This window comes from Astatotilapia calliptera, chromosome 4 (genome assembly GCF_900246225.1).
Source record: "Astatotilapia calliptera chromosome 4, fAstCal1.2, whole genome shotgun sequence".
NCBI lineage: Eukaryota > Metazoa > Chordata > Actinopteri > Cichliformes > Cichlidae > Astatotilapia > Astatotilapia calliptera.
Genome location: NC_039305.1, coordinates 29,338,918 through 29,408,243, shown reverse-complemented (window position 1 = coordinate 29,408,243; position 69,326 = coordinate 29,338,918). Strand labels below are relative to the sequence as shown.

General features: G+C 40.1%; 4 protein-coding genes and 2 long non-coding RNA genes across 7 annotated transcripts; 4 read left to right on the top strand and 2 right to left on the bottom strand.

Annotated features, from left to right (window-relative positions):
- The first annotated feature begins 787 nt into the window (after window positions 1-787).
- On the top strand, window positions 788-3,252 carry LOC113021399 (uncharacterized). The gene is made up of 4 exons (XR_003272291.1): window positions 788-932; window positions 1,049-1,543; window positions 1,641-1,751; window positions 2,238-3,252. It is a non-coding gene; the product is annotated as an uncharacterized LOC113021399 (long non-coding RNA).
- Window positions 3,253-12,736: 9,484 nt separating this feature from the next.
- On the bottom strand, window positions 12,737-14,542 carry LOC113019940 (piggyBac transposable element-derived protein 4-like). The gene is made up of 2 exons (XM_026163608.1): window positions 13,267-14,542; window positions 12,737-13,165 (listed from the first exon to the last, which is right to left on the bottom strand). The coding sequence occupies exons 1-2, from the start codon at window positions 14,524-14,526 to the stop codon at window positions 12,737-12,739; spliced, it is 1,689 nt and encodes a 562-aa protein (XP_026019393.1). The 5' UTR covers window positions 14,527-14,542.
- A 696-nt stretch (window positions 14,543-15,238) lies between these two features.
- On the bottom strand, window positions 15,239-16,615 carry LOC113021396 (uncharacterized). Its single transcript, XR_003272287.1, has 4 exons — window positions 16,162-16,615; window positions 15,953-16,064; window positions 15,548-15,636; window positions 15,239-15,433 (listed from the first exon to the last, which is right to left on the bottom strand). It is a non-coding gene; the product is annotated as an uncharacterized LOC113021396 (long non-coding RNA).
- Window positions 16,616-20,841: 4,226 nt separating this feature from the next.
- Window positions 20,842-25,343, top strand: LOC113021389 (uncharacterized). 2 transcript variants are annotated; one of them, XM_026166037.1, is made up of 6 exons: window positions 20,842-21,086; window positions 21,355-21,669; window positions 23,422-23,659; window positions 24,193-24,306; window positions 24,470-24,519; window positions 24,607-25,343. In XM_026166037.1, the coding sequence occupies exons 2-6, from the start codon at window positions 21,640-21,642 to the stop codon at window positions 24,745-24,747; spliced, it is 573 nt and encodes a 190-aa protein (XP_026021822.1). In that variant the 5' UTR covers window positions 20,842-21,086; window positions 21,355-21,639; the 3' UTR covers window positions 24,748-25,343. The 2 variants fall into 2 exon arrangements, with proteins under 2 accessions (XP_026021822.1, XP_026021821.1); XM_026166036.1 differs by having other exon boundaries at window positions 24,470-25,343.
- A 1,166-nt stretch (window positions 25,344-26,509) lies between these two features.
- LOC113021349 (uncharacterized) lies at window positions 26,510-42,821 on the top strand. The gene is made up of 9 exons (XM_026165973.1): window positions 26,510-26,805; window positions 27,959-28,003; window positions 28,155-28,190; window positions 28,277-28,588; window positions 33,808-34,098; window positions 34,233-34,526; window positions 35,275-35,592; window positions 40,574-40,705; window positions 40,789-42,821. Exons 2-9 carry the CDS (start codon window positions 27,961-27,963, stop codon window positions 41,259-41,261), a joined length of 1,899 nt encoding a protein of 632 aa, XP_026021758.1. The 5' UTR covers window positions 26,510-26,805; window positions 27,959-27,960; the 3' UTR covers window positions 41,262-42,821.
- A 13,027-nt stretch (window positions 42,822-55,848) lies between these two features.
- On the top strand, window positions 55,849-56,736 carry LOC113019939 (submandibular gland secretory Glx-rich protein CA-like; the record flags this gene model as incomplete). The annotated part of the gene is made up of 1 exon (XM_026163607.1): window positions 55,849-56,736. A coding segment is annotated over one exon (783 nt), but the record flags the coding sequence as incomplete, so codon positions are not given.
- Window positions 56,737-69,326: the final 12,590 nt, after the last annotated feature.

The window sequence follows — 69,326 nt, the reverse complement described above, 5'->3', positions numbered from 1 at the left end:
AGTGGTCATCTTTCCGTGGAAAGCAATTAATGCCCTCAAAGTGAACGACTTTCCTTGGAGAACCAGGTTGGAGGGAAATTCATTCAGTGGAAATTCTGTTTGGTTTGCAAGGTCAGTATCAATCCACACGATATCTCCAATGTTGTAGCTGTGAGTAACTGTCCCTGCACAGAGCTCATTTCCTGTGGTGCTGTCTTCTGTTTTGAAATTCTGATGGACACAGAGATGGATTGGAGAGTGGCCTGAGGCAGGTAGACTCAGGTAGGCCAAGTCCTGCTTCCACAGCCGTGCCAAGATGAGCCATACCAGACTCTTTGAGGACAGAGATGGCAGGAGAAACAAATGGCACTTCCCTTGTCATCCCTTTGCTGAGGTAGCAGTGCTGTGAGGAGTAGTGTTTGGTAAAATAAACACTTGAGATGTTCCTCATTGTCTTAGCGATTACAGCGGAGATATTGCACTGAGCATCGATTTGGATCGCAGCAGACCTCAACGAGACAGCTTCAAACATTACACTAAGCAGCTCTGCTCTCCTCCTGTAGGTTTGTTGGGTCACACCATCTGTGGCAATGGCTTTCACCAGCTGCAGGACTGGGTTTTCACTGTCTTTCAGAACAGCATTTTGAAATGTGGAGCTGTCACAGAAGGCACAACATAAGCACTGAAAAAAATGCATCAAATGCACAGGTATTGAGCACAGAGATTGTCGATTCCCCTAATCGAATAGGCTGATGGAGGTTTCCATTTTTTAATAATCCCACTTTCACTCTTTTGGCCCTAAAGGTTTCATCTGCATGGAGCCATTCGGTACATGGAGAGAGGTAGGAAGTCCTCTTCCTTTTTTTGGGTGGAACAGCTAGGCCCCTCCAGTTCTCAACTGCATCCCCATCAGCCGGAAGAATGTTTGTGGTAGCATCAGATCCCACAAATGGGTGAGCATCCATTTTTATTTTGTCTTCTGCATTGTGAGTCGTCATGGATCCAGAATTGGCATCTGTGACTTTCAGTGATCCCACTGTTGGCTCATCTTTGACCTTTTCTTTTGCAGAACAAATCCGCATATTTCCCTCGATGAATGAAAGATGACGAGCAATGAAGCGATCGACTCGAAGAGGCAAGTTGTCATGTTTGAAAAGGCCATGTTTTATGTTTTTGAACTCAGCTTCAACAGTGGCTGAACTTGCTGTGATGCTGGTGCTTTGGAAGAGAGGGACCATTATTCCTGTCCAGAGTGGCAAGTAACTTGCCAGTCTTATTATATGAGGAATAATCTCAGGGAGAAAGTGAATATTATCTCTATCCCCGTTTGCTGCAGCAAGTGACCTGCTCTCCTCACATATTTCTGTTACCCACTGTCGTAGGTCAGTCTGGATCTCATCCACTGAATCCACTCTCTCACTTTCCTCCGTCTGTTCATCTGGAATGATGATGGAGTCTTGAGCAATTTGGGCTTTCAAGTATTTCTTGCACCTTTCTGAAGGAAGAGGGGCTCCAGAACTGTCATCACCTTCTGCCTCACTGAGGGCCACAACAGTGATAGCATGTAGGAGCTGTTTTGCATGGTCCAAACATTGAGACTGAAGAAGTTTTGCTAATGACCTGACAAAGAAATTTTTAACACGATGTGTTTTCTTCTTCAGGCAGTCCCACTGGCATATCATCTTGATGCAGTGCGCAACATCAACCCTGATATAACAAGGGGGGAGTTTGGCAGACTGGGTTCCAAGAAGGACATGAAAGCATTCATTAAGGTAGGACTTCAGATCAGGATGAGGAGTGAAAGCCTTGACCAGAGCTCCCAGAATTGCCAGAGAAAAGTCACTCACAGCTTCCTTTGGCACAGGTGCACCTGCACGAATCCATTCTGTCAACCAGTTTGCGATGGCATTAACATCATGTTTCTCTGACAGCATTTGCACCACTGGGATACTGGGGCAATTGTTTTCTTTCAGAATACCTTGATAAAGGAAGATATGGCCAGATTTGCCATTTGGTCTCAGCAGTTTTTTCACAACTGAACCGGTTGCATCAAAACACACAGTTGGGGGAGATTTTTTTGACAATGTCTTATAAACATGCATCTGTGTTTGACTCCAGTAGTGACAGAAAAACTTGTCCAGTCCAATATCTCGGATGCTACCACTGTGAGGAACACTATATTTTAACAATTGCAGAGATGCAATGGGGTCCTTATCTCCTAATTCCAAGTCTTTTCTCTCTTGTTTGGCTTTTCGCAGAGTGGCCAAATTTGGAAGGTGGCTTGGCTCAGGATCTCCAACATCCATCAGATCTGCTGCCCTCGCTGACCTCCATACAGCTGGTTCCATTCTGCCCTCACACAGCTCTTTAGCGATCTGTTCACACAGGTTTCCAGACATGAACCGCTTGGAGTGGCCAGTGTGCAGGGAGAAATCTGTATTTCTCATGAAACACTGGAGCACCATTGGACTATTAATTGCTGGCTGTCTGTCACATGACATTTCTAACTGGCCATGACACTCCTTACAGTCGCCTCTGATGTCCAGATATTTATTGTTGACAGTTGGATGGACCTTTGCTCTACGGAACACAAGTGTACATGTATTTTTGATCTTCTTCCATATAAGATCGTTGATGATATGAGTCCAAGTGCCAGGTTTCAAAATTGTGTATTCCCTTTTTTGGGTAGGAGAAAACTTGTCATTGTATTCAACCTTTTCAGGAATAAATTTAACCCAGTCCTCAAAAGGGACTTCTAGTTCAAAAGCTTGACAGTTTTCTTGTCCAGGAGAAATGCAATGTGAATCTAACTCTCCTTCACTATTACTTTCCTGATCACTGATTTCCAAAGCTGACCAGATGTTGTGTCTATTTAGCTTCACAAAAGTGTACAGGGCCTTTGCTGACATCTTGTCTTCTAGCTGCTGACTCAGCTCTTTCCAGACTGATGCAGCTGGAGTGGCTATTTTGCCATTTTGGACTATGGCCTCTTTTGAATTGCAAAGAACTGCAAAAATGGATACCTTGTCTAGAGATGGCTTTCCAGGCATCTAAAAAAAAAAACAACACACTGATTATGATGGAGCAAAATGTGATTTCTGAACTATATATACAGCCAGGAGCAACCCCTCCCCCAAGTTCTCCACCAATCTACACTTTCATATTTTCTGGAATTATTGTTTTTAAGATGGAGCTATTGAATTTGTGAGTTTATTAAATTGAGTCTGAGTATTTAACCCATGTACTGTACAGCACTTTAGTCCAGTGTGCTACATGTTTTAAAGTGCTTTAGAAACTTTTTTCTTGGACATTTTTGAAAATGTTTAACATTGAAAAAAAAATCCTTTTGATCCAGACAGTTAGCTATATCATGTATTAACTCAGTAACTAAAACCTCAGTATTTTAAATGTAAGCTTACCTTGTTCAGAAATCAGATGAACGCTGTTCTAAGAATCCTTCAGACACAGTAATGCCAAAAAATAGTTTTTTCTGCCAGAAAATGTGTAAAGACTGCTAGCTTGTTTGTTTCTCAAAAAGTGTTCATGGGAGTGTAAAATTTTCAAATGTAGTTTTCAATAAAGTTTTTTTAATCCACTCTAAAAAAAATAAATACTCAAGCATTTGCATCGTGGTTTTATGAACAAAAAGTGATTGAAGTAAAGAAATTGAAGTTTAAAACAAAATACACTCATTACAAATTTAGCTGATTAAATACAACAAGAGGGTTTTTTTAACAGAACTTTATTGAACAAGTGAACACACAAAGTGAAAGGTCATTTGAAAAAGACATTTTTCAGCAGTAAACCATAACAGGATATCTCAAATCATAGCAGCACAAACGCTAATTTTACCTGCACAAATCTGCACAAACGTAGCACTAAAAAAGTAGACCATTTTGGTTTGTTTTGGAGCAGTCTGGGGGGGATGGTGACCTTTGAATGACCTATAAAATAATGTTTAATATCTCAAAAACCGTAGCAGCACAAACGCTAATTTTACCTGCACAAATCAGCACAAACGTAGCACTAAAAAAGTAGACCATTTTGGTTTGTTTTGGAGCAGTCTGGGGGGATGGTGACCTTTGAATGACCTATAAAATAATGTTTAATATCTCAAAAACCGTAGCAGCACAAACGCTAATTTTACCTGCACAAATCTGCACAAACGTAGCACTAACCGCTCCGCCTATTTGCCTTTACGTTTCAAGTGGGTGGGGGGTCAGCTTCACTCTGCTCAGTTAGACTGACATCTACACTGGATGGCCAGGAAGCGTTCACGATGCCAGGGATCTCAAGAATTCTGAGATATACACAATGGCAGAGAGAGGGGAGCTATTTCCACCAGTCAGTATCTTTGAACACAGTGAATTGTAATTAAAATTGTTTTACCATTCTTCCTTGTTGATGTATGTCACCTTGTATTCACATAATCTTAGGTTACAGAAGAAATCATGGGTGTTGAAGTTCCAGTCATGCTGCTCGGTGACCCTGCATATCCCCTGCGAAGCTGGCTGCTGAAGGGATATGCAGATACAGAAACCCTAACTGAAGAACAACAATACTTCAACCAGAGACACAGCAGAGCCAGGATGACAGTGGAGTTTGTATTTGGTCGACTTAAGGGTCGGTGGAGGTGCCTTGGGAAACGTCTTGATGTGGACATCCACACTGTTCCCACAATAATAGCTGCATGCTGCACACTCCACAATGTGTGTGAAAAACATGGTGAAGCCTACAATGAAACTGATAAAGCTGATCTGCGTGATTCTAGAGGTACTGAAGGGGAGGCATCTTACCAGATGTTCAGCCAATAAAAATCAGAGAGGTGCTGACCCAATTTTTTGATAGTCAACGTTAAGGCACAAAAGCCATGGTTTCATCTCATTGTCAATAAATTTGAGCTTGATGTTTAAGTGATGCATTCACAAAATAAAAAGTAAAGCATTCAAAGTTATTTTTTTTTATGGAAAATATTTATTTTGACGTGTAACATGTACACTTCTTCCTCTGTGTACTGAAATTGCAATGTTGTTTGTCTCAAAACATAAGTTTGCATATGAAAAGCACAAATTAAATCTGAAAGACCCATTGTCCTTCAGCAGTACTGAAAATCTCTAACAACAAATATAAAGCATTTTTTGGATGCAACGATAAATAACCAACATTTTGCATTGAAATTAAAGCCCCTCCAAAAAAATATTAACATAACATTAACTGAAATATTTTTGGAGTATCCATTTAAAATACATTAAGTGAACCATGTGCAAAACTTGCTTTTCATAACATTTAAACTAATGCCTTAAAGTAGTTTAATCCTGTTCATCTGGAGGAGGGTAGGATGACATAAAGGCCTGGTTAAAGGATGCATGCTGAGCCTGGTCTCGAGGGTTTGGTCGTTCTGGTCTAAAGGGCTGACCTGGATTGTGAGATGGTGGAAGGGCATTACCAAAAGGAAGAGGTTGAGCTAAATCTTGTTGGAAAGACAGAGACTGATTGGACATCTCAAATGGTGGAGACTGAGATGAAGCCATGGGGTATGGAGGGGAATGGCTGAGTGAAGACTGTGTTGGGCAGTAAAGATGTGGAGCCTGTACTGCCTGCTGGCAGAAAGGTGGTTGTTGGCGTGTGATGAGCTGGGTCAACATGTAGAGCACTTTAAGATCGTGCTCATGCTGAGCTGCTTGCATCTTCAACAGAAGCTCCGACTCATTATTCTTCAAGGCGCTTGTAATCTTGTCTGCAAATATTTCCAAAGTTGACTCCATCTTTGACTTTCTCTTCCTGCTCTTGGCAGATGTATCTGTAAAGAGAATAGTTGTTTGTGTTACTTCAACCAAAGGATTTTTTTGTTTTGTTTGAAGGACAGAGGGAATTTCCATATGCAGTTCTGGTACACACCTTGGAGAAATTAGAACATCACCATAACAGTACAGGTCAGAAATTAAGACTGTGGGGTATTTGATCATTTGAGTCAACTCATGGTTTTTATTTAAAAAAACATTGTAAAATCTACAGTATGTCTTACATTACAATCTCACCCTTCCCTCTCATTGACAAAATGAGTAGTATTAATTAAAAGATATCTGTGCTTTATCCATGCTTGGGCATCTAGAGTAAAATTTAACTCATCATTTTGCCTTGTGAGGTCTCAACATGACACTTTACTTAGAAAAAACGTTTTTATTCTAATGTGATGATGAAAAGTTTGCAACAACAATGTTCTATTTAATATATGGGTTACTTACTTCTGGTTTGTGCATTCTTCTTTATGGAATTATCTGCACTCACTGCAGATGAAGAACTTTCCTCTGATGCAGAATCAAATGTCAGTGACACAGGAGTATCCTCACCCAGTGTACAGGCGCCTTTTGAAAATACAATCACACAACCTATTAAAAAGTTATGTAATTTTTGTTCAGTAATTTATTCAGTTCTGTTATGTGTTTAGACATGTGTTATACAGTACGTTTAATGTAATGTTACTTATACTCAGTTTTATTCTCCACACATGACTACAACAAGCCTACCTTTTACACTGTTGAGGCTGGGAGCTGGACTGGCGCTAGCCCCTGGACTTTCAGGCTACTCTTCAGCTGTTTCAATTAGTGATGGGTCGTTCGCGAACGAAATGGCTCTTAGAGCCGGCTCTTTGAAGTGAATGACGGGAGCCGGCTCCTTATTGGGAGCCGTGGGGGTTTGTTTTCTTTCTCTTGCCCTCTCTCTAACTTTTTTCGCTTCACGCCACACGTGAGCCTCGTGTTTGCGCTGAGCAGAGGGGGGAGGGGAGCAAACACAGCTATGCGTTTGAGCCCCTCCCGCCTCTGCTCAGCGCTGGGCAGAGGGGCAGTAGTTACACTCGCAGCAGCAGTAGCACACGAACAGAGAAGGAGGGAGAGATAGAAAGAGAGCAACAACAAGAGACAACGTCGTCAATTTAGAAAGGTACAGTAAAGAAAATGAGTGAAGCAACCAAGAAAACAAGCAAAATCTGTAACCACTTCAATTTTATTGACAGTACAAAGGCAGAGTGTAGAGTCTACAAGCGAAGAATTTCATATAGAGCTGGCTCCACAAACAATATGGATAGGCACCTGAGAACTGTCCACCCATCAGTGCAATGGGGAAAAAAACCCACAGTCAGTTGAGGGTGACATAAATGAAGGTGCTAGTGTGTCTACTGCAGGGGTCACCAACCTTTTTGAAAGTGAGAGCTGCTTCTTGGGTACCGATTAATGTGAAGGGCTACCAGTTTGACACACACTTCTCAAATAACAAATTTCCTCAGTTTAACTTAATTATGTGTTATCATTAATAATTAATGATATTCATCTATGTACGGACACTAATTATGTTAATTATTTTTGACCATAATTATAAAGAATGCAATTAGGAAACAAGGTAGGAAACATAAATATCAATATGCAACGCTTTATTTCTATATATCTCTGCAAGTATTTACATTTTGAAGTGATCACTTCTACAACATTTTCACTTACCACTAACAAATTTTAACAAATCATGCACTGTTACATACATTATTTTTGTATGTATGTAACATACAAAAAATCAACTTTCAAATTTTACAGAACTTTTCACCAAATTGGCAGCATTTTAAAGCAAATTGTCACATGTTACACTTAACAAACACATTTGTTTTTCAATAATTAAATTCAACTTTGACATGACACTGTAATGTTGCCACTGAGAACATCTAATATGGCTTTCTTTGTCTGTTAGTGGGAAACCTGGCATTGCATGCTGTTCACCAGTGTGTTGTAATCTGGGGTATAACTTGACACTGCAACTCTGAGTGAGTCTTGCAGATGTGCATCGGAGAGGCGTGTTCTGTGTTTGTTCTTGATGAAGTTCATGTCAGAAAAGGCTGATTCACAAAGATAGGTTGAACCAAACAGGCTGGCAACCTTCATAGCTGCTGTGCACACACCACTGTACTTTTCTGTGTCAACAAGGCACCAAAAGTTTGGTGCACCCAGATAGGCTTTGAGGTGGACATCATTTTGCAATGTTACAATTTCGATTTCCACCTGTCCAGCATCCAAGCTGAACATTGAACTTAGTTGCTCAGCAATGCATGTTGTGTCCACATTCATGAAAGGATTGGAAACAAATGAGACACATGGCTCAAGCTGATCAAGGTCACAAAACCTGTTCTCAAACTCTTGACCAAGTCGGTTTATGACTTGAGTGTACTTTTCTGCAACTTTGTCAAAAGTCTCAGATGCAGAAGCATTGTCTTTCAGCACCATCTGCACAGACGGAAAGTGCAGCACCTTTTTTCTCTGTAAATGCACAGAGAAAATGTTCATCTGGGCTTTAAATCCATTTAAAGCACTTATCATGTCAGCAACAGTCTTACCTTTGCCTTGCAGCTCACAGTTCAAATGGTTCAGTTTCCCAGTAATGTCTGTTAAAAACGCAAGGTCAAGTGTCCACTCAGTGTCCTCCAGCAGAGATGTGTCTTCCCCTTTGGATTGCATGAACTCCTTGATTTCACCCAAAAGTGACAAAAAACGAAGCAAAATCCGTCCCCTGCTGAGCCATCGGATTTCCGTATGTAGTAGCAGGTCACCATATTCAGCTGACAGCTCCTCCAATAGCACCTTGAATGTTCTGTGCTGTTTAGCTCTGGAGCGGATGCTGTTTATGATCTTCACGACGGGAGTCATGACGTGCTCGAAGCCGATCACCTTTGCGCATAACGCCTGCTGGTGAATGATGCAGTGGTAATGCATGAAGTTTGGGAACTCTGTGTCACCTTTACAGTGAGCGATGAATCCCGTATGTCGGCCGATCATAGCAGGAGCCCCGTCGGTAGTCACTGATACCAGCTTTTCCAACGGTACCTTTTTCTTCGCGAAAAACTCCTTCACCGCGTTATAGATGTCAACTCCCTTCGTTGTTGTCTTTAGTGGCAGTAGTGTCAGAAGTTCTTCTTTTGTGGAGAAACCATCAAATACCATCCGGATAAAGACCATCAGCTGTGCTGTACTGCTGCTGTCAACGGACTCGTCACACTGGATGCTAAACCAACTGCACTTTGCCAGATCCTGATCCAACTGATCGGCCAAGTTCCCGGACATAGCCGACACTCTTCTAACAATTGTAGTTGCCCCCAGCTGGACATCAGAGAGAGTGGAGATTACATCGTTTCCATATTTCTCGTCTTTAAGCACAGTTTTTGCAATTATCATCATTGCTTCTTTGAAATACTCCCCGTCTAAAAATGCCTTCTTTTTCTTAATCATGAAATGTGTAGCTCTAAATGAGGCTTCGGTTGCTTTTTGAGAGTTTTTCACCGGTCTCGTGAAAAAAGACTGCTGTTTGCTCAAACCTGCCTTTAATTCGCGGGCCTTTTCCGCTCGCAGTGTGCTGCCCTTTGGGTAGTTAGCATGGTAGCTTGTGTGACACGTTCGGAAATGTCTCTCCACGTTGTGCCGCTTTGCCGTTGCCACAGTTGCCCCGCAAATGAGACACACGCATGAATCTTTCACAGTGGTAAAAAAGAACTCTTCCTCCCATTCACTGTGAAAATTATATGTTTTCTTCCTTTTTTCCGCCATGTTTTCCTCATCTCCTCACCTTTGCCTTTGCTGGTCTTCACGGCAACTGTTTCCGTGGAGACCAGCTAGCACTAAATATTAGATCATGATCTAATATTTAATAATAAACATTTTTTTATATATTATCTCTAACAAATTAACGCCAATGCAATTGTGATTAAAAAAAAATGGAAAAAAAAAATAGATGCAGCTTACTGGTAAGTTGTTATGGTGAGCTATTTTTAGAACAGGCCCGCGGGCGACTCATGTGGTCCTTGCGGGCGACCTGGTGCCCGCGGGCACCGTGTTGGTGACCCCTGGTCTACTGCAACTGTTGCTGCTCCTTCTTCTGCTGCAGTATCTGAAGCGTCATGCAGTATACCACCTAGACCAACCAAGATCTCTATGAGACAGTTTTTGCAGAAGTCTGTGACTCCAGCAAGAAAGAAACACAATTGATAAAGAACTGGCAAAAATGATAGCACTTGATTTCCAACCATTTTCTGTTGTGGATGATAAAGGATTCAGGACTTTGATACATGCACTTAATCCCATGCGTGTAATTCCAAGCAGGAAGGCTCTCTCCCAAAAAAATCATCCCAGGCATATATGAAAGAGAACGTGCATCACTGCAAGAGAGGGTTAAAAAAGCCACAGCAGTGTTTCTAACTGACAGCTGGACATCCCAAACCATGACATCCTTATTGTCAGTTACGTGTCACTTTATTGAAAATTATAAAATGGTATCCTGTCTTCTGGATTGTTTTGAGTTCAGCGACAGACACACTTCTGAGAACTTAGCAGAACTTAGCTCAAAGTGGCAAAAGAGTGGGATTGTCATTGTCCTGGGTCGTGCGACCCAGTGTTTTGTGTTTAGTCTATTTTGATGTTTATTGTTTGTTAGGTTCATTAAGTTATTCCAGCTCATTTGTAATTATATTACCCTTGTATTGAGCCTCCCTTGCCCTTCATGTGTTTATGTCTGTGTGTCTTGTGTTTCAAGTTCATGCTGTCGCTTCTGTCATCTTCCCCTGTACTCTGTCTTCCTGGTTCGTGCGTCTACCTGTCATGAGTCATGTCTGCGTGGTTATGTTTAGTTCATGTCATGTCTAATCTCCATGTTTCCTGTTTTACTTTGAAAGTCTGTATTCAATGTCAGTGTATTTAGTTTCACCTCTCCTGTCCTGTCGTTAGGTTCATGTGTGTCAGCTGTGCTCCCATGTGTGGCCACTTCCCCTGATCATCCCTCTTGTGTATTTAGTCTCGGTGTTTCATGCGGTCTGTGTCGCGTCGTCTGTGTTCCCACCCTCCATGTTGTCACAGCCAGTCTTTTGTAGTCATAGTTATGATTTCCTGTGTCTTCATAGTTTAGTTAAAGTTTAGTTTTGTCACTGCGCTTCTGCCTTGTTTGCACTCCTTGTCTTCAGCCACAATAAAGGCTCGCTTTTCGTTCAACTCAGTTTCGTGTCCACGCCTGTGTCTGCACCTGAGTCCTCCACACACTCTCCACACGGTCTGCCACTGCGACCGTGACAGGGATGTGGAAAACAAAGTGGTTTGCTGTGTTACTGACAATGCAGTTAACATAACAAAAGCAATTAAAATCCTGAAATGGACCCACCACCCATGTCTTGTGCACCTAGCCCAGATAGCAAGGAAACATTGAAACAATGTTGAGTCAATATCAGGCTGTGTCATTGAATCAACGTTGAAGTGTGACGTTGACCTAACGTCACTCTTGCACCCTTTTTTAACATTGAAACAACGTCAGGTTTTGATGTTGAATCAATGTTGAAACCTGACGTTGATTCAACGTTATATTTTCTAATACTGCTGACATTGAAACAATGTCAGATTCTGATATTGAAACACTGTTGAGCTATGGTGTTGATTTTCCACCTCTTTCGCACAGTTGCTTTTTATTAAAACAACAGTTAAATCATGACTGGAAATCTACCTTTCTTTATAGGTATTTTAACCAATACTAAACTACTGCATGTTTCCATCAATACTTCAACCACCTAAACACATAATTGTACTTATTTCTTAAATTGGACACCCTTTATAAAAAAAAACCAAATGTCTCACAATGTATCATGTCAACATTAATATCCTAAAATAAGAAAGCATTGCATGTGATGTAAGAGAGAAAAAAAATAAACAAAAAAAGGTCAATAGGCATGTTTCGTTTGCTAAATACTTTATTAAAAGACAGTTTCCTATTTACGTTTATATGATTCACAGAAGTTTGTAATTTTTTTGCATGATGTGCGTCCTGCACCCACCCAAACGATCTGGGGCGTATCGGAGCCATTTCTGCACTGCTTGTGCAAAGACAAACTCGGACATAGAGTTTGCCCCTAACTGCTGCGTCAGGCTCCAATCAAGGCAAAGCGTCTCACCTATAGACACATTTTAAGAGATGGAATTAGCGTGTCTCATGTCTTAAATGTGTATGCAAGTGCCTGTGTGTTTGGGGTCTTAGAAAAATGCATACACTATTGGTCTTAGAGCCACAAATCGACCACGCCATAAAAAGTGCTATAAAAAGTTTATATATTAATATTTTTTTCCACTTTAAATTAGCCAATCTTTTAGACCTAATTCTCCTTGAAATATTCATGTCAAGTTTTAATTACATTTCGCGGATTTTAACCCTTTATATCCCGGTTTCGTCACATGAGCGCACGGCTTTTTTTGCCCCAAAAAACAAAAAACTTGAATATTTTCCAAAAAAAACATTTGAGGTAATATTCAATTGTTATTATAATTAGGCCTTTAGATGGACCAAAGATTGGCACCAACATTCATTTTGATCGCCTTTTATTTTTTTTGCAGGAGCGCATTTCATAAAATGCACACACTATCGGTCCTAAGGGCACAAATCGACCACGCCATAAAAAGTGCTATAAAAAATTTATATATTAATATTTTATTCCACTTTAAATTAGCCAATCTTTTAGACCTAATTCTCCTTGAAATATTCATGGTAAAATGCTTATTACCATTTATAATTATTGCTTATTATCACTAAATGCTATTACCTTATTGTGTTCTAAAATAAAATAAAAAATACAATATAACTTTGAACCAGAAAACATTTATTTTACAACTTCAGAACAATGAACACATGGGGAATGGGGAAAGGTATGAGATATGAGGAAGTGAGAGAGGGGGGGAGGGAAGGACAGTCCTGCTCAGGAGCAGTTGCTGCAAATGGTCAGGGTGTGGTCCTTACATATTTCGTTTCCACATTTGCAGCAGGTGGTGAGGATTCTTCGTCTTTTTGTTGAGCAAAGGTCGCATTGCTTCCTGGCCTTTGAGCTGATGGCTGCAGAGGGGCCTGCAGAGGGGTCTGAAGCAGCAGCATACTGGGCACGTCTCACAAACTCCGCTGTGAGTGATGAGCGAGGAAGGCGCTCTCTCTTTGCCATGTGTGGTTTCACTAAAGCTTCCCCAACCTCCTCGATGTAAATCCTCCTCCTATGTGATTTGGACTTCTTCCAGGCTGGATCGGTTGCGATCCACAGGACGAAACCGTTATAAAGGGAGACGTCAATCATATGATGGAACAGAGCTACTGGCCACCGACTCGTTCGCCTCCTGCAGGAGTATTCGCACACAGCCTGATAAAAAAAATAAAAATTAAACCTATGTATATTTTACACAAGAATATATGAGCAACAATGAATAAATTCGTGCGCAACTGATGCGTAATGACACTTACCTGATCAAGTTTGTCGACCCCTCCTTTGGATTTGTTGTAGTCAATTATCACTTGAGGCTTTCTTTTGGCATCATCGCTCACGCTTTGGGTGCGGTGTTTCGTGCTCAATAAGAGCACATTTTTGCCGCGGCGGGGCACGTACGACACGGCCGTGTGCGTCATCCTAAAAGCGAAAACTGAGGAAAACACCTCTCGCCCCCCTGTCTGAAGGAGCTGCTGCGGGAGCTCTGGTTTATTCTTTCTGATGGTTCCAACCAGGGTCATTTTTCTTCTGAGGAGTTCTTCTGACAGAGGAAACGATGTGAAGAAGCTGTCACATGTGACAACTCGTCCCTGGAGCCCCTCTGTCAGCTTCAAAACGACCCGCATTCCCAGGTTGACTGCAGGGCGCTCGCCAGCTGGTTTGCCTGTGTACAGCTGCAATCTCCAGGCGTATGACGTATCCACGTCGCAGGTTGCCCATATTTTCAGCCCGTATTTGGATGGCTTCTTGGGCATGTATTGTCTGAACCCGCACCTCCCTCTGAACGGGACTAGTTGCTCGTCCACACAAATTTCCCTCCCCGGGAAGAACATCATTTCTAGGCGGCGGGTCCACATATCCCAGATTTGACTAATGGGAGCCAGTTTGCCAGAATTGCGTCTCGGTCTTGAAAGTTTGTCATCGAAACGAAGGGCCCTGCCAATGTGGTGAAATCTTTTTTCTGACATGGTAGCCCGAAATACAATGCGGCCAGTTTTCTCATTCCACAGACTGAGCGTGGACTCGTGCTTGGACCGGTAAACTCCTGCCAGGATCAGTAGCCCCACGTAAGCCCGCAGCTCGTCGCTGTCCACGTCTTTCCAATTTTCGATCGTACACCTCCCCTGGAGATTCGTCATGGACACAATGTTCAGCATGATTTCATCAGTGACAAAGATTAAAAAGCTGGATACCGGGTCACAGATCCGAGCAGCGGCGTAATGCGTAGGTCCGGTGTACCCAGTAGCGGCTGGAACATGATGCAGCGTCTCGGCATTTGTTGGATTCCACATTAATCCATTTTTACTAATCCACCCCGCTGGTGCTTCCTCCGTGTCTCCGCTCTCAATTTCAGAAGATTGGGCTCCGCTTGAGTCGGAACAGGACTCCAGCTCCTCCGTTTCCTCCCCCGTTGAAATTTCCTCGTCATCCCCAGAGTCCTCTGCAGAGGAGGAGGAGCTGTCCTCGGGATCCATGATCATTCTCAGCGCTTCTTCCGTGTTGTAATGTCTTGCCATTTTGGAAAAGACTACTCCTGCCTCTAAAGCTCATATTTATAACCACGGCTTTAGTGCAGCTGCGTAAACAACCTGCGCTTGCAGACAAAACAAAGTCTTTAGTTCTTAGGTTTACATTTGTTGTTTGTATTGCAGTGTGGACCTCAAAGGAGAAAAAACGTTTGAAATCAGACAAAAAAAGGAGTTAGACACACACTCCTTTTTTTTTTTTTTTTAGACACACACATTGATAGTGACCCACACTCATCATTTGAGCTGAAAAACACTGCTGTAAATATGGGATTTTCCAGCAGGGGTCAAATGTGAAGCAAGGGCGCCACCTGGTGGACAAATAAAAAGATTACAACTCTAAGGCCCCTACTGCAAAATGAAACTTAAACATCGACGATCCCTTTGACCGTAAATGAATTTGCAGTGAAAAATAGCGTTTATAATGGGTTTCAATGGGGCACAAATCGACCACTAAGCCCAATAGTGTAAGTTTATTTGTAGCTTAGCCACTGAAGCTAATTGAAGGAAGTCAGACTTGAATTTTGAAATAAAATCATATCAAACTTTTTTTTGGAGAATTTGGCTATAGTCCATTCAACACTGTGCAAATGGCATGTAATCAAAATTTGAAAAAGCCACAAATCGACCCTAAGACCCTCCAGGTTAATCAACAGGCCGTTGTTATGTATTTAAATCACATCTGACAGCTATTACAATTTATAGTTACAAAGTGTACATAACCTTTATATACTTACCATTGCCTTATTTGCCTCTTGTGATTGAAGAGCTGGCTCTGCATTGTTTAGCTCCTCAATGTTGTGCAAGGGCAAATCCAGAGGCAGTACCCCAGCATCTACCGATTCATTGCGGATGGCTCTGACCTCCTCACGGAGTTCGTTAACAGCTCTCGTCAGGTCTGACAGAAAAAGATAAAATTTTTTTTAAGTATTTAACAATACAGACAACTTGTCAAACGTTTCCTTGTGTCACACACAGATATGTACAAAGACACTAGACAGTATTTTATTACCTGGTATTTTCACTCGAGGGGCCTGGGGAAACCATTTTTTGGTGGGCTGTTCATCCTCTGAGTCACTATATGTGTACAGGGGATTTGGTCTAAAGAAAAAAAGTTGAAAACGGTCATAAGTAATTACAAATGTGCTTTTGGAATATTTTTTCCTGAAGTTACAGTTTGATTTATAACAACACACACAGGAAACGGAGATGTGCAAGAAGGTACAGTATACAAGGAATTTTTGAAGTGCACAAGTGTACACGGCTTTGCATTTATAAAAAGTTTACAAGCTTCCACTTTTTGGACTATATTATGTGGTGATATTGCAGTATGCAAGCACCACAGATATGTATAAAAGACAAGATCATAAATTCTTAGCAATCAAAGATATGTTTGTGAAATAAAAAAAAGTTTTACTTGTGCTTTCTTTTATGACTGGTCTGAGTTTCAGCTTCGGACTGAAGGTCAGACGTATCACAATGTTCACTTAGATATTTCTGAAGACTGCGTTCTGCTTCGTGAAATGTGTCTGGAAGTACAAACACAATGTATGGCCAGACATAAATTAGGACACGAAAAACTTGTTATTGTTACATTTATACAACACCAATCCAGATGATACCCACCATGGCTTATTAGAAGTCGGACTGGTGCATAGGTGAGCCATGTTGCACCAGGATGAACTCTCCTCTTTACTGTGTCGTGGATCCTGAATGTGTCTCACGGAGGATATGGAGGCCATGACAATTTCTCCCCATTTATCCATGATCTAGGGACTATTTCTGTACCACCAGTGCTAAACTGCACAATGCACCAGTCTTTCATTTTTATCTTTTTTTTTAATTTGGAGTCCTTTTTTGCCCTGTCTAGGATAAACAGGAAACAGATAATTACAATATATTTCATAGTCACTACAAAACTTGATCTATTGATTGAACTAAATAATAAATAATAGCTTAAAATGTATATAGGCAACAATTACAAGCAAACCCGTATATGTAAGCATTTAAACACTGAAGATAATAAAATTAACAGTATTTTGTCTAAGTCTGCCATTGTAGGAATTCATGGCACCGAGACAAAAACATGGCGCACAGTGTGGCGTCAAAATAGGCGCACACCTTTGACGCTGCGTTTTCTCCGTCTTCCTCGTCCACAAGTAAATGCTAAACGCAGTTTACGTGTGGACAAAAGGTGCAAACGCAAGTTAGGTGAGCGTGCAGCGTAAAGTTAGGTGAGCGTGCAGCGTAAAGTTAGGTGAGCGTGCAACGTAAAGTTTGAATTGAGTGCGAATCGAAGCGGGTGCTCACCAATCATTAAAAGTAACAAAGTCATTGAACACATTTATACAGTTACCTTTACGTTTATCAATCATATATCACAGATTTACAATTTTTTGTAGTACTATGCTAAAAAGCAACTACAGAGCGAAAGTCTGGGTCAAGCGCCGAGGCGACGGCAAGAACAAAGGAACCCTCGAAGCGTTAAAGCTAGCTTTGTAAGGGAATATAACGGAAAAGTATGAAACGAAAATGTTTTCTTTGTTGATAGACTTTGTTTGCAGTGCAATTTATTTGTTGCCGGATTGTAAGATGAAAGTAGACACAATTTCGGGCTCCCACATTTTATCCGAAACACTTGTTGGACTTGCTGTCCAACTAAGAAAAAGGCACAGTTTGATATTGCATTAATCTATTATTTAATTATCCACACTTAACAACTCTTGCACCCAATCCATAATAAAGTAATGACAGGAAATGTTATATAGAACCAAAACATGGCAGTTGTGTTCATTATTGATTTTATTCTAGAATCACTGTTTCCTCCTCCTCCCTTACCGGATATGTCTGGACAATGTTATATGATGAGTAATCGTTTTAAAATATCTATACACATGCACACACACACGTGTGTGACATTCTTACCTTCTCCAGGGTACTGTATATACTATGGCTACAAGTTTGCATCATGGTGCTGATCCAGAATGCTTCTCTTATTTATTATTAATCTAACATAATCAGTTTCTTAATGTATTATCTTTAAAACACAGTGTGTTTTTAATAGCATAATTATAATAATCCATAATTATGTGGATATGCATATCAGATAGTTTTTAGTGAAATAGAAGCCTTCCAGAAAGGCAGGGGAAAGCCCTGCAGCTTACTCTAAAAAGAAATGGTGGACAGAGCTACAAACCCCTGACACCCAGTTAGCAAACAGCTATTGACCAGCACTACTTTTGCAGTTAATAAAAGGACAGGTAGTGTTTGTCGTGCTGTTGCGCACACACACAGCATGCTGATTTGTTTTAATTTGTCAGACAACTTACCAACGTGTACATAATAAGCTAATACTGTGTGCTATAGACTACAGTGTACGCTGTACACCATTCTTATTGTTTTCCTTTGCATCAGTCTGTGTCTCCCAATTAATCTGTTTCCCTACAGCTCCGCATCGGTAAGGCAGCAAAAAATGCACTTGCTCTGTGAGAGCTTGTTCCCGGCTCTAAACCAGAGCACTCTGCTGTCAAGAGTGAGCATTGGTTAATGGTCACCATGTGACTGATGCAAGCTAGATCCTTTTATTTAGCCAAACTGTGATTAATAGTTAAATGTTATCATTGAGGGGCACAGGCAGGACTCCACGTGCACACACACACATAAAAAATAATAAACAAATTGCTTCAAGAAAAGGGCACTTGGGGCACCCATCAGGAAAGGGGCAGGTGCTCAAGCCCCCCCACCCCGCTGCACGTCCCTGACAGGTAGTTTGTATTAACAGGCACTATGTGGCCACTACATGAAACATATGAACACTGTAATTTTTTTAAAATATTAACAAGAAGAGTTTACCAGCCTCTGTGCTGTGGGACGTGCTGTCCCACAGCACAGAGGCTGTCCCACAGCACAGAGGCTGTCCCACAGCACAGAGGCTGTCCCACAGCACAGAGGCACAGAGTGCTTCTCACTCAGCTTACTTTGGTGAAGGAACTGGCGAAATCTGGCTTGATGAAGTGTAAGGTAATAAAAATTATGGAAAATATTTTAGGTCAGTCTTCTCTAGTGTCATACAGAAACTTTATTATAATTAAAAGACTTTTCCTTTTCAAGAAAGTCTTAATAGAAGAATCATAATTACAGTATCTCACAAAACGAGTACACCTCTCACATTTTATAAATATTTTGTTATATCTTTTCATGGGACAACACTGAAGATATGACACTTTGATACAATGGTGGTCAATGGTGGTCAAGAACATGCAGCAGTTTAACAGGACAAATTTCACTCAGAACAAAACCTAATGTATGTTCTATCCAAAACATATATTTTCAGGTGTGCCCATCAGATTGGCTGGAGCTGGGTCGACTCGGTGCTCTGGCAGAGTTGAAATCTATCACAACAACAGCTGGGGAACAGTCTGTGATGACGACTGGGACTTAATTGATGCTGAGATCTTTTGTAGAGAGTTAAACTGTGGGACGGCACTGAGTGCTCCTCACTCAGCTTACTTTGGTAAAGGAGCTGGCAAAATCTGGCTTGATGAAGTGGACTGTTCAGGAAATGAAAGGTCTGTGACTCAGTGCCAGCACAGAGGATTTGGATCACACAATTGTAGACACAGTGAAGACGCTGGTGTCATTTGTTCAGGTAAGAAATCTATGGAAATGTTTCAGGTCAGTTATTCTAGTGATATACGTAAAGTTTATTCTATCCATCCGTCCATCCATCTTCTTCCACTTATCCAGGGCTGGGTTGCAGGGGCAGCAGCCTAAGCAGTGAAGCGCAATCTCCTCCAGCTTGTCCAGGGGAACACCAAGGCATTCCCAGGCCATCTGAGAAATATAATCTCTCCACCGTGTCCTGGGTCTGGCCTGGGCCTTCCTCCCAGTGAGACATGCCTGGAACACCTCACCCAGGAGGCATCCTTGTCAGATGCCTGAACCACCTCAACTGGGTCCTTTCCATGTGGGGAGCAGCAGCTCTACTCTGATCCCCTTTTGGATGGCTGAACTTCTCACCCTATCTCTCCGCTATCTCATTCTTTCGGTCACACATAGGGTGAGGATAGGGATGTAGATCGACCAGTAAATTGAGAGCTTCGCTTTTACACTCAGCTTTCTCATCACCACAATGGACCGGTGCAGCATCCGCATCACTGCAGCTGCAGCACCAATCCGTCTGTCAATCTCTCGTTCCCTTCTCCCATCATTTGTGAACAAGGCCCCAAGATAATTAAACTCCTCCACTTGGGGCAGGAACTCGTTCCTGATCCAGAGTTCCTGATCCACCTTTTCTGGCTGAGGGCCATGGTCTCATATTTGGAGGTGCTCACTCCCACAGCTTCACACTCAGCTGCGAACCATTCCAGTGCGAGCTGGAGGCCATCACCCGATGAAGCCAAAAGAGCCACATCATCCATCCATGAAAAGCAGAGATGAGTTTCTGAGACCACCCAAGTGAAAGCCTACGCCTAGAAATTCTGTCCATAAAAATTACGAACAGAATTGGTGACAAAGTGCAGCTCTGGCGGAGCCCATCACCCACCGGGAAAGAGTCCAACTTATTGCCAGGTATGCGGACCAAGATCTTGCAACGTTTGTATAAGGATCGAATGGCCCTTAGCAATAGGCCAGACACCCCATATTCCCGGAGCACCTCCCACGGGACACCCTGAAGGACACGGTCGAATGCCTTCTCCAAGTCCACAAAACACATGTAGACTGGTTGGGCAAACTCCCATGTTGTCACGGTCCTGAGTCTGTGGACTCAGTGTTTTTCTGTTTGTATTAGTTATCTTTGTTTTCATGATGTGTTTTGATTCTCTTGGGTTTGATTTCTGTCACTGTATCCCCTAGTTTAGTCCACGTCTGTTCAGTTTCCTGTTTTACTTTGAAAGTCTGTGTACTATGTCAATGTGTTGAGTTTTGCCTCCCCTTGTCTTGTCATGTCTGATGAGTCCCAGCTGTGCTCTCCTCCTGTTTCACATTCCCTAATCACCTCAGTATGTATTTAAGCCCTGTGTTTTTCCCTGCCAGTTGTTGCGTCCTCCACGTTTGTTGTGTGTGTATCCATGGTCGTCTTCCTTCAGCATCTCCTGTCTAGTTAGTTTAAGTTGTTGTTTATGTATCGTCCAAAGGTGACTCTCCAGCAAATAAAGCCGTCGTTTAAGTTAATGTTTTGTCTCCGAGTCCTGCACGTGGGTCCAGCCACTGACAGCCACACAACTCATCGTGACACATGTGCCCTCAACTATCCTCGAGAGGATAAAGAGCTGATCCAGTGTTCCGCGACCAGGACAAAAAAAACGCATTTTTCCTTCTAACGGACGAACTCTCCTTTCCACCCTCCAGTCCCCCTTTTTAAAAAATGGGAACCACCACCCCGGTCTGCCAATCCAGAGGTATCGCCCCTGATCTCCACTCAACATTGTAGGGGCTTGTCAACCAGGACAGCCTTACAACATCCAGAGCCTTCAGGAACTCAGGAACCCCAGAGGCTCTGGTGCCAAGGAGTTGTTTAACTGCCTCAGTGACCTCACCCCTGGAGATTGGTGGGTCATCCCCTTTGTCCCCAGACTTTGTCCTCCACAGAAGACATGCAAGTGGGATTATTCTAATTAATTAGAATTTTCTTTTCAGAAAAATCTTAAAAGAAAAATCATAATATAGTTTGTTTTGCACTTGGATTAGCTTGATTCCCCTTGTTCCCCTGAAAACTTGAAATGTATAAAATCAGCTACCAAAGAACACTGATAATTATTGTGACTTAATGTTAACATTAAAAACACTGTATCTTTTATCCCAAACTTATATTTTCAGGTGTGCCTATCAGATTGGCTGGAGCTGGGTCAACTGTGTGCTCTGGAAGAGTTGAAATCTATCACAACAGCAGCTGGGGAGCAGTCTGTGATGACGACTGGGACTTAATTGATGCTGAGATCTTTTGCAGAGAGTTAAACTGTGGGATGGCACTGAGTGCTCCTCACTCAGCTTACTTTGGTGAAGGAACTGGCGAAATCTGGCTTGATGAAGTGGACTGTTCAGGAAATGAAAGTTTCCTAATTGAGTGCCAGCACAGAGGATTTGGGAAGCATAACTGTAGTCATGGTGAGGATGCTGGTGTCATTTGTTCAGGTGAGCGACACCGTGAGGTCTATATATACTTGGATACTATAACTAATGATGCAAGGAACCCTGTCAGACTATATATTTAGACATTATTGAAACTTTTCTACACTTACCTTTTAATACAATGTTTTTTTTTTATTTGTAAGTTTTTAAATTTAGCATTCCAGCTGTTGTAAAATGATAAATGTCCATGTTAACAGGTACTTTAAGTATTCTAGCACTCAGCCAAACAGGAAGCACTCAAAATACTCTGATTAATAATTTCCCAAACAAAATTTGAAGATCCATTTTTTTAAGAATGACTTATTAATAGGTTAAAGAGAAGTATAAAGTAATTGATATCAGTGGTATTATTTACTAATTTAAAATTATATGTACAGCAGATCTTACAATAAGGACAAACTATGTCAGGGTTGGCACCAGAGCATTTGAACTGGATGAGTAAGCAACTTTGACAAGGGCAGATTTGGCTCAATCATTTTGTTATTCCTTTAAAAAAAAAAAAAACATGCTGACACATCACACACATTATTTCCAGAGGATTTAAACTAACACACATTTGAATTTTGAAGAGTACTACAACAGTCTGTCCTCTACTATTACTAAACTCACACAATGGGCCACCTTTATTAGCTACACAGCAAATTTAAGAATAATCAATAGTCATAAACATAGTCCATCATAAATTACTTTCAAGGACACATGAGCGGTACTTTAAAATCTAACCTGCTGGTTACCACGACTGCTGCAGAAACTACTGTTAACCAAATAATTAAATTGAGCTTGCACTCTAATAATTTATTGGTGACATGGGTGGTCTTGTTTTTCATTAACAAACATGATTTAATGTAACTTGAAGTATATCAGTAGAGCTCAGCTGAGGGAGCACAGCGACTTTAATGGGCAGGTCTCGTCCCCGAGATCCATGTTTACAGGAAAACGTTTCCACTGAGGGGAAAATACTACTCGAACTACTAGCAACAGAAAAAAGGAGATAGATAGATAAAAAAATAAAATTGAGTCTTCAGAAGACTTTAGAAAACTTTCATTTCCACTTAAAGCAAGCTTTTTTGGAAAACCAGAAATGAAAGCAAAAAAAACCAAAAACTAAATCCATGCAGTACTGAGGTATGATGTGTTCTTCTCTTTTCAACACAAGACAGAGATTAACAAATTATTAAGTCTCAGACTTGGATTTAATTCTTTTCAGCGTTTGGGTGGTAATTTACTTTATTTTATTTATTTCTTCTGTTGTCAAGCTCTAAGTCAGTACTTTTATGTATTAAAATCACAGTAGAAGCTGATTATTATTTACTTGATTAGGGCCCTCAATTTTAAAGTTACAATTCAGGGTTGTGAGAGGGTCTATTTATCTTTTGATAGTAGGTCCATGATAAGGTCCCAGTAGCTTTGATGCCTAAATCTGGCCAAAGAGTGAATAAAAGCCAAACACATTTGTCATTGAACAAATAAGGTTCATGTATTAAAACAGAGTTTGTATATGTCCGTTTTTAGAAACACATGATTGTTTTGGTTTAAATCTTTTTATATTATCAAACATAATGTGCAATCATGTGACAAACCAACTTCTACAAAGATAAATTAAAGTTAATTGACTTGATGTTAGTGATGTAGCAGATCAAAAGTATTGGTCAGGCTAGCAAAACACTGACTACATTAGCTTAATATCAGGCAGAAAAATGTTCTTTTTACCTTATTTCATCTTATTTTCCATTTTAATATCTGGAATCCCTGCAGAAACCCAGCATCTCTCTGACATCTCCAAGCGGAGGTCTGGTCTGGGGTCCTGAAGGTTCAGAGATCACCAGGGGTTACAGCTTTGTCTTCACCTGCCTTATGAACTTCAGCTCCACTCCAGGCAGTTTCATTCTCATCTTCTCGGGCTCCAACATCACACACATCAAGACAGCTGTCAACAACTCGCCTTCCTTTAGTTTCCCTGCAGCTGAGTATGGACACCAGGGCAACTACAGCTGTGTGTATGAAGCAACAGCAATGCTGTCAAGGAAATTCACCTCTCTGGAGGCAGAACCGATTTATCTGTGAACCAGAGGGACACTACAGACCGTATTTACATTGCCACATGTTGATGCTGAAATCATTAGCAGTATTTGTGGTCATCCATTTATATCATCCATCATGTAGCCATCAGCAGGGATCACCTTTCCGAGATAGAGCACCTCATTTCTGAACAGGTCCCATTTGTCTGGTCTTAGTTTAGATGTTTGAGAACATATCCTCAACACATCGTCTAAGTATGGATTGCATATTTTGTGTCTGAGGCCTGCTTCCATACTATACTGAAAAGCTCAGGGTGCATTTGTGAGGCCAAACACAATCCTGTTTGATTCATACCACATCCATGGTGTTTTAAAGGTTGTGAATTTTTTTTTAATCTTCACTGATGCTCTCCTGATAGTAAGTTTTAGCTACACTGAACCATGAATGTGTGGTATGGGGTACTTATCGGATTTGCGTTTTTAGGTTTTCATTTTTGTGTCTGACCAGGGGATCCTACAGTTCGCCCTTTGAATCACTCTGAGTCTTTTCTGTGGTTAAGAGTGGAGTCTGAATGCTGTCAACCACTACTGAATCAACTTGGTGTTCTTTTATGTACACCAGGTAACAGCCTAACCTCCTCCTATCAGTGTTCCAGCTGGCAGCCTATTGTCTCTAACTCTGTTTAAGTTAATATATATGACTTGTAAAATGAGCATGTATATTCTAAGTCTATTTAAACATCTTTTTTGTTGTTTTACTGATTTTATAAATGTCCTTCAAACAGATCCAGCAAATTCAGTGCTGGCAAACATTGGCCTTCATTTCTACAACAAGGTACTGTTCATCAGAGTCAATGAATGCATATTTACCTGGAAGAAAAGAATAGGAGCACAGTGGAAACAGGCATTTGTGTCTCTCCAGGTCACCACAAGGCAGAATTCAAAGCAAAAGGAGAACACAGAGATGCTTGTTTTTAGAGCAGAAGGAGCGACTGATGAGGAGGAACAGGCTGGGGGAACAAAGAAAGACGTCCGACGATTTCATCACTTCAGCCAGACTTAAAATCAGCTGGTGTGATTAGATCCGTAATATGCTTTTGAAGCTTCATGCATATCAAATAACAAGCATTCTGGGAGTTACATTCTGATAGTATAGCACTCACAGATAGTACACAAAACTTTAATATTACTGACATTGAGGAAAACCAACGGCATTCAAAAATTCATCTCCCACTGGTCCTTAGCTATACCAAGTTCCCCTGCTTTAACCATGATGACTGTGACTCAGGACTTCTAATTGGAAGTTCAGTGGTTTAAATCCTGGTTTCTCCAGTTTGCACCACAGAGTCTCCTTTAGCAAGATATTGAACCCCATATTTACCAAATATATCCACAACTACCAATCTATTTAACTTAAACAGTGAGACCACAATGTGGTAAAGTGTCCATATCATGCATAAAACTAGCCTTGATTCAGCTCTCCAGACCTGATAAAGGATATTTCAGGAAATAATAACAAGTAGTGGCTACTATCAGTCCATCTCAATATCTCTACCCCTTGTATCATTACACACACACACACACACACACACTGAGAGAGTACAACTACAACAAATTGCAAAAGTATTAAAGAGTAGGTAATGATACGTTTATATTATATTACACACAGTTATATTATTGCTACTACAGTGTTTTGTGTGTGTGTGTGTGTGTGGGGGGGGGGGGGGGTGTACTGAACTGTATCATATGTGTGTAATGTGTTGATTAATAAAATAATTAATGTGTTGTTCTCCCTTTTGGTTTTTTTAGTTCCCGTTAACATTTCCTTCCTGTTCTCTCAGTCTTATCTCTGTATTTTGGCTTTTAGTGTCTCCCATGTTGAGTCAGTCTTTTATGTCTGTTTACGCTTTGTCTGTGTCAAGCTTGCAGGACTAAGACATCCTGGTTTTTGTATTAATTACTTCCATTTGATATTTTGATAGTATATTATCTTGTGTGCATTATGTTTAGTTTTGCTTCCCCTGTCTGCACTTCCCTTATCACCCTGGCATGCTGCGTTTGTGTGTGTTCTGTAGTTATGTGTTTATTTTCCTTTGGTACTTTACGTTATGCCTTGTTATTTTGTCTTTCAGCCTAAATACAAAGTTCGCCTTTTGTTTATCACTATCACACAGCACATGACAGACCCTGGCATCACCACACCAAACATAGTAAGATTAGCAGTGCATTTTATGAAAAAACTGCAGCACTTGTTTCTCAGTTTTCACACTTTACAAAGCTTGTTTGTTAGTTCATCACAGGGTGACTGTGGGTAAGTGTCATTTTTGTTCTGAGCACCATCTTTGTGCCACTGTTTCTCCAAACTCAGGTCGCTCACAGAGGATCTAAAACACAGACTGATGAACTCAACAGTGAAGTTTGTTAGAGAAAAAAAGGTTTTCTTTACACTTATGTCATAAAGAATGTCCACTGAAGTTTCTTCTGCACTGTAGATAAGTTCATTCAGATTTTGATATTGCTACACTGTAGTTGATAGCTGTCTAAAGGCCTGAAATGTTTACACTGATAGGGCATGTGTACACATTCACTAAACAGGGATGTTTTAACCAATATTTAATTAAATTTATTGCATTTGATCTTTTAAAGCATTTTCCTTAATTATGACTGCTGATAGAGGTTATTATGTGAGATATTATTTACAGTTAGAGGTGGTGGTATGGACAGTGATTCGGGAAAAATGGCAATCGCTCTATGTGTAGTTAGGAGTGTGATTCCCACTGCGCTGTCAGCAGCAGGGTCTGGGGGAGGAGCTGAAGTGGTGACGATTAGCAGGCTGCTTTTCCCAGGCAGACGTGGCAGTCTCTACCGCAAAAAAATAAACGCAGATAAGCAAGGTGAGAAACTAGGTGATCTACTGCTGTAAAGGACTTTTAACAGATTCAGTTACACTGCATGTTGTTTATGTATGAATGAGTAATAGTGAGCTTTGCACGCCTTTAACACCGGTTAACACAATGAAACTTCACGGGAGCAGCAACAGCTGGAACAGCTGCAGAGGACGGTGGGAGGAAAAGGAGGGGCCACCACCGAAGACAGAGGACGGTGATAACCCGAAACGAAGGTTCGCAGAACGTCCTCCACACTGTGGTCTCTATCAAAAGCAAAAGTTTCCTGTCTCTACTTAAGCACTTTTCTGACACTTTGCTACTTTTTATTCCTCCAATTTCACACAAAGATCTCGACTTTCTACTCCTTACATTTTCCAAACCGGTTCATTATTGTCATTATTAATTATTTCACTCCTTTCTTGACTACAGGATTTTTTTCTTCCTTTTATACATTTAACAGGAACATCATGTGATTAATAAATTAATTTAAAGGATGTGGGGGCAAGTCCATGTAGAACGTTATATGTCAGACAGGCGTACATATTGTCATCACCTCGAGCACAGTAGATTGTTCAAATTGATGGCATGGGTATATCTCCTAAAAATCTTGGATGAGTTTATTCTGTGTGACCCTGTGTTTTTGTTGGTGTATCACACACACTGCTGCGAAAAGCAATTTTCCTCCTTCATGATTTCTCTTCTTTTGCTTTTTTTGTGTATATTTGTGACACTTTAATGCTTCAGATCATCGATTTTAGGCCCATATTTTAAAGATTTTATAGTTTAAAGTGTGGCTTCCAATTTAGTCCTCAGAAACATTCATGAAATGAGTTAAGATTTAAAACTGTCGAAACAGAGACAATTCTCTGGTTGCATTTCTTTCCACTGCCACTATAAAAGGATTGACTTCGGTTCTCATTCAGATCATCTTCCCAAATGTTAAACTGTGAGTCCTTGCTAATACTTTTTAGGCTAATGTAGGAGTGCTTAAAATTATGAGCGCTTAACCTCAAGAATGTATCATCTGTGTCAATATTACTTTTTAATCACCAGATGGAGACAGTGTGTGTGTTTCTGTGGATGATGGTAGGGTTGGTGCAAATTTGCTTATAATGAATCAATATGTATCCGAGAGTCACTAGACTACTCGAGCAGTTTTATTTTTATTTTAAAAAACTGATTTTTTAATGATGTGGTGAGCTCCAGTCTTTAGAGCTGCTCGTGTCAAAGCCCCGTGGATGAATTTTTTAAAAAAATTCAAAACGAAAGAGGAAGTGTTTTGGGAGGATAAACCAAATGTGAAGTGTTTTTTGTACACTGTAGTTTTTTGTTGACTTTACTGTCTTCTGGTTCCCATAAATGACACGATCAGCCTCTTTTTTTCAGTCATGGGGTGCAGACAGCAGAGAGTGCTTCAGTTTTTGACCTTCGGTAAGACATACTTTTGTAATGCTTTTGTAGAGAGACAGTTTGGGTCTTTGAGGTTTACCTTTCAGTGCAAATATTGATCACTTTAGATAAATGACTACAGATGTATGTGCTTAGTTTACACAATAAGCAATGTCATTTTGTTCCTTCCAAGTTTCTTGCCTCTTGGCCTTCACTTCATCTGCTGCAGGTCAGTCTGTTCTTGTGTGTGAAATTTTTTAATTCTTTTCAAATTTAGGAAAGTATTAAATATAGTTTATATTATGTGCCTGATAGGACAGATCAGACTAGCTGGGTCTGGATCCACTCGGTGCTCTGGAAGAGTTGAAATCTATCACAGTGGCTCCTGGGGAACAGTCTGTGATGATCGCTGGGACTTAAATAATGCTAAGGTGGTCTGTAGACAGCTGGGCTGTGGGGCAGCATTGGAGGCCATTTCATCTGCTCACTTCGGTCAAGGAAGTGGACAAATCTGGCTTGATGATGTGGCCTGTTCAGGAAGTGAGAGTTCTCTAACTGAGTGTGGACACAATGGATTTGGGACACATGACTGTGGACATGGTGAGGATGCTGGTGTCGTCTGTTCAGGTGAGAAGTGTTTGTTATACTCTTATCAAAACATAGATAAAAATGTGCTAAATTAATAAATAATAGATTTTGAACTCTTTATTTATGAAGCACACTCATTAAGCGTTCTGAGTGGTGGAAGAAAGTAGATCATCAATCATTGTTTAAAATAACCAGCTGTTCCTCTTTTGGCAGCAATAACTTCAACTTCATGCCAGCCCCTTTCTAAGTTCTGATCTCTGTGTCAGATATTTGTGTTTTCATGAGTGTGTGATAAGACAAGTAAAAAAAAAATCGGTGCTTGTGTCAAAATGGCTGAAGATATCTTTATCAATGTCAGTTTCCTTTCTTTGATATTATTTTATTTTATTTTATTTATTTATTTTTTAGAAAGAGGGGCAATACATATTAATGAACATTTTAACAAATGTAAATATGCCAGATTATAGCCTTGGGCTAATTTCCATCTGCAGACCCTCTGGCAGGTTGGTGTTAAACACAAGTTAGTAAAAACATACAGAGACACTATTTACAGGTCATGTGACAAGGACAAAAACAGTGATCACATTATACTAGAACAAACAATGACAAGAAGAGTGGACAAAGAGGACAGTATAGATAACAATAACGGAAACACATCAATTATATTGCACAAACCCCAGTATTGTACATGCCCTGACCATCGTGATATTGCGTTCACCCATTGCACTAACAGTTGTTTCCCTTTTTGTAATACACTAACTCTTTTTCCCGTCCAATATAAAACATGATTATTAAACATGATTACATGTTTGTGTGTCCCTCAGCCGCCCTTTTAAGTGACTCTTAAAGATGGGTAGACTTGTACTTTCCCTCACTGACAGTGGAAGACTATTCCAGAAGCTCACTCCCTGATATGACAGAGCATTCTGTGAAAAGGTGGTCCGCCTGAGTGCCAGTTCACAATCACCCCTAACAGTGGCTCGAGTCAGTCGAGACCCAGCAACACTGCTAGACTTTTGTTTAATAAAATCACTCATTGGTGGAGGCGCCAGACCATGTATAACTTTGTATATTAGACAGGCAGATTTAAATAATTTGAAATTAGTAAAATATAAAAACTTGTATTTTTCTAAAATTTGACAATGGTGATATGAAAACGGTTTTTTATCTAATATTTTCAATGCTCTTTTGTAGCATACTTCAATTGGCCCAATAGCAGCAAAGCTACTTGGACCAACTTGTAATACAATATTCAATATGAGCCAGTATCATAGAATGCAAGAATGTAATCGCTGCTGTGTCTGTTAATGATGTGCGGATATGTCTAAAGTTCTGTATATTAAGATTTACAGTTTTCACTACTTTTTTAATGTGTTTTTTAAAGGATAATTTAGAGTCTAGTAGCACTCCCAAATACTTACAGCATCCATGCCCAAATATGGTACCACATGATCTTATCAATACTTGATATTTATAGTTGCAGTATGGTGCTGTTTTTTCTCAGTAATCTTCATGCAGCAACTTCCCTCTTGGTTTCCTGCTATGGACCGCATGCCTGTTCAGTTATTTGTATTTAAAAAACACATTAACAGCGGTGCTTATCAACAGAACTAATTCGCTTGAATTAGCTCTAACTTGAACAAAGAGGTTAAAGTGATTTTTGGAGGTGGAAAACCTAAGAGAAGATGCACCATAAGGAAAGAAATCACTGAGAAACAAGAGCACGTGGAGACCACAACTCCTCCGAAGGGCAAGAACTATACGAAAACCTGTTTTAGTGTTTTAAGAGGAGGGAGAAGGCCCCGGGGCAGACCCAGGACACGCTGGAGAGATTATATCTCTCGTCTGGCCTGGGAACGCCTTGGTGTTCCCCCGGATAAGCTGGAGGAGGTGGCTGGGGAGAGGTAGGTCTGGGCCTCTTTGCTTAGGCTGCTGCCCCCGCGACCTGGCCCTGGACAAAGCGGATGAGGATGGATGGATGGATGGTGTTTTAAGATGTTCCTATGAGAACATGCTAATAACATCCTGTTTGTATTACAATATGATGACATTAGCCTGTTTCTATTAGAAGATCAAGGACATCAGCAATATATACTGATTATTAGTGCTGATGTCAGCATGACAACATCATGTTATTCAATTTGTTTTGGATTATGATATTTTTATAGCACAAAGACTTTTTTAATACAAAAATGATGATAAATGCGTTTTCTTGCCATTAAGTTATTAGACCTCGGGTGTCAAACAAGTGAAACAATAATTTCATTTGTCAGGTATTAATGGCCCGTGGGAGGCGAATCTTCAGCCCTGCTAAGAATTCATGCAAGCAACTTTATTAAATGAGCACACCATTTGGCCACATGCAAAGAGACTAGAAAACTTGACGTCATTTATAGTTCTTAACTTGTTTCATCTGCTGCTCACCACAAACAAGCATAAATTTTGGACTTTTAACTATATTTTCATAGGTTTTACAGCTTTTCCTACTGATAAAAATCTTCCTTATGGCCACAAAGTAATTAAGCAATAAACAATTAATCCATTGAACCCCAATGCCCCCAGTATCAAATGTGAAAGGGAGAACATCTGGCTTAACAGGATGTACAGCCAGATCTGTTAAATATATAAACGTGTAGCATCCACAGAAACATCAGAATCTCAGCTAAAAGTTTTCAAAACCATTTCAACAACCAGCAAACAGCAAATGATTAACGAGCAGGTAAACAGATTTTGCTTTGTGAAAATAGGAAAAGTTCTTCTAAAGACTCTTCAAAGAGTCATGCTGACAGATTTTCTTTTTTTGTCACAATTTTTTAAAACTGTTTAATATGTAACTTCTTTACACAGTGACAGAAAGCAGAGTTTGGTCCGGCCCACTTAACTCATTCACTGCCATTGACGTCTATAGACGTCAATTACGTTTTACAATGGGAGGGGCTAGAATACAACCTCGGGCAGCTTGTCAGTGAACATCAGACTGCTTGAAATGTATTTTTCACAAAAAGCTCGTTTTCTCCCTTTTTGTGGTCAAAACAGGCATTTTTGGTGGAACCCACCTCTCTTCTACAGCTGATTACTAAAGAATGGAAAATGGTAGAAACAAGCTTTTTTTTTTGGATGGAAGAAGAGAGTCTGTTCTTCATTTTGGTAGGTTCAGCGTTTATATGATCATAACACACAGTTTTCTGTGGCTCTTCAAAAATGAGTAAAAATGCTCAAAAACCCTGGCAGTGAATGAGTTAATAGCAAAGTGGTCTGTACGTGTCCCGCGAAGTAAAATGAGTTTGACACCCTGCATTGAACACTTAGGAATCTGTGGTGTCTTAAGTCTGTACAGTGTTTAGCTGACACTGGGTGAAATCAAACACTTCATGTTTTTCATGTGTTTCTTGTTGCCTGGCTGCACACACAGAAAGTCATGATGCCAGACATATCCAGGAACTAACAAGGTTCTGAAATCAAATGTTACTCAAACCAGCTATTCCAACCCTACAGTACTTACCTAAATGTAAGTTAAATTATGTAAGACTTATATATCCGCAGGATTTATCATCTCATTCCCGTGATCAACACTTCATAGGCTGAAAACAAAAAGAAAAAAAAAGAAAAAAGAAAAAAAGGAACCCAGACAGATAAGCATGATCAGTCAAGCTCATTCACACAGAAATGAAGGGGGTGGGTGGGAGCAAGATGTTTTTTTTTTATGGCATGCCGTAAATGCCTTATAGGTAAGTTACATGTGTGGAATCTCTTTTGTTTTCTTAATAAAAAAACTTTCTTTGATTTTGCTGGTCTCCCTGGTGACCATGAAATCCTGCTGCTACTCGTACAGTACTGTTTCAGTCCATGCAAACTAACATCTCTAAGAAATCTATAGTAGTAATTAGAGATGGACCGATCCGATATTACGTATCGGCATCGGTCCGATACAATGAGAAATGGTTTAGAGAGGAACTTGGTGTTTGCTATTGTTATGGTTCAAAATATTGGGGATGGAGACAGGAGAAACACCACAATAACAACACTGGTCCGGCCGGGTCAAGTCAAACGATGATTTTAATGGTCACACCCGTGGGAGATGGAAACTGTATGCAGACAGCCTCAGATCTCATTACAAAAAACACATCTCCATAGTTTTGTAAAAATCAGGGTATTAGAATGCCCCTTCATGCGTAATGACAGATCAAAATAGGTTCCAGACATTAGTCACAGTTAATCGTACATTTTGTACATCTTTAATGGCTATAAACAGACATAGAACTTATCTTTTCCAAACAACACCTTCCAAACAAGGCAACAAACTTCAAGCCCTCAGGGTCTCTGAGGCTAATTATTGACTCTGGTCATCTGTTACCAAGTAGAGTAAAATATAGTGAGACTCCAAATGAGTTAAGGCCTCAGGCCGGACACATTCCTAGATTATATGTATTATATGTACTGTAAGCATGTTGTTTAATTAACTACCACTTTAAACTTAGCAAAAAAACATAATTGAATAAAAGACCACAAAGGATAATATGATATCAGTGGTATGTAAGCGCGTGCGGCCCTCTATGCTCGAAGCCTTTCCCCTCCATAGATCAGTCAGACATTCACGCTGACTGTAGCTTTTAACCCTTAATTAACTTGAGCACAACTCTATAATAAGCAACAAACTGCAATATGTATAAGTTGATCATGGTCACATCTGCAATGAAAGATCATATTATTCTGGCACCTGTAAGTAGAAAATCAAACTAGAGTTATAACAATCACTGTAATACAAAGGCTAATGTAAGATCAAAAACTTCAGTATATATTTAATGCAAAGCTGGTTATATGATTCTAATGAACTAATAGTGCCATATTAAAATAATGAAACTAGAAGAGGAAAAAGCATCCCCTTTTTATTCTACACTATCTTGCCAAAATGCACTTAGGCATGCAGATTGGAGACTCGAGCAGCCAAGAATCAAACTACCAACCTTCCAGTTAGGAGATGGCCTACTCTACCTCTTGAGCTACAGCTACCCCTGGTAGTTATTAGAAAAGATAGTTAGCAATGACAAAGGAAGGGAGAGTGGGGCATGTTCTGTACAGAATGATTACTGCTAACAGACATGAAATTAAGTTAGATGAAGGATGGGGGGATGGGGAAGAGCTGGGGTGGTAGTGAGTTGGTAGTGGGTTGTAAAATTAAAAAGTTACAAAGATTTGCTATTTAAATGCATGAACTTATATTTATCTAAACTAACATTATGCTAAACTGTGTTTTTCAGTGAGCCTTCCAAAGCCCAGGATCTCTCTGAATAGAGATAAGGTTGCCTGGGGTGAAGATGTCATCATTACTTGTTTGATCTTATCCGAGTTCTCTGGTGGAACTTTCATCCTCAAGAAGACCTCAGGCACTTTCAGCCAGACTGCATTCTCAAGTTCCACATCTGCTACCTTCAGTATCCACAAAGTGGACTTAGATCATAACGGCTCGTACCAGTGTCAGTATAAGAAAACCATTTCAGAGCAAAACTTTTCATCCCCCCTCAGTGATGCTGTCAGACTCTCTGTTAATGGTAAGAAAACAAAACAATTTCCTGAGCTCGACAGCTCCAAGAATCAAAAGCTAAAAGTGTCATTAAGCCAGCAACATATCAATCAGTATTATGCTGTTTTTTTGTTTGTTCATTTGTTTTGTTTGTTTTTTCAGTGAGTTTCCCAAAACCCCATGTCACCATAAATCCTGTTGGTGAGGTCACTTGGGGTCGGAACATTGCAATCACTTGTTCAATCTCCACTCAGGTTTTGGGTGGATCGTTCATTCTGAAGAAAACATCAGATTCATTTATAAGGACCCAAACTTCTAGTACAAACTCTGCAACATTCAATATCCTTAAAGTGAACTTTGATAACGAGGGATCGTACCAGTGTCAGTATCAGAAAATGGGCTCAGGTCTTGAATTTAACTCCCCACCAAGTGACTCTGGCAGGCTCTCTGTGACAGGTAATAAAGCAAATACATGTAAGAAGCATTTTTTCAAACAAAATGAGAAATTATCATTTTTAATACAGATAATAAGTTGTTTCAGTCATAGCTTAAACTTGTTTTAATAGCTATTTACAAAAAAAAGCACAAACAAAAGCAAAAAAAAGCATTATGAACAGAATCCCACTTTCATTGTGGATTTTTCAGTATCCAGAGAAAATGATCTCAAAGCCAACAGTACTGAGGAGTAAACACACACTACTTGAAACAAACTATTACATACCATGGAGGATTGAGCAGCTAAAGAGCTAAATGCTACGTTGAGGGCTAAAAGATTCAGTAAAAAGACTAGATGTTACAATCCCTGATAATGCATTGCTCTAAATTGAGAAAATCTTAAGGGATGGCTGTTATGAGGAAAGGCAGCCCAGAAACTTTACCAACAGCATTCTTCATTGTGTGCCTCAGCTTTCGGTCTTTTACCCAAGCTAATCTGCCATTTTTCTCGGCAGATAAGCATGGACTTTCATTTATCATGTAGCAAGAAACTTCTAATGTTGCTCAATAACTGCTGAATGTGTGAAAAATAAAATAACACCAAATACTAATAAGTTAGTAAGTGATGGAATGTGTTGAGTTTGATTCAGCTTCCCTTAAGTGCCCCACAAAAATCCTTCCTTCTGCTTTTGATTCTAGAGTTTAAACAAGTCCAGAATTAAAAGGTAGAGAGAATAATATGTTTTAATCCCAGTTTGCTTTCACACAGTGAGACTGCAGAGGCCCAGCATCTCCTTGACGTCTCCGAATGCAGGACTTGTCTGGGGTCCTGAAGGTGCACAAATCACCAGGGGTTACAGCTTCATCCTCACCTGTTCCATTAACTCCACATTTTCCAGTGGACATTTTATTCTGAGCTTCTCTGGCTCCAACCTCACAGAGCCAGCAGTCAACAACTCAGCCTCCTTTAGTTTCCCTGTAGCTGAGTATGAACATCAGGGCAACTACAGCTGTGTGTACGAGGTCACAGTGTCCACACGGACATTCAGATCTGCTGCAACAGCACCGATCAGTGTCATCATTAAATGTAAGTACAGTGTTGAATTTATGTTTTATTAACAAAACCATATCATAACTACCTAATTTTTCTCAGTATTAATGTCTCTGTGTTTTCCCTTTGTATGTTTGCAATTAAGACTAGAAAGAGAAGAAGCAGTAGAAATAGGGGCAAAGGCTGAAATAAAAATAGAACTTAACAGAAACAGGAACTTAAACCTTGATGTTGCCAAAAAAAGAAGAAAAAAAAACTGCTGCCAAACAGCAGTTATGTTCATTTAATAGATATACACTTCTGGTAAAAAAAAAAAAAAGAAGTTTATGTCTCATTGCACTCTGAAATGAAAACATAGTGCACATAAGCAACTGAAGTGTACCAAAATGTATTCTAAAGTTTTGACTCATCAAAGTAGACTTTTGTCAGATATAACAGTTTTTCTACAATAGAAATCAAATATTCTTCAGAAAGTCCTTCCCAATCTGTTGCAGAAGGTCCCATAAATGTTGCACTTGTAGGTTGCTTTGCTTTCACTCTTCTGTCCAGCTCGATGGGGTATAAGTCTGTGTCTGAACAAGCCATCCTCTTGTTCTTTTTCCTGAGGTAGTTCTGGCATAGTTTGGACTTGTGTTTGGGGTCATTATCTTGCTGTAGGATGAACCCCTGACCAACTAGGCACAAACCAGAGAGTATTGCATGGCACTGCAGAATGCTGTGGCACCATCCCTGGATCCAGTAAAACAGCCCCAGACCATCACTCTTCCTCCTCCATGTTTGACAGATGATGCCACACACTGCGGAACCATCCTTTCGCCTACTTGATGGCAAACAAAGATCCTACATGATGAACTGAAGATTTAAAATTTTGATTCATTAGTCCACAATACCTTCTTCCAGTCTTCAGTAGTCCAATGGCGGTGTTTCATGTCCCAGGCAAGCCTCTTTGTCTTAATCTGACGTCTTAGCAATGGCTTTCTTGCTGCAACTCGTCCTGTCAAACCTTCAGCTTAAAGTATTCTCTTTACCGCTTAAACTGAGACTTGCTTTCTATACCACTATTAAGCTGTGCTTGAAGCTGTTGTCCTGTGAGCCGCCTATCATATAAGCTGTTAACTCTCAGAAACTTGTTCTCTGATTCAGTGGTGGCTTTGGGTCTGTCAGACCTCTTCTTGTCTGAGTTATCAGTTCACCATTTACCTTTGTACCATTTCAAGCTATTCATTGGACTTGAATGACATGAATTGCAATAAATAACTAGAAACATTTGGGTGTTCTAAAACTTTTGACCGGTAGTTTATAATAATGATAAATTGACTGTTTCTTATATACCACTTTTCTGCTTTTCTGCTCTGAGCACTCAAAGCCCTTTATACAACTTGCCTCACCCAGACTGAAGCAGCCAGTGATCGAACCATCAACCTTCTGATTAGTAGATTACCTCAATTTTTTCAACAAAAGTCGTATACATTTATAAGATTTGCGTATGTTCAGCTTTCTTTTTCTTTTTCTGTTTTTTTTTTTTTTTTACGGGTTTTGTAACAAAACCATCTAAGCATTTTTTCCCCATATATGAAGCTCTTCTCAACCACTCTTCCTAAGTGAAAAGCTTAGCTCACATAGATATGTTGTGGAAAATGGGAGCAATGTCAAAATGGCTCTGTTTGCCAGAATGAGGAACTCCTTTGCAGCAGTCAACCAAAAACTATCCAAAGATAGATCAGCAAAGCTTAGCTTCACACCACAGTCTTGTGTCAATTCAGTTAGTTCCTCCTGTTCCTGCAAAGTCTTATCCTTTCTAAAAAACTGCTGCTGAGCTATAAGGGTCTCTTACCCAGTCAAGGCATTCAGTGGAAACAGAGGGGAAATAAATTAACAACTTCTTCTCGAGCGTTTTCAAATGTTTACCTACTATTTCACACAGTGTGGCAGTTTCAGTATCTCCTTGCCATTTCTGAGCGAGTGGGAACATGCCAAGGTTGGCATTTTTTAGATAGAATAGAATAATCCTTTAATTGTCCCACAAGGGGAAATTTGGTTGTAACAGCAGCCAAAAAGACACATATACAAACAAACAGTACACAGGACACGGAACAGAAACATACACAATTTTCTTACATATTTACATTAAGGACAATGGTTACTATAAACAGAGAGTACTGTACAGTTATTAAATTAAATAAAAATAATTACAGGTAAGAGGCAAACCAGGTTGTAGTGCGAATCGGTTAATTAAAGATGTTGTTGCCAGAGGTGGACCTTTGAACAAAATACATTTATTATATCTGTGCTTGTGAGCAGGTTTTCATCTCGGCTTTGCATTTGTGTGTTAAGTTTATTAAAATGCGGAAGTATATCTGCCATGTAAGCCAGCCTTGCACACCCCTAATCACTTGTAAGCAGCTTTGCATCATTGTACCTCTCATCACTCAAAAACATGTTTAGCTCTTCCTGCAGCTCAAACACACAGGCCAGTACTTTGCTGCGTGCCAACCATCGGACCTCCGTGTGGAGCAATAAAGCTTTATGCTCCACTCCCATTTCCTCGCACAGAGATGCAAGTATGTGGCTTTTCAGAGGTCTTGTCTTGATGAAGGTTACCATGCGCACGACATCATCCAATACAGGAGCTTGGTCTGCTGGTAAAGTCTTGGCAACGAGCGCCTTGCGGTGCAGAAAACAGTGCGTAATAATAACAACATCTGGGTTTATCGCTTTCACTCTGCTAACGAAACCTTTGGTGCGTCCGACCATGCTGCTGCTCCATCAGTGCAGATACTCGTGCAGGTTTCCCACCCTCTTTGTTCAAGCTATTCGGATGTAACCCAAAAAATTTCCTGTCTCGTTTTTTTTCTGGCAGTGCCTTGCAAAATAGAAAGTTTTCTCTGATGGAGTCTCCTTCCACAAGACGCACATTGGCCAATAGTTGGGAATGTCAGCTAATGTCCGTAGACTCATTAAGATTGGAAAGAAAAGTATCTGGACTTCTTTAAGTTGCTTGAAGACGTTTCACCTCTCATTCGAGAAGCTTCTTCAGTTCTACGGTCAAATGGTGGAGACTCCCAGATTTAATTCCTCAGTGAGTGTCCCCCAACGGGGTCATGAACCCCCTGTTGATCCTCTACCTAATCACACAAGTCAAGGTGTGAAAACGGGTGTAGGTCACAATCAGTCAAGGTTTTGGATGAACCTGCTCTGAAACCTGGCCCCAACCTATCATGTGATTTCCTGAGGTCAGATGGCCCAGGATGTGAGTGGGCGTTAAGGCGTCTTGGAAGGGATCTCAGATGGCAGAAAGTTGGTGTCGTAAACCACCGCCTGTGTTCAGCTAAAAACACATCCTTTTTAAAATTGCATTTTGTTAACTTTTGACTGTACTTTGTCTTTTTAATCTGTTCCTATACCTTGTAAAGCACTTTGTGATCTTTTATCTAGAAATGTGCTATATAAATAAAATTTTACTTACTTACTTACTTACTTCAAAGATGGTCATTCACAATACACATAGATGGCTTCTTTCACTCCTCTTTCATACTATCTGTCTTCTGTGTCCAAAATGTGAACATTGGTGTCCTAAAAGAGTGACCTTTGTCCTTTAGATGCAGATGGACTGCTGAGTCTTGTCCCGTCAAGGTGGCTCTTCTATGTTGTGCCATGCGTTTATTAAGTGGCTATTTGGTCTCTCCAGTGTAGAGGTCTGGGCATTCGTCACTACCCTTTACAGCATATACTATGTTGCTAAGTTTGTGTTTAGGAGTTCTGTCTTTGGGATGAACCAGTTTTTGTCTGAGCGTGTGGCTGGGTCTGAAGTACACTGGGATGTCATGCTTGGAGAAAACTCCTGTGTTTTTCTGATAAACTGGCAACATAGGGGATGACAATGTTTTTGCATTTGTCTTTCTGATCCTCAAGAGTTGGTGTCTGATCTTCTTTTCTGTGCCTCGTTGCTGACTTTATGAAAGTCCAGTTAGGATAACCACATGTTTTAAGAGCCTCATTTACATGTGCGTGTTCCCTCTTTTTTCCTTCAGGCTTAGAGGGAACATTTTTTGCCCGGTGGTGTAGGGTCCTAATTATTTCAAGTCTGTGTTCCAGAGGGTGATGGGAGTCAAAGAGGAGGTACTGGTCCGTGTGTGTGTGGGCTTCTGGTAAACTTCAACATTGAGGTTGCCGTTCTCTTTAATGTGCACAGCACAGTCCAGGAATGGCAAACAGTTATCCTTTGTGTCTTCCCTGGTGAAATTTATGTTTTTAGCCACAGCGTTGATGTGCGCAGTGAAGGATTCTACTTCTTGGGTCTCGATTTTGACCCAGGTGTCGTCCACATATCTGTACCAGCAGCTAGATACCCTCCCGTTAAAACAGCCAAGAGCCTTTCTTTCCACCATATAAAGGTTGGCTACAATAGGTGACACCGGGGAGCCCATGGCACATCCATGTTTTTGTCTGTAAAAACCGTTGTTGTATTTACAATATGTGGTGGTAAGGCAGAGGTCTAATAGTGTGCAAATCTGGTTTGGGGTAAAGCTGTTTCTGTCTTCCAAGAAGCTGTCTTCTTGTAGTTGTTTTCTGACAGTCTCCACTGTGTCCAGAGGCAGTACCTCCTTTTTGACTCCACCATACCATCCTCTGGAATGTTTGTGTAATGTATGTATGGTCGGAAGGGCTCCAATTTCACTGCAGGCAACTGCAAGTGACAAATAAAGGCTTCATTCATTCATTCATTCACTGCCACCCACTGACATGAAAGAGTAATTACTCTACCAGTCACTGTGTTGAAAGGACAGATGCCCAACAAGGATTTTATTATTTGCAGTAATTATTAAATTGTATTTTTTGGACCAATTAATTGAAATTAAATAATTTCCCACGGCACACCTGATGATCTGTCACGGCACAACTCTGTGCCACGGCACAGTGGTTGGGAAACACTGCTCTAGATTAGCAACTTAACTAAGACGTAATTCATTGTACCGGGGAAGTTTTTGATCAAACTGATCGAATGCTGTCCTTCTAGTGTCTTTGATGCTGCTGTTGTCCTCGGTAGCTGTTGGAATCCTGCTGCTGCTCCTGCTGCTGCTGTTAGTAGTTCTCATCAGGAGAAGACAACGACGAGCCAAGGAGCCTCTAGCTTTCATCCACAGTCAAAGTGTGTGCTCACAAATTTTAGGCAATTATTCATCAGATAGTTTGACTACATATTGACATTGTTTTCCCTTACTTGTGTTTCAGTTGTTGACCAAGTCGGGAATGCTTACCAGTGGGGAGACAGTGAGGGTGATGAAGACGATGCGCAGGACTATGTGAATGTTGATCTAATGGACACTAATGTAAAAATGAAAGGGGGAGCTGCAGGAGTGGATGAAGAGGGAAGCAATGACTATGAGGAGCCAGTGTGTAATGATGATCATGATTACAAGAAAGCAGGCCCCAATTGCATGAAGGCCTATGTGAGTGTAAGTGATCACAGAGAAGATGAAGATGATGTAACTAGTGATGAAGAAGACAACTATGAGAATGTATCCCCACCCTCGCTGTATGTATCACCACCACCACCACCTGGTGTAGATAATGATGATGAAGAAGAAACTAGTGATGAAGAGGACAATTATGAGAATGTATCCCCACCCTCGCTTGGTGTACATAATGATGAAGAAGAAGAAAGTAGTGATGATGAAGAGGACAACTATGAGAATGTATCTTGACTATCAGCAGTTCATCATCATTGATAATAACTTGACCTAAAATACAACTGCAACCAAAAAATCTTTTAGCCAATATGTTTAGTTAGTTATCTTGGTTTCCCGTAATTGTAACATACTACATAATATAAAAATATATAGATGCCTTTTATATAGATATAAAAGGTAGACTTGCCTTCTGGGTCTGAAAGGTGATGCCATTGTGGAAGCCACTTAGACATGAATTTTTTTTTTATGGCCAACAGGAGGAGACTGCTTTTGTTGCAAAGGTGCGATCTTGTATGGAGGTCTCTGGCTTCCTTGCTGTATGAGCTCATGACCTTAAAACCGTTCTGATGTGTTGATGGCCTCAATTGGTAGTTTCAAGTTTAAAATACTGAACACACATGACTTTGTAAATCATCATGTACATTAGAGTCAAAAGAAGGGTAAAGCAGGGTAATCTTTATCATGAGATTCACAAGTTGCTTGCTTCTGATTGGGCTCAGTTTCTCAGTCAGATCTGCAACGTGTTCATGATGCCCAGTTTTAAAACACCCAGACCAAAATGGCAAAATTGCTCAGCTTGAGGCTTCGCAGTAGGTGATGTCAGCCATGGGTGGGTTTATGCATACTTTATAAACATTCTAAGATGATCCCTTAAAACTGTCTTCTAATGTTAAAATTTTAGAATTTCAACAATTTGAATATTTTCTATGTAGTGTAAGAATTTATTAGCTGCCCTTAATATTAAATTCACTTGTTCTAGCTTTTTAGCCATGACTGTGAAGATCTCAACATCAAAAACCTGTTTTAGCCTTTTTTTTTTCTATTCTTTGTATAACCTAAGTTAAGCTTATTGGCCTGAAATTTGCAGAAACCCTTGATTTACAAACAAAGATAATAGACCAAAAAGCTCTATATCTTAATCCAGCTGTTGCTTGCTGTACTCATCCTATAATTTTATGTTATATTTTTTGATTTCCAACATGATGTATTTGCACAAGTAACATGAATATGTACTTCAGGTGTCTGTGTACATATTTAGTATAGTCCTGGTGACAAGGTGTCAAATTTGATCCTGGAGAGGTAAATACAGTATATTTGTATGAACAGATAATGCATATTTTTATATTCAAACTCATGTAAGTTTTTTTTTTACTTAATGTAAAGCAGTCACACAAACTTTATCTTTGTTGATCTTATCAAAACACATATTTAGCACCTTGTATCAACAATGTAGATGACAAGCTAATTTCACCCTCATTTATGTCCTTACAGTTGACCTCTGGTATTCGCAGAGGTTAGGGACCACAGCCACCCTCAAATACAAGTTCTCTATTTGTTATGAGTGCTCAGTTATGAGCAGCTGCTGAGGTCTGTTCTCGATTGTTAGTTAATTTCTGATGAAGGAAAAAATAAGATACCATGTTCACGGTTAGCATAAAGACTGCCAGTGTGAGGTAACGGTTAACCTGTGATTACAGAGAACAATAACTAACATGATTGAACATTTTTTGTTTAAACTAATAACAGCACATGGTCATTATAGCTGTCTCACATAAAGAAGGTTCTGGGTTTGAATCTTGGTGGTGTTGTCATGTTCTTGTTGTGTTTGCATTGATTCTCTTCAGGTATTCCAGCTTCCCCGTACAGTTCAAAAACATACATGGGCTTTGGTAAATGGGTGATTCTGAATTGGCAGAAGGTATGAGTGTGTCTGGTTGTCTGGATCTCTATAACAGACTGATGATCTGTCTGGGGTTTACCCCACTATTTGCCCTATGACACCTGGCATGACTGTACTTATCTGAAGGTTGGTGGTTTGATACCTGGCTGCTTCAGTCTGCATGCCAAATATCTTTGGGCAAGATGCTAACCACAAGTGGCTCCCTCATACATCTACTGGAGTATGAATGTGTGGGAATATTAAATAGAAAGCCCTCAAACATAGAAAAAAGCACTGGGGTGAATAGCTGAGTTAGGCATGTTGTATAAAGTGCTTTGAATTACTCAGGGAAAGTAGAAAAGCACTATATGTCAGTCCTAGGGTGGAACATTTTCTGCAGGTGGAAGCGTATTAAATAATAATTTTGAACTTCACTGTAAAATCATGACCTTGATGTGACTTGATGATACAGCTGATGATACAGCAACACGGTTGAAAATAGTTAATGAATGCACACATCACACATTCACACATCCAGTTTAAAGTGCTGCTAGAATGAGTGAGAAAGAAGCAAGTCAGTCTGCAGTGTTTGAAGCACCAGAATGACTCTGAGAAAAGACTTACGGACCTTTTGTCACATTGAGGAGACAGAACAGAAGGACAGAAATTGCCATTCACTAGTTTGACCAGCCAGAATGGGTCTGGTCTTAAGAAGAACTTGGATGGACTGAGAGTCATCAAGATGCCCTAAACCAGTTGACAAACTATCTAACACAGGCACCCATTCTAGATTACCATGATTTTTCAGAGCCCTTTGTACCCCACCTCACAGCAGTGCCTGGAAGCTGTTTTATCAGAAACAAGCAGCCAAGATGAAGGTGTTACGCCCCTAGTCTAGGCGTATAGAGACGCACATAAGGTTGGAGGAGAGAGAGGCAAGTACCTGCCCTGGTTCCCAAGCCAAACATTCGAAACCAGTTATGAGTAAAAAAAGGTGATTTTATTTAATGTCAGGAAGCAACCCAGGCTAAAATAATAAACAAAACCACCTAAGTCACACCAGAGGAAACTAACTAAACCCTAAGATAGAAACAAAACAAACAAATGACAATACTATCCCTCACTTCCTAGCCCACAAAACAGGAGAAAACTGTTCGAAAGAAAAAGGCGGCTCACCCCTTCCGCTCGTTTCTCTCTCTCCCGGGAGCTGTCAGAGCGGCTTTTTGAACGCAGTCACCTGTTCCACGGTCCAATCAGCAGCTCACTACTCTTCATTAGGGGAAGGACCTGCAGAGGGTCTTAAGCACAGCACAGACACAGAAACAAAGCAGCTCATACAGACTTCTTATGGCCACAGTTGTAACAGAAGGTCATTGCATATAATGCAAGGACATTAGTATCCCTTGAGAAAAATTTTCATATGCATTCTGGAAAGCTCCTTTCTTCCTCCGTAACCACAGGGAATCTGAGTTAGTCATGAGAGTTACCCCGTCATCGGTTGCTTCACAAAACCAACAACTACTTACCAAAAGCTCGTGTCGTAATTTTACTTTTTACTTTCCAAATATAACATTGCTGGGAGATTTTAATAGCCACATGGACAGAGCATCAAATTAATTAAAAAAAATTTTATATTTCCTATCTGGAGAATTTTGGCTTAGACTAATAAATACATGTTCCCACACACTCCAAAGGACATACTTTAGACCTTATCTGTTGTACTGGAGTCCGAGCGATGAACTATGCTGTATCAGACATATCTTTTTCAGATCATAATTTAGTTTCATTCGGTGTTGGTTTCCAACTGTACAAAGGTAATCTAACATGCTTTCTTAATTTTAGAAACATTACAGGCATTGATTTATCAGTTCTTTCCCCTTGCATTGATAATTTAATGGCCATAGATGCTTCAGCTTCCACAAATGACTTGGTATCTCACTATAACAATGGATTTGTCAAACTCTTAGATACCTTGGCTCCTCAGAAAACTCAAACTTTTCCTTCCCCCATTCTGTCCCTTGATATTCATTTGAATTTTGCCAGCTTAAAGCTATTGGCCATCGCCTGGAATGTCTCTTCAGAAAAACTGGACTTACTATTCATAAGGACATGTACCTCAGTCATAAACAATACAATAGGAAAGAAGCTATTTCTCATGCTAAATGTGCTTGCTACACTACTATTATTCTGTGAGCTGAAGGAAACACTTGTACTAGATATCGTTACCATATACGTTCACTCTCTGCTGCAGTCTGTAATGAATTTATGGGGTTTTTTAAATACCAAAATTGCAAATCTTCATCTATAATTGTCCTCTTCTTTTGATATAATTAACCGTCAACTTTATTCTAACTTGGTTTTAGACTATTGTTAGCTTGAAAAACGTTATAGTTGGGGTTTTTTGTTTACTTTATTTAATTGTGTAAGGTGTGTAAGATGACCTCGAGGATCCCTTAGAAAACTCTAGAAATTTCTATAGCAGAAAGAGAAAAACAAAAACTTTTCCTATTTTCACAAAGTTACAGAGGTTTTATTAGAGACACATTTTTGGGAACAAAAACTAAGAAAAAACAACACTGTACACAACAGTAGACTGGTTTGTAATAAGCAAACGAATAATGCCAAAAATAGAGATTATTGATGGGAAACTGGTATCAAAACACACTGAGACTTAGAGCTGTAGAGGAAGTGCCAAACTGCCAAAGTAAGAGGGAATTCATTACATTTTTTTCAAAGGTGAAAATTGTTGTTTTTTGTTTTGTAATTGTTTATTCCTTAATTACTTTGTGGAGTATGAGTGGCCATAAGGGAACTTTTTATCAGTAGTAAAAACTGTAAAACCTATAAATATACAGTAAAATGTTCAAAATGTATGCTTGTGCTTGTTTGTGGTGAGCAGCAGATCAAACAAGTTAGGAATTATAAATGGCTTTAAGCACACATTCAGACCTGTGAGACTCATTCAGACACTCAGACACTGAGCCACGGCTCTGTGCTACATGTACAGTGAAAAATGGAGACTGGCCATCTCTTGGATTTATTTAAGCGTCTTTGATGAATTTACTGCAATTGCACTTTGTTTGTGTAACTTGTGTTGAGTTGCTTCAAAAAGCAGAACATCTGTGTGCAACCAATGTCGACTACTTAATTTATGTAAATCTAACATTTTGTCTGTTTTTCAGTGCACACGTTTCTGCATCTTTGCATATAGTTTATTTTATGTTATATAAAATATACAGGTGAGCCGTATGTTTGACACCTCTGGTATAGTGGTTTCCATATTCAGCTAAAAAAGGTGAAGGGCCTCAGTACACATTACTGAGTAAAATGTTTAAAATTACTTTTACAATTTTAAAATTAATTTTAAATTAAGCACACAAAATCGACAACGCACGATATGCTTTGAGGCAGCATCCAAGGAACATGGTGTGTGTCTGTGCACACCTGTGTGCGTTAGCGCGCTTGTATTCCAAAGATTTCTCCATATAATTATCTGAAAGTAAATGTGGGGAGCCATAGCCCTCCGGAAGGGTCCTGACCGAGCCATGGGCGCCAGGCCCTGCCAAGCAACCACCGGGAGTGAGCACCATGCACCCAGCCCCGGACACCGAAAACCACCAATGCACCAAGGGTTGAGGGTATCAGCCATTGGCAGGGAGTGTAGTGGGGGGAGATAGGCCCCCACACCTAGGGGAGCCTGAGATGTTCCCTGAGAGGTGGAGTCTAAGACTCGACCTGACACATAGACACTCCCAGAGGGTCAATCCAGACCCAGGAAATGTTTGCTGTGGAGTGGAGACAAGCAGACCAACCCCGGTCCTGCAGCAGGGAGGCCCAGCATTCCAAGTGCATTAAAAACATGGGGGGACATGGTACTCTCTACCAGAAAGCAGCTGATGTTAGCATGCGTCTGGTGGCCATGGAGCCCAGTCCGACAAAGGGACATGGGCCCATCCTCCTATAGGCCCACCACCTGCAGGAGGCGCCGTCGAGGTCGGGTGCAATGTGTGTCAGGTGGCGGCCAAGAACGGAGGCCCTGGTGAGCCGATCCCCGGCTATATTTAAAACTAAACCAAACTAAATGAAATCTATGTTGTGATCACAAATGGACATCCATGTTTTTTTGTTTGTTTGTTTTTAATCAATTCCACATTGTTATTTTTGAGAGCCAAGTCTCCTGCTTGTGCTCCTTTCATCTGCTAAACTAGCCATATCTGCTTTGTACACCTAGTGGAGAGAGTGGACAGTTTCCGGTACCAGGGGTCTCCACATCACTCAGGACCTATCATGGACCTGTCACATTAACATCCTGGTTAAGAAAGCCTGCCAGTGTCTCTTCTTCCCCAGAAGACTTAGGTGCTTAAGAAGTTCTACTCCTGCACCATCGAGAGCATCCTGAAACATCTGCACCTGGTTTGGGAACAGCACCAAGCAGGACAGACGAGATCTGCAAAGAGTGATGCGCTCGGCCGAATGCATCCAATCAATCAGCGCTTTCTGACCTTCTGTCCATCTACACCAAGTGGTGCAAGAACAAAGCCAGGAAGATCATGATGGGCCTCTCCCATCCCAACAATGGACTCTTCTCACTGTTGAGGTCTGGGAAGCGCTTCTGCTCCCTTAAGGCCAAAACAGAGTGAAAGAGGAGTTTTGTCCCCCAGGCTATTTGGGACTTGAACCAGGTGTAGGACTGGACTCTCATACATCACATCACCGCACACACTCTGTTTATTTGCACACTTCTTATAATCTCTCTCTTAAATCATTATTTGCACATTCTTTTTTACTGTAAATTTCTAAGGTAAAATCTGTAAATTTTATCATTATCTGTAAATTCTTTACTGTCGTTTAATGGGCATTGCACAGCAATAAGCATTTCTCCACATATCGTATTGTGTGTGTGTGTGCGTGTGACAAATAACATTTGAATTTGAATTTGATCAAGGCTGTCTATCCCACTTGCTTCCACATAACACACCTGCTGCATCAAAGCCTTATCTGGTCTAATTGCAAGCCAGCTTACACTGACATGCATGCACAAGTCTGACTTATTTCAGTGATTTCACAAAGCTTATCTTCAACTTGGACCTCAAAAGGATGTGTATTGTGCAGGGCCGTGCAGAAAGGTTTAAAGGGGCGGGTGCTCAAAGTTAAAAAGGGGCACATTGAACCAGGCTGAATAACAACAACACACATTCATCAAGAATCTAATATGGGAAGGGCAGGGCTGTGTTGATCTGAGACTGTAGACATTAAAAAGTCCATAGGAGAGATGGTAGCTGATTAAACAAGTGTCATGAGATAATAACAAAATGCAAAGATTGGTGACAGCGCTTGGAACCATAAGGACACAAAAAACTGTGAGAAATAATTTAGGCTCTGCCTGTGAATCACTCTTTGCTTCTCTTCTTCCTTCCATCCCATCTTTTCATATATCACTCTCCACTTGCTGTCTATGTGAGAACAAGGCACAACTTGCTATTGCAATAAACTATAATCTAATTATCCACACCTAACAACTCTTGCACTTAATCTAAAATAAAATGATGAGAGAAAAATGTTATAGCACTGCCTTTAGTAGCCTCACACAGCTCCTACTGTTTCTTCCTCATGTCCTTACCAGGCATGTCTGGACAATGTTATATCATGAGTAATATTTTTTTTAAAAATCCATCTAAATAAAACACACACATGCACGCACACACAGTGACATTTTAGACCTTCTTCAGAATACTGTATATACTATGGGCATCATGGTGCTGATCCAGAATCCTTACATTATTATTTATTACTAGAGCTACAATAATAAAGCAATGAGGAGGGGGAAGTAATAATATATATATATATTTTTTTTCCTTTGGAAATTTCTGGTAAAAAAATCGTTTTGTTGGACGTAATTTAAAGATTCAAAGGAATTTCAAACGTCCAGTTTTCATTTAGGGACGGAGCGCCTCTTGTGTTTGTAGCCCCGTGGAAAGATGAAAAGTGTGTAAATCTCTCAAAACTCCGCGAGCACATAAACCGTGATGTGAGCATAAACAATGTCTGAAATAATTTTTAGAGACGAGTAAGCTCGTGAAGGTCTTTGAAAGTGAGACTGATGACTGATTGAACTATTTGATTTGTGGAGCTGCATGTGTGGACTGTTGCACGCATTTCTGAGTACGCGGAATTACACACAAATCATTGTGTGCGCGCATATGTAAATCTTAGTTTACACTTGTGGGTAATATCGTAACCATTTTCCAATCTTTTGAGACTAACTATCTCCCGATAGAAGGGCCTGAGACGGGAGATACGCGCTTTGATTGACACTTTTGGCAACGAATGGCGATAAACTTACAGTGAAACTAAATTGATTTCATTGATCATATCTGTACTCACGGCTGGCAGCAGAAAGCAGAATGATAACATTCAGTCAGAAGTATAGATGCGATTGTTTTTTTGCTGGACAAAGTGTGTTAACTTCAGACTTTAATTCTGCATATTTTTAATGCCCCGTGTCGGTTGATGGGAAAAAAAAAACCGCGACAAAACGAAAGGGGAAGTGTTTCGGGAGGACAAGCACTGTGAACAATTTTAGTTCTCTGTAGTGTTCTCTGGATCTCATAAATGACACGCCATGTGGGGCAGACAGCATTTTTTTACCCTCGGTAAGACAGATTTTCTATAATGTATAATGTTTTTTGTAATTTTGTACAGGCACAGTATCAATAGGATTTGGGGTTTGATTTTCAATGCAAATATTCATCACTGCATATCAACAAGAACATTTCTATGTAATAAGCAATGGCATGGTTTCCTCTCCGATAGTTTCTTGTCTCTTGGCCTCACCGTCACCTGCTGCAGGTCAGTCTGTTCCTATGTCTTTTTTTAAAGGAAAACCTTTAAGGGAAATATTAAAATGTTGTTTATATAACGTTCTTGATAGGTCAGATCAGACTAGCTGGATCTGGGTCCACTCGGTGCTCTGGAAGAGTTGAAATCTATCACAGTGGCTCCTGGGGAACAGTCTGTGATGATGACTGGGACTTAAAAGATGCTGAAGTGGTCTGCAGACAGCTGCACTGCTGGACAGCAGTGAGTTTCCATAAATCAGCTCACTTTGGTGAAGGTACAGGACAAATCTGGCTTGATGATGTGGCCTGTTCAGGAAGTGAAAGTTCTCTTACTGAGTGTCGACACAGTGGATTTGGGACACATAACTGTGGGCATAATGAGGATGCTGGTGTCACATGTTCAGGTGAGCAAACTTTCAGTTAAATCCTATCCTATCCTAACAGTTCATAATAAAAGTTGTTAAAAGTGGTGAAGTGATTATTATTTTTCGTTAATAAATAATGTAATTAGTATATTATATTGTTTTTACTACACTTTGTTCATTGGAGAAAACATTTACTAGTAAATTATATTTCCCAACAAAAATGTAAATGCATATCTTTTTTTAAAATAAGATTTTCTTCTTCTCTGAGACACAAGTCTCTTCAGCTGCTGTAAATAAAAGAATCAGTGAAAATGAACTTTGAACTTCCAACTGATTTTAATCTCAAACATAACCTGTTCCCAACAGTTTTAGATTTTGCTCTCACAGCTGCAGACTTGGTGCGGTTTAAGGTTTTGACAGTAAAGATCAAATCTAAAAACAAAATTTGAAACCCTGAACGAGACTTTTTCAGTTACTTTCTAATTATTCTAATTGTTCGTAGAGTTCTTTGAAAATGTTCTTTTTCACAAGACTGTCCTTTCTCAGCTGTAATGTTACAGCCTGTATGACCAAAATCAACATCAACACCATGGCTGCCATATTTTCACACACAACGGACAGATCAGCATGATTAATCAAGCGTACAACTAAAACATATACTCAGTGAAGTTAAAAATGACACACAGTTTACAATTCTATATCCAATAAATAATATGAAGTAGGCAACAGGAAAATACAGTGTGAAGTTGTAAGGTAGTTTTTTGATGATTGAATTAAAAATTTAAAATGTTCAGCAGGTCGACATATTGTGGGAAACATCACTGTGGTATCATCGAGCACCTCAACAAATGATGAAATCGTCCTGCCTGCTACTGTGTGACTATTCTTCAGCTGCTCTACTTTCTGTTCGTTATCTTTGATCTTGAGCTTGCCTGCAGATACCTTTGATCTCATTATCAAAGCATTAGTTGCTTTGCAAGGTGATGCTGACAGGAAAAGGATTAATTTAGCAGCGCGGCACATTGAACAGCAGTAATGTGGTATTACTACTTGACAGTGACGCATAGGGAAATAATTCAGAAGCACATCTCTGGGTTCAGAGCGGAGGGAGTTGCCTTTTTCTCCTGTTCTTCACAATGAACTTTTGGCTCTGTTTGTATTTGTTATTTATTCAGTTTAGGTAAATGTAAGGTTAACACTGACAGGCCAACTGCCTGTAAAAAAAAAAAAAAAATCCAGGACGTGTGAATTTTCAAGTATTGCATGCTAGTCAGGGCCATACTTTCATGGTGTCATGGCTTCTGTAGGAGCATGTCAGGATTTTCCTCTGTTTCGTCATCTGTGTGCTGCCTATGTGTTTTTTAAAGTTACTTTTGAGTCTGGTTCACTCCGAGTCACTTATTTGAGAAACAGATTGTAACCTTAACCAGCTCATTGGCAGGTTTTCTTCAACAGAGTATCCTGTTGTCCTGCTGCACATCAACCAGCTGCCTGAAACTTCATTTCCTCATTCATAAAGTCGCCATCAAAGCTCAGACCAGCAACTTATTCAAATGAGCAACAAAGCAATGCAAACCAAATACGGGTGCCATCATTTAGAAAATGGATGGATAATACAAAAATTATCAAAGCGCTTTACACCACTCTCATTCATACAAGCACTTTTTTTGTATGCTTTCTATCTAACATTCACACAGATACACTCTGATGGGTGCACTGGAGGGCAACTTGGGTCTAGTATCTTCCCTAAGGATATTTGGCATACATACCGGAGCAGTCCGGGATTGAACCACCGACCTTTTGATAAATAGATTATATGAAAAGGCAGCGGCAGCCTCGCCTCTGTCAGTGCGCCCCAGGGTGGCTGTGGTTACAATGTAGCTTGCCATCACCAGTGTGTGAATGTGTGTGTGAATGGGTGGATGACTGGATATGTAAAGCGCTTTGGGGTCCTTAGGGACTAGTAAAGCGCTATATAAATACAGGCCATTTACCATAGATTGGTAGAACACCACCCCAACAAACCAAAAATGTCTCTTAAATGTTGAAATACTGACCAGGAAAACCAGTGCTAGTGCCATTTTACTGTCACAATGCTGGCACTACACCAGAGATGCTTAAGTTAAAAGGAGAATACGGTGTACATTTACCACATGCCAAATTATTGTTTCAGGGGTCCCCCCCAAGCCAAGGATCTCCATAAATAACAGTGAGGTCACCTGGGGTCAGAGTGCCAGCATCTCTTGTTTAGTCCCAACTCAGGCATCAGATGGAACTTTCATCCTCAAGAAGACATCTGACTCATTCATGGAGACTAAAACCTCAAATTCCAACTCTACTATCTTCAGTATCAACAAAGTGAACTTCAGTCATGAAGGACAGTACTACTGCCAGTACGAGGAAAGCATTCAGGGTTCAAAGTTCTCCTCCCCCTTTAGTAACTCTGTAGGACTCTTTGTTACTGGTAAGGATAAATCCAATTTCCCAAGTTTTATGGTATATTCCATTTTGTATAATCTAATCAGTAAACTGGTGATAAAATGAAAACTTTAATTCTGTGTTGCTATTTCAGTAAGCTTCCCCAAACCCCATATCTCCATCAGTCCTGCTGGTGAGGTGACCTGGAGTCAGAACATTGCAATCACTTGTTCAATCTCCACTCAGGTTTTGGGTGGAACGTTCATTCTGATGACAACATCAGATTCATTCAACAGGACCCAAAATTCAGCTACAAACTCTGCTACCTTCAATATTTCTTCTGTGGACTTTGATGATGAGGGATCGTACCAGTGTCAGTATCAGAAAAAGGGCTCAAGGCGGGACTTTAATTCCCCGCTAAGTGACAGTGTCACACTCAATGTCACAGGTAAGAGCAATAAATAAAAGGGTAAAATAAAAAGATCAAAACTAAATAAAAATAATACAAATTTACAGATCTTTACATTTTTGCTATTACAAATAGTGTTGTATAAACTGTAGAAATTACTTGTCATAAGATATCAACAGCGTTAATTTATGTTTATCTATGTAATAAAAATATAGATATAAACTTTTTCATATAAGACAAAAAGCGCAATTTCAAAGGTACATCTAGTTTTTTCTGCATAATCTCGCAGAAACGCAGCTGCAGTTAATAAACTGTGTTTTTTTTTTGTTTTATTACTGTTGGCTCACTATATAAAAAAAAATGCTGGAACTTTTCTGTCATTTCAACATTTATTTATTACTTAATTTCTTAGTGTAATGTGAATGACCACGAGAGGGATCTTTATCAGTAGGAACAGCAGCAAAAATCTATGCCCTCCTACACATATCCAGTGGGACGAATTGGAGTCTTTGGCAGACCGATTCTGGCCCCTGGGACTTATGTTTGACACCGCCGCTGTAGAACATTAAACAGCTGTTAACATTCGGTAGATCACGAAATACATGGCTAATGTTGATTGGTTAATGATGATTCATAAATAATAAGCTAACTTGCATGAAATGCTACCATTGGACTTGTTTCTGCTGCCCTTCTTAATGGTAAGTCTTTCTTTCACACAGTGAGACTGCAGAGGCCCAGCATCTCCTTGACGTCTCCGAATGCAGGACTTGTCTGGGGTCCTGAAGGTGCCGAAATCACCAGGGGTTACAGCTTTGTCCTCACCTGTTCCATTAACTCCACATTTTCCAGTGGACATTTTATTCTGAGCTTCCCTGGCTCCAACCTCACAGAGCCAGCAGTCAGCAACTCGGCCTCCTTTAGTTTCCCTGTAGCTGAGTATGAACAGCAGGGCAACTACAGCTGTGTGTACGAGGTCACAGTGTCCACACGGACATTCAGATCTGCTGTATTGGCACCGATTAGTGTCATCATTAAATGTAAGTACAGTGTTGAATTCATGGATTTTTGTATAAAGCAAAAAATAACATAAAAATATCAGACTGACTGTGGTAGCTGTAGCTGTATGTACCATGCAAACTGTGACCATTGCATTAGCTTATGTTTCCCAGTCTTGTTATAAATGTATACATTTAAGACCACAAAGAGAAGTCATAAAGGAGGAAAATGGTAGAGTATAAAAATAAAATGGTAAATAGACTAATTCTTATATAACAGTTTTCTACTCTTCTCTACTCAAATGTCTTTGTACAACACGCCACATTTAACCAAGCACTGTTTTCTATACTTGTCAGTGCCTTCTAACTAACATTCATACTCTGATGCAGCGGTCCCCAACCCCCGGACCTCGGACCGGTACCGGTCCGTGAGTCATTTGGTACCGGGCCGCGAGAGTTGAGGCTCAGGTGTGAAATGTCTGGTTTTCAGGGTTTTTATCGGTTTTCAGCCTTATTTTGTTATCGTTTTTATAGTTTACTCAGTTTTCCTGGGTTTTTTCACGTGTGTTATGAATAAATGTTCTTTTTTTCAGTACTGGTATTAGTTTTATTTTGTTGTATTTATCCGCGACACCTTAAAGGCCGGTCCGTGAAAATATTGTCGGGCATAAACCGGTCCGTGGCGCAAAAAAGGTTGGGGACCGCTGCTCTGATGGATGCATCAGGTGGTTAATAACTTGCCCAAGGATATTTGGCATGCAGACTGGGGAAGCAAGGGATTGAACCACCCCCTTTCCAATCAGTAGATGACCTGCTCTACCCCCTGAGCTACAGCCATCCTCAAAAGACCCCATTTGTTTTTGAGGACAGAAAATAAAAAAAGATCTTAGCAAACCAGTTCTTATTACAGATTGTTTTACAGTAATGTTCTCAGAAAATCTGTTAAGTATACCCAAACCTCTTACAGTCACTCAGTCAGAACAGACCCGGTCTTTTGGATGAGGTACTGTCCACTATGTGTTACACCATTATCCTGCATTCTATGTGAAAGTTAGTCACAAATCATGAAGATCAAATAAAAAGAAAGTCAGACTTAATATAAGACATTAAAGCAATGATCATTTTGATGAATGTTACTCTTACTCTGTAATATTGACATTATGTTCTGTAGTATTGTCAAACTGGAGGTTAAAGCTGGCTATGCTGTAGGGCAGACCTACCCTGTAGGTGAAACGTTTCATGAGCAAGCATTGTCCCTCATTTTCTCAGATCCACCCATTGACTGACACTTGGTTTCATAATGGCAAAAATGGTGAGATTAAGAAGGCTTGACAACAGGACTTAACAAACCAATGGGTGGTCGTGTCTAACTTTTAGACATAGTTGAGATGAGAAGTGTTGACAGGATGAGCAGAGTGCCCTTTCAGTGACCTGTAGCCATATTCTTGAAACAGACTTGAAATAAGTTACATGTTCTAAATTAAAACATTAATGAAAAGTAGTTCATTATGTGAAGAAGTGTTTTGATGGTCAAACTGATCAAATTCTCTCTCCTTAGTCAATTTGATGCCGCTGCTGTCCTCAGTATCTGTTGGACTCCTGTTGCTGCTCCTGCTGTTGCTGTTAGTGGTAGGGCTGACGTGCAGGAGAAGACAACGACGAGCCAAGAAGCCTGTAGCTCTCATCCACAGTCAAAGTGTGTGCTCGCAAATTTTAAACAATTATTCATCTGAAATTCATCAGACTACATATTCGCATTCTTTCCCCTTACTTGTGTTTCAGTGGCTGTCCGAGTCGGGAATGCTTACAAGTATGGAGATGAAGATGATGATGAGGATGTTGAGGACTCTGTGAATGTTGATCTATTGGACACTAATGAAAAAATCAAAGGAGGAGCTCCTGGGCTGGATGAAGATGATGATGATTATGAGGACCTAGTGAGTGATGATGATCACGATTATGAGGAAGCAGGCCCAAATGACAAAAAGTCCAAGGAGGCCTGTGTGAGTGTAGACTGTCACAGACAAGATGAGGAAGAAACTAGTGATGAAGAGGAAACTAGTGATGAAGAAAACAACTATGAGAATGTATCCCCACCTTCAGCAAGTGTGGATAATAAGGAAGAAGAGGAAACTAGTGATGAAGAGGAAACTAGTGATGAAGAAAACAACTATGAGAATGTATCCCCGCCTTCAGCAAGTGTGTGTAATAAGGAAGAAGAGGAAACTAGTGATGAAGAAAACAACTATAAGAATGTGTCCCCGCCTTCAGCAAGTGTGGACAATAAGGAAGAAGAGGAAACTAGTGATGAAGAGGAAACTAGTGATGAAGAAAACAACTATGAGAATGTATCCCCGCCTTCAGCAAGTGTGTGTAATAAGGAAGAAGAGGAAACTAGTGATGAAGAAAACAACTATAAGAATGTGTCCCCGCCTTCAGCAAGTGTGGACAATAAGGAAGAAGAGGAAACTAGTGATGAAGAGGAAACTAGTGATGAAGAAAACAACTATGAGAATGTATCCCCGCCTTCAGCAAGTGTGTGTAATAAGGAAGAAGAGGAAACTAGTGATGAAGAAAACAACTATAAGAATGTGTCCCCGCCTTCAGCAAGTGTGGACAATAAGGAAGAAGAGGAAACTAGTGATGAAGAGGAAACTAGTGATGAAGAAAACAACTATGAGAATGTATCTTTACCATAACCAGCTCATTATCATTCGTAATGAGCTCTCGTCCTTTTGTATGAAATGGTAAATGGACTTGTTCTTATAAAGCTCTTTTATCCTCTGAGCACTCAAAGCGCTTTAGGCAACTTACCTCTTTCATCCATTCATACAAGCACTTTTGATGCTTAAGAGTTTTCTATCTAACATTCACACACATTCACACTCCAGTGGATGCATCAGAAAGCAACTTGAGGTCAGTATATATATTTAGCATGCAGACTGTGGGAGCCAAGGATCAAAGCAACCTTCCGATTAGTAGATGAGCCGCTCTAGCTTCACCTACTTCTTTTCCATGCACTTCCAAAGAAGTGCATGGAAAAAGGGTAAAAACTGTCGTGTCACCTTCCAGTCATATTGAACACAACATGATGTTAACTTTGTAAATGATGATGCACTTTAGGCAACTTGCTTGCAACTGATTGAGCTGTGTCCCCTAAGTTCTAATCTCAGTCAGATCTTCCCCTTGCTCATGAAAACACCAGTTTGAAAACACCAAGAGAATGATGGCAAAATTGCTCATCTTGAGGCTTCACGGTGGGATTTCAATAACCAATGGGTGATGCCAAGCATGGGTGGATGCATGCATTATTTTTAATATCCAGTATCTCACAAAAGTAAGTAAACCCCTCACATTTTTGCAAATATTTTGTTATGTCTTTTCATGGGACAACATTGAAGATATGACACAGTGTACAGCTTGTATAACTTTAAATTTGCTGTCCCCTCTAAATAACTTACAGCCATTATTGCCTAAACTGCTGGCAACAAAAGTGAGTACACCTCTAAGTGAAAATGTCCAAATTGTCCCCAATTAGCCATTTTCCCTCCCTGGTGTCATGTGACTCATTAGTGTTACAAGGTCTCAGGTGCAAATGGGGAACAGTTGTGTTGAATTTGGTGTTATTGCTCTCACACACTCTCATACTGTTCACTGGAAGTCTAACATGGCAAAAGATCTGCAAAATAGAATTATTGCTCTACATAAAGATGGCCTAAGCTATAAGAAGGGTGCCAACACCCTGAAACTGAGCTGCAGCACATTGGAAAAAGACCATACGGCAGTTTAACAGGACAGATTTCACTCAGAACAAAAAAATAATCGTTGCCACGCAAAATATTGACACCTTGGGCACAGCTTGGACATTTTCACCTACAGGTGTACTCACTTTTGTTGCCAGCAGTTTAGACGTTAATGGCTGTATGTTGAGCTATTTTGAGCTGACAGCAAATTTACAATGTTATACAAGCTGTACACTGACTACATTACATTCTATCAAGGTGTCATATCTTCAGTGTTGTCCCATGAAAAGATACAACATTTTTTCAATAATGTGCAGGGCGTACTCACTTTTGTGAGATACTGTACATTTTCTCCAACATTAAAACCAGATCTGAATTTAAACTAGTCAAATATTGTCTATGTACTGTAAAAATATTAGCTGGCTAACCTAAGTTTGTTGTAAGTAGCCTTTTAGATATGATAGTCAACAGTGAAAAGCTCAACTTCAACAAACTGTTTGCAAACTGTTTTCTATGATGTCACTAAAGCATCAGTGTGGGTCTTCACATTAATTATTAGTAATAATTCCAGGATATGTGTTTAAAAGAGTGCAAATGTTCTTTGAAACAACCTTCCCTGATAACTTTTAGATTTTTGATGATTTATATTTTAATGCTTTGCACTGTATGTTATTCTTGATGGTGGACTTGGGTCTGGGACGCCTCTATTTTGAACTGATATTGCAATTAATTTTAGATGCATACATCATATTTTATATTTTCCAGTATTATGACTTTGTCCATATAAAAAACATACTGTAAATATATACATGTATACATGCAAAGTATTATACACTGTCCCTTGATACTCAAACACTTTTCAAAAGCAAACTATAAATTTCATTTTGTTATTTATGTAAAACTATAGATAGCGAGTAAACACTTTTTCTAATAAATTTCCTACAGAATATGTAATTTCACCTGGATGTTATTCCACATTCTCACACATTTAAAACCCTGGGCAATCTTAATTTGGATGTTTTGACAAACTTGTGAATAATAACCTGGTTGAGCTGGGTGGTGTAATCATATCTTAGTCATTTAGAGATGCAGACACAGCAGCTATCTGGAGTCTCTCTTTCTGTTTCTGATCCTGGCATCCTCTACCTAACTGACACACTTCTTTATTCATGCAGCAGTGCTGATGACTCACAGCTGACTTAGGTTATTTCATATGCGTCGTTGTTCCTTCTGAACTTTTTTCTTTAGTCCAGATTTGGTGGCTTCACCATGAATCCCCAGTGCAGTCCAGTTCATCCAAACCATAATGCTTCAAGTAAACAATATTTATTTGCTGACACTTTGAGGTGCATTAAACTTTTCACAGCAATAACAGACATCAAGATAAGCTTCTGGTGTTTTGTATCAGCAAACTGTTCCAAGAGGATGTGGTAAATACCACAATGAACCAGCTGTTTTCAACCAATCACATTCATTCTTGTTCACTGTTTGAGCCAATCACATGAAGGCATTACAGTCCTAAAAAGCCACAAATACATATGACACATGCTCTTTGTTGTGTTCACAAACAGCGCTCACATACACACAGTGTGGAAATGTTAGAGTCTGTCTTGTTTCGGGTTACAGGGCCTCATCACTGCTTAAAGGATGAGCTCAGACTGCTGTTTGAAATATGTGCTCGGCCCGGAGTCGCTGCTTAGGTCAGTTCTTGGTAGTCAGTTAATGTCTGACGAATGAAAATTCACAGAGCATACAGATGCATAAATAATAAAAAAAAGCAGTTCCATGTCAAAACTGTACTTGCTTCAGAAATGAAGGTAATGTTAACATTAAGAACACAACGGCATGTGCCGCCATTTTGGTGTTACCTTGGCTGTTAATGCACCTCTTGAGTTTTGTAACTTGGCACAATTGCCACTATGGACGTATTCGAGGGAAAACCACGGTCCGTCTGTACAGGCATCTGTATGACACATAAATGTGAGAGCACAAGGACTCCCAAATGTCAATGAATTCACGGAGAGATTTCAGCGACACTGGGAAAGAAAAAATCAGTGTGTTACAGACTGTGGAAGAATCTCCGTGATCACTCTGTAAAGGCAAGAAAGAGGGTACAGGCTAGAAAAAAGCACCAGCAGGCAACAAGCCAGCCCAGATATTAGCAGAAATACACTGGCTGATGAGGTTTGTAAAACACAGAGATTGATAATTTATTTATTGATATTTTGTTTTAAGTCTTTTGTGTTAATGTACTTTTGCAGAATTGACTCTTTGGTGGTTGGCCTGTTGCACCCCTCACAGGCAGTTGTAGAAACTTTTTTTTTCCTTCAACCATGACTCACTTGTACATTTTGTTCAGCAAATTTGCTTGTTTCTAGACACATCTCCAAAAGTTGATTCTGTTCATCTGGACGTAGCGTTTTCAGAGAGAAATGTTTCGTCACTCATCCAAGTGACTTCTTCAGTCTCAGCTGACTGCAGGTTTCCCCAGCCTTCCCCAGCTTTATTTAATGGAAAACATCCACAACACTCTTCTGTGTTGTGCCATCCGCTTAGCCAGAGGTTGTTTGGTTTCCCCGATGTATAAATCCTGGCAATCCTCCTGGCACTTAACAGCGTACACTATGTTACTCTGTTTGTGTCGGGGGACCCGATCCTTGGCGTGAACCAATTTTTGGTGCAGTGTGTTTTGGGTTTTTTAAGACACTGACTGTGCACTGTTAATGCTGTCCTATTATTAGACACTATACAGCAGGTATGAAGGTGGAAGAGAAGGAATCTCAGAATCATCAGGTAAAATTTATATAAATCTGTGCTGCACTTGATGTAACATAACTTTGACCTTTAAGCCACAGCCATTGTGCCACATTGTGCACCAGTCACACACTGCTCTTTTAATCCATCACAGTACACAGTAAACAAAAACACGAAATTGCCATTCAGATATTTTTTTCTTGTTTGACCTCTCACTCAGACATAATGGATCATATTATTGCACTTTCCACTTGTTGGTAATGTGCTTCTTATGCTTTATCTGTATTTGTTTGGGGACTTGTTATAAATCTGTCATGGTATTGCATCACGGACCCAGGGTTTGGTGTTTATTGGTTAATATTCGTGGATTATTGTCATTCATGGTTTTCTGCTTGTGTTTATTCTTACTTCCTTGGCTTTAGGTTTGTTTCTTTGCCTTCCCCGTGAGATGCAACCTCAAAATCACTCACTTGTTCCATCATTACTAAAGAAAGTTTATTTACTTTACAAAGTTTATTTATTTCACATGACACCCACTCCAGGAGTTTTGTTTTCCACAAAATAACTGGTGACCCTCCTACTCCTACATGCACGCACACACAGTCTCACTCTGTAAGTGAGTTGTGCACTAACTTCCGGTCGAGTGAACGCTGGCGCGCTTGGCTGCCGCTGCTCACCGGTTATTATTATCTTATTTTTGAAATTGCTGACGACAATTTAAATCAAGTATCTAAGACGCGGCCCTGTTTTGACTTGTTTTCGCAATATTTACGGGCTTCTATTGCTTGCGCTGCAGCTATCAGCGGTCTCTCCGTTTGTGTTCAGTGCTCGGCCCTGATTAAGATGCGGATCCACAGGGTGTTGGTGTGGCTCGTGCTCACCTGGGTTTTTTTATCCATCATTCATCACCCGGCGACAGCTCTTCTCCAGTATTCTGCTACGGATCTTTTACGGCTCCGTTTTTGCCTGGCTATCTCTCCACCGGTGGCTCTATACTTCTACCCGGACATCGCCTTCCAGCCCCGCCGCAGGTATATCCACCGAGGGCTTCGGCGGAAGTTCAACATCAGTGACACTAACTCAATATTTTCCATCTGGTCAAAAACTCGTCATCCTCCCTGCAAGACTGACCGGGCTGTTGACCACAGTGTGCTGGCCCACCTGGCTAGATCGACTAAGCCTACTGTCAGGCATGGTAACTCCAGCATCAAGTTTGGTCTATTAAACATCCGCTCTCTCACTGGTAAGGGACATCTCGTCCATGATCTCCTCTGTGATCGTAAGTTGGACTTTCTTTGTTTAACTGAAACATGGCAACTGCCTAATGACTTTGTTTCTCTTAACGACTCCACTCCATCTGAGTTTGTTTACACCTGTCAACCTCGCATCTCGGGGAGGGGCGGAGGTCTCGCGATAATTCACCGGAGGCACTGGAAAGTGCTCCCTGTCTCTGCCCCTCCCTCCCATTCATTTGAATACACTGCACTACAGCTCCCTGGATCTACCCCCACCATCATATGTACTGTTTATCGGCCACCTAAGCCAAACAAGGAGTTTTTAAATGAATTTTCTGCTCTTCTCACTCATTTTTCTGTACTTTCTCCAAATCTGATCATTGCTGGTGACTTCAATATTCATATGGACAATAATAAAATCCCTCTTTCCAGAGATTTTACCTCCTGCCTGGAAAGTTTTGGGCTTCTACAGTACATAAAATTTCCTACTCATTCCAAAGGTCATATCCTGGATTTGGTCTGTTGTTCTGGCATTACCCCCACCCATTGTAAAGCCACTTTGTTTCCCCAGTCTGATCATATGTTTATTTCTTTTGATGCAAACATAACCGCTTCCAAAACCTGTATCTCTCGTAATATCACTTTTAGGAAAATTAGTAATATAAATCCAGCTGTTTTTTCATCTGCTGTCCATGACCTTCCATCTATCCACTGCTCCTCAACCCCTCATGAACTCGTTTGTCATTATAATGTCAACCTTCATAACCTTCTTAACATATTTGCTCCCCTTAAACATCGAACTGTCTCATTTTCCCGTTCAGCTCCATGGTTTACCTCCGACCTGCGTCACCTTAAAGCTAAAGGACGCCAACTCGAACGTCTATTCAAGAAAACCGGACTTACTGTACATAAAGAAATGCACAATGATCATGTTTTGTTCTATAAGGACTGCATTGCCTCAGCCAAATCTGCTTACTACTCTGGTTTAATTAGTTCTAATGAAGGTAACTCCAGGTCCCTCTATTCATTGTTCAGTAAAATTACAAAACCTCCAGACACATTCCCCTCCCAGATGTATTCTGTTGATTTTTGCAATTCTCTTATCTCTTTTTTCACTTGTAAAATCTCAGACATTCACCGTCAACTTAACTCTTTAGGAGCTCCTGGCTCTGAAGTAGACTTCCTGGTTCCCCCACTGTCTTCCTGTCAGCTATTTTCAAGCTTTACTCTTCCCTCCATAACTGATGTATCTAATCTCATTAAAAAATCTAAGCCATCCACCTGTCAACTTGACCCTCTCCCTACTGTGTTAGTTAAAGCCTGTCTTCCCTCTTTAGCACCTCATTCCTCCCTGAACACTGGGATTGTTCCTGAAGCACTGAAAAAGGCTTCTGTTATTCCAACTCTCAAAAAGCCTGGTGCAGACCCCAATAACTTTGATAATCTTCGCCCTATATCAAATCTCCCCTTTATTTCAAAAATTCTTGAAAAAGTTGTCGCCGCCCAGCTTCATTCACATCTCAATGACCATAATCTCTATGAACAATTTCAATCTGGTTTCCGCCCCAATCATAGCACAGAAACTGCTCTGTTAAGGATTACCAATGACCTTCTGATGGCAGCTGATTCTGGTCTCCTATCCATTCTCATCCTTCTTGATCTTAGTGCGGCGTTTGATACCATTTCTCACAATATTCTCCTGAACCGGTTAGCTTCCATTGGTATTAGTCATACCCCACTTACCTGGTTTACCTCCTATCTCTCAGACCGCACTCAGTTTATCCAACTTAAATCCCATTCTTCAGCTCTCTATCCTGTTTCTGCTGGTGTGCCCCAGGGTTCAGTATTGGGGCCTCTTTTATTCATTATTTATATGCTTCCTCTTGGTTATACATTCCGAAAATATAATATAAAATTTCACTGTTATGCCGATGACACCCAGCTCTACCTTTCTTCTAAACCCAATTCATCCCTCCCACCTACCTCCCTCTCAGACTGTCTTATTGAGATTAGATCCTGGTTCTCCTCCAATTTCCTCAAACTTAACAGTAATAAAACTGAAGTTTTACTTGTTGGTACACCATCTATCTTAACCAAATCCCACAGCTTTTCCATTAACGTTGAAAATTCTCCCACCCTTCCCTCCCCTCAGGTTAAGAGTTTGGGTGTCATACTTGATAATACTCTTTCATTCCAGTCTCACATTAATTACATAACACGGTCTGCTTACTTCCATTTACGTAATATTCACCGACTCCGTCCCTTCCTTACTCCCCATGCTGCTGCCATCCTTGTCCATAGTCTTATTACATCCCGTATTGATTACTGTAATTCCCTCCTATTTGGTCTCCCTAAAAGGTCCCTTCATAAACTCCAACTTCTTCAAAATTCTGCAGCTCGGGTCATAACTTGCACTCTGTTAAGTGCTCATATTACCCCAGTTCTACAGCAGCTTCACTGGTTGCCCATAGAAGCCAGGATAAATTTTAAAATCTTACTTCTTGCATACAAGTGTATCCATAAATCTGCTCCTTCATATTTGTGTGACCTGCTCCATATCACCACTGTTTCCCGCACTCTCAGATCATCATCTGCTATTCATCTTACTGTTCCGTCCTCACACCTTATCACTATGGGGAACAGAGCTTTCAGTCGCTCTGCTCCTCGGCTCTGGAACTCTCTTCCTCCTGCACTAAGAAATATTGACTCCCTCTCCGTATTTAAGACACAGCTCAAAACACATCTGTTTAAACTGGCTTATTCGCTTTAATGCTGATTTTATCTGTTGTCACGCTCTGTTTTGTAATTTTAACTTATTTTATGTATTTTATGACTATTGCTCCTTTTATTAATTGTGTTTTTTGTAAGGTGACCTTGGGTTTCTGAAAGGCGCCCTCAAATAAAATGTATCATTATTATTATTATTATAAAAGGCACAGTCCAGTCTTAGGCTCCGCTCCCTGAGTGGAATAATGAGTCTATGTGAGTACAGCTGCGAGTGTACGCTAATTATTGAAATTAGAATTTAAAAAATAAATAATAAATGATATATCTACTGCTGTCAACTGGAAACAGTTGCAATCATATCAGCATCAAGCTTGGCTGAGAGCTGGTAGCACTGTGGTGTTTTATTACAAAACACATGAACACGGTCAAATTGTGCAACTTTGAATAAAGCCCTAATAATGAAAAGCATTTTGAAGTTGTGTTCTGGTTATTTTTATTATTATATTCACATATATATTTTTCAGATAACAGATACATACATATATCATTGCTTTTACATAATTGGATCCCAAGTATGACATATTTTGCTTGTTATAACTGGCAGAAATTGAAAGTGATCACCAAGGCTTGAAGTGAAAACACAAATTGATCACACACTTTGAGTGTCACACATGATACAAATGATTTTTGTTTTTCACTGCATCATTATGGACTGATAACAAAGTGATATCTCATCATCTCAGACATGTTAAACACATTGATGGTCTGCCAGAACATGTCTGAAAACATGTATTTCATTAATGACAGCTGAGCATTTTTGTGCCAGAAAAAATGTTCCAGTTAAAACCACTCTACAGTTTGTGTTTAGATGTGTCCTCGATCCAACACAGCTGATTCAAATGGCTAAATTACCTCCTCAACATGTCTTGAAGTTCTCCAAAGGCCTGGTAATGAACTAATCATGTGATTCCGGTGTGTTGACCCAGGGTGAGAGCAAAAACCTCATCCCTTGAGACCTGGAGTTGGACACCCCTGAGGTAAGCAGTTTATTTAACTTTAGCTCATTTGAATCGAAGGCCGATCCAGGTCTGATCCATGTCTTGTCTTCCTGCAGTAGGTGCCGTAGTCGCTGCTCCTGCTCTTCTGGGAGCTGCTGGTTTCACCTCAGCTGGAATAGCTGCAGGCATGATGTCATTTGCTGCAGCTGCTAATGGAGGAGGAGTGGCAGCCGGAAGTTTTGCAGTCAGCAGGTAAATTAATAATTTGATGTTTCATTAGGATTTTAACTTGCAACAACATCTAAAAATAAAAAGTTCATGAAAACATCATAATCTTAGATTAGATAATGACACTATGCTCTATCATTATGATAATTATGGTCATTATGATAAACATAACTATGACATCATCAATGATATCATTACAACAATAACTGTGAATAATGATGATGATAATGATACAGTTCAAGGATAGATAAATTTGGCTGTCATCTTTACAGCAGTGCATGCTATGACTTCTTATGATGATAATGATAGAGTACACTGTGATATCAGCAGGACTGAAGTGATATTTAGTCATTAGGCACAAAGCATAAGTATTTATCACTTTCTTTGTCTAATGGTGCTGCAGGTGCAGCTGGTATGTCAGCTACTGCTGGTCCCGCTGTGGCTGGTGCTGGAGCAGCAGTGGGTTGGTTGGTGAGTTTCATCAGCTAAAAATCACGAAGAACTCGTATATTTGCTTTATGCCAAAACTGGAAGTCTTGTTATTCTTCTCAAGCTTGTTTTCATCATTGTGTTTTAATTGTGTTCATTATGATACATTTATATTAAAATTAAGTATTATGGTGCAAAGTTTTAAACCGCGTGTGTATCATTAATGCAGCTAACTGTATACACAGTTACAAGGAAAAGACATGATTTTGTGTACAAGTCAGAGAGACAACTGAACGTCTCAGTGAAACTAAATCTGTTTTCATCTGTTCTTTTGGAACATTTGTGTGTGGCATTTTCAATCAGCTGTCTTGTGGAATAGCATCCAAAACACTGATGGACTTTTATTATGTACAGCCGTGATATTCTCTCAGAAGTTGAGAAAATATCAGGGCTGAAAAGCCATATTTGAAAAAGTCTTTATTTCCTTCCATATCTGCATCTCAATTTATATTATTGTGGGTAATTTAATAATTCTTACAGGCTATATGAAGGGATAACATTATTATAAAAAAATACAGACTCATGTATGTCTTCCCAGTGCATGTGCATGCTTTCAAAGATAACTCAGATGACACCAAAAACTCAACTGCAGATATGGAAGTATGTGAAATGTTTTTTTTCCAGTGTCACATTACTGCCACATGTCCCGTTTCATATGACAAAACCAGTTTTAATCCCACCTTGTTTATATATTATACAGCTTTTTACCAACTTCATAAGAAAAAGAAATTCCATAATGAGTGGTGTGTTGGTGAAAAAAGTACATTGAGATGATACAACAAAAAATGCAGCATGAAGCAAAGTTGGACGAGCTGTTATTTTTTTAAATTGATCTATGAAACAGATTTTATGAAGGGATCTCTTGATAACTGCACTGAGTGATTTTGTTTGCTGAAATGTTCTATTTCCAATTGTAAACTGTTTTTCAAGAGCAGTAATTAAAAAGATAGAACAGCAGCTAGTTTGCTTTTCTTCCACCTTAATTTACAGAGAAATAGTGCGTTTTGGGAACATTTCTTCCCATCTTTTTGGAACTACTATCAAGTACTACACAAACAGTAATGTAGTACACACACATTTAGTATAAAGTTGGGAGCTTAGAGTATTTCTTGGAACTGTGGGGAAATGCATGTATTGTCTGACTTAGATGCAATAGTGTTGGGAATTCTTCCAGCAGGACCCTGCTGTGAGCATGAGAGTACTGACAGCAATGATAGTTATACGAGGATTATGAGGACAGCAAAGTAGATAAAGTTTATGTTCTTACACAGTTTTCTGAGTATACACTTAATCTTTAAACAATGGAGGAATTATTCACATTCTTCACTTTACAACAAAGTACTAACATCACCCTGTGAACATTACATCCTGTATTTGTAGCATTAATATTATGTGAGAACAATGCAATCAGTAAAAATTGGAATCAAAGAGCTCAGAAACAGTTATTTTTTTAAAATATTTTGTTTTGTTTATATTTTTATTTATTGTCAACAATCTTCATTTAATATTATATTACAGCAAATTTGGTTAACTATTTCTATTCAGCCCTGACACTGGCACAGCCAGATATTCAAAGCCTTCATTTTTTATTTTTAATCAGTTTCATACATTGAATAGTTTTCACTTCTTACAAAATGTAATTCTCAGAATTTTTTTTTTTTTTAAATTCAGGTCATTTCAGTTTTATCTATACAGCACCAAATCACAACAACGGTCGCTTTATATTGTAAGGCAGACGCTACAATTTATGTCACAATAGCAGGAAGTCAGGACCTGAAATTCAGACTGGGCAGACCGTTCTATCACAAAGGTTTTTTTTTTATTCAGAGGCAGTGTGACCAAGAAGTCAGAGGACTTAGGCTGAGGGATTTGCGCAGAGAGATCGATAGAGAATTGATGGGGTGTTTCAGATAATCTGGGTTAACTGTTCCTGTGAAATTTCAGGAGCTAAGAGGGGTTAGTCCGTATAAGGCGAAAAAGGGAGGGATCGGTGGCCAGCGGGCAGGCAGGTGGAGGGCTCAGAGTTCCATGATCCATTCACAACCATTAAGGGGAGATAGCTTGAGGTCTTTGACCAGCGCGATCTGCTTAAGCTGACCAGCTGGAACAAATAGAGAACTAGTTGCCACATAACTAGAAGTAGAAATAAACACTAGTAGGCAGATCTGAGTACCACTGAAGAGGTGAAGAGTCTGGTGAAGCTCTGTGGCACAAGGCGTCCTTAAATACTACCTGCTCCATGAAGCGATGCAGCTCAGCAGGAAAGATCGGTGTCCAGTTCTTGGACTCTGCCCTAGGGTGGACCCCTCCTCTCCAGAGGAAGGGAGAGAAGGAAAAATATTTTCCATGAAACAAGGAGAGAAATTCTGGGTTCATGATAATTTGATCTCTTATCAGTCCAATTTAACCCACAAATTTGAAGCTTCAGTCCCTAAATTAACCAAATGTAATGTTTCTTTAATCAGCACAGTAATCTTCAGCTCTGCTTGTCAGTATAAAGATGTTTGTAGTCAAATATGAATTATCTAACATGAAAAACGTGTATTGAGTAGAACAATGTGATTCCTTTCAAAACAGGAGTAATTGTTACTAAAAATGCGCTGTACTGTACTTTAATCATGAAAAACAAGGACTTTTCAAACTGAGTCCAATCTTTTGAGCAGTAGTTTATACTGTTTGTTTGTGTCTGACTGCATCTGATCAAGGTTTTGTCAGCATTTTGAAACAAAGACTCAACTTTCTAGCTCTGTATTTCAACAAAAATTGAGCTGAACTATTCCAATGGCAGTGAAAAACTCTCCCTGACAAGTCCACTTTATTGCGTGTTCATTGGCGTTTTCTTATCAGTGGCTCATATTTAACTAATCCACTTTTGCATTCATATTAATACTGATCTGTCACGCTTATCAGTGGCTCATGGTTGCTTAAAGCCTATGTCTGTACTTGAGCACAGAGGCAGAGCATCATTCAATCCTGCCAGCTGCCTGTCTTGGCAGCATTTCAAGGATGACAGACTCCACTTTCTCTGCAGCAAGACAGCTCATAACTTTTTAACAGTCTGTCCCTGTCCTGATACTCTACATCATCTGCTTTAATCAATAACCATGGACTCTCACTGCAATTTACGCTACAGCTCAAAAGTTTGAATCAAGTTAGAAATGTCTTGTTTTATGAAGAAAATAAAGGTTAGTTTGATGTTGAGTAACACAAAATTAATCAG

What these genes read in the sequence shown, in the direction of transcription:
- LOC113019940 (XM_026163608.1), bottom strand. Translation starts at nt 14,526, where the DNA reads ATGGCAAGACATTACAACACGGAAGAAGCGCTGAGAATGATCATGGAT. An exon ending in GGGTCGACAAACTTGATCAG is followed by an intron (nt 13,166 to 13,266) that starts GTAAGTGTCATT and finishes TTTTTTTATCAG; the next exon opens with GCTGTGTGCGAATACTCCTG.
- LOC113021389 (XM_026166036.1), top strand. Translation starts at nt 21,640, where the DNA reads ATGGTGAGGATGCTGGTGTCATTTGTTCAG. An exon ending in ACACCAGGGCAACTACAGCT is followed by an intron (nt 23,660 to 24,192) that starts GTGTGTATGAAG and finishes GTGTCTGACCAG; the next exon opens with GGGATCCTACAGTTCGCCCT. An exon ending in TGTTCTTTTATGTACACCAG is followed by an intron (nt 24,307 to 24,469) that starts GTAACAGCCTAA and finishes TCCTTCAAACAG; the next exon opens with ATCCAGCAAATTCAGTGCTG.
- LOC113021349 (XM_026165973.1), top strand. Translation starts at nt 27,961, where the DNA reads ATGGGGTGCAGACAGCAGAGAGTGCTTCAGTTTTTGACCTTCG. An exon ending in GCTTCAGTTTTTGACCTTCG is followed by an intron (nt 28,004 to 28,154) that starts GTAAGACATACT and finishes GTTCCTTCCAAG; the next exon opens with TTTCTTGCCTCTTGGCCTTC. An exon ending in GATCAGTGTCATCATTAAAT is followed by an intron (nt 35,593 to 40,573) that starts GTAAGTACAGTG and finishes CTGTCCTTCTAG; the next exon opens with TGTCTTTGATGCTGCTGTTG.